The sequence below is a fragment of the Halichoeres trimaculatus genome, unplaced genomic scaffold, assembly GCF_033239565.1.
Source record: "Halichoeres trimaculatus isolate MK-OKI-2021-1 unplaced genomic scaffold, fHalTri1.1 fHalTri1_scaffold_4, whole genome shotgun sequence".
In the NCBI taxonomy this organism is placed as follows: Eukaryota; Metazoa; Chordata; class Actinopteri; order Labriformes; family Labridae; genus Halichoeres; species Halichoeres trimaculatus.
Window position 1 is genome coordinate 27,530,757 of NW_027437182.1, and position 54,286 is coordinate 27,585,042.

General features: G+C 40.3%; 2 protein-coding genes across 3 annotated transcripts; both read left to right on the plus strand.

The window, feature by feature from the left end:
* Positions 1 to 219: 219 nt before the first annotated feature.
* Positions 220 to 18,017, plus strand: mier2 (mesoderm induction early response 1, family member 2). Of its 2 annotated transcripts, XM_074669039.1 has the most exons (13): positions 220 to 292; positions 1,501 to 1,666; positions 3,691 to 3,804; positions 3,927 to 4,038; positions 7,267 to 7,346; positions 10,219 to 10,288; positions 10,457 to 10,608; positions 10,918 to 10,999; positions 13,337 to 13,431; positions 13,515 to 13,645; positions 13,937 to 14,073; positions 14,629 to 14,726; positions 15,656 to 15,788. In XM_074669039.1, exons 2-12 carry the CDS (start codon positions 1,556 to 1,558, stop codon positions 14,682 to 14,684), a joined length of 1,140 nt encoding a protein of 379 aa, XP_074525140.1. In that variant the 5' UTR covers positions 220 to 292; positions 1,501 to 1,555; the 3' UTR covers positions 14,685 to 14,726; positions 15,656 to 15,788. The 2 variants fall into 2 exon arrangements, with proteins under 2 accessions (XP_074525140.1, XP_074525139.1); XM_074669038.1 differs by lacking the exon at positions 14,629 to 14,726 and having other exon boundaries at positions 15,656 to 18,017.
* Positions 18,018 to 24,335: 6,318 nt separating this feature from the next.
* Positions 24,336 to 49,409, plus strand: plpp2b (phospholipid phosphatase 2b). The gene is made up of 6 exons (XM_074668785.1): positions 24,336 to 24,804; positions 41,367 to 41,518; positions 41,744 to 42,006; positions 42,103 to 42,160; positions 44,520 to 44,696; positions 45,708 to 49,409. The coding sequence occupies exons 1-6, from the start codon at positions 24,729 to 24,731 to the stop codon at positions 45,864 to 45,866; spliced, it is 885 nt and encodes a 294-aa protein (XP_074524886.1). The 5' UTR covers positions 24,336 to 24,728; the 3' UTR covers positions 45,867 to 49,409.
* The last annotated feature ends 4,877 nt before the right edge of the window (positions 49,410 to 54,286 follow it).

Genomic DNA, 54,286 nt, shown 5'->3' on the forward strand with positions numbered 1-54,286 from the left:
TTAAACAAACTTCAAGTCTGCTATATCTTTTTTTGAAAATAAAATATCACCATAACAGCGGAATTTAGAAGTTGATGCCGAAAACTTGTTAAAACTATGTTAATATTCTTGAACACCAGCAGGAGAGCAACAAAAGAGGGCAAATTAATTGTAAAAAGTCAATATAACTCAACACCTTGGTGTGGCTCACTCGCTGTTGCTGAATCGTTGCGGCAATAAACGGAGCTGTGCAGAGGAGCAGACCTACAACATCCGGGCAATAGGCAGCTTGCGCAGAAACGGAATGGCGGAGGTAAGTGAGCGAAAACGAGGAATGTAATGACCCGAATGATAGAGAAACAGGATCGTATTTAAGCCTTGTGTCAGCCCGTACAGTACACACGGCTGTCGATGCTTTCACTGGCTGTTGAACACCGCCCGAACGAGCCCCACTACGGGGGCATTTTGACCGGGAAGCGGAGGGAGAAATGGAGAAGCTCTCCAGCGTATCGCTGCTCTCCGCGTTCTTGGCTTTAAAGAGCCATTCCCCCTGCCTTGATAGTAAAGCCGGGGAGACAATAGAGAGCCCGGCGGGGTTTAACACGGTGGTGCTGAACTATTTCAGGTGTGTCCCGGCGATAAAGTGGATTGAGTGAAAAAGTTCGGGGACATGTCATGACTCGGTGGCGGTAAACTCTTTCGGAAATATTGAGAACTAGTTATTTCCTTCTTGCCACTCGTAGAGAGGCAGAGAGAGGAAGAGACGTTCAGCACCAAGTCACAGGAAAGCGCCCCTAGTCAGACAGACAGCGCCCGATGGGTTGGGAGAGGCACGTTGCATGAATATTTAAGCTTTCAACTAACTTTTATAACTTAGTCACACGTTTATGTGTCTTCAGATGTTTGATATTACTCTGTAGTTGTTACCACTCTATTTGAACTTGGGTGGGTTTGTTGTCATCTTTCACAGCCTGCCCTGTGAGCTACTACCCGAACTTTTTACACTTCTGTTTGCGGCCTGAAGTTACATGTCTTCATCCAGGAGTGAGTCATACTTTGACTTTATCCCTTTGCTCTGAAATTTACATGTAAGACATTCAGAAACTGAAGAAAAAAGGAATCTGTCCCGTATAAAACCTGTTTCTTTTCTGTTTTGATTTTAAAGATGCATCACAGCTAAAATAGATAAAATGTAACAAGTTGTGCAATTTTTTTTACAATAAGATTAAATGCATCAATGTTTGAAAACAGTGCGCCTGAAAATGAATGCACAACCCTTGAAGGTGTCACACTTGTTCCCTCATGCAGTCAAAAAGGGCGGTTTCAAAGTCAGGAGTCAGCTGATGTGTAATGGGATGAGCCTGGATCAGCCACTATCTGATCCCCCATGTTGTTTGTGTGTGCACGTGTGCCACAAACGCACACAGGAATGTGTTACCATTGTATTGCACCCTCCTGCTGTTTTAACATGACTTCACATGCATGTGTGTGAAAGAATAATGTGTCTCTGTGTGTCTGCAGGTTGGTGAAGAGCCCCTGAAGATAACTGTGGAGGTTGTGGCCTAGAGGAGAGCAGATGAGGAAAAGAGATGAAGGCCCTCAGCAGGAGAAGCAGAAGTTTCAACAAGCCTTAAAGGAGTTGGAGGTGAAATTTCACCCCATGAAGATGGCAACGCAGTCCCACACTGTACGCTCAAGTTCAGCTGTGTCTAAAAACATTAAAGTTAGTTGCTGTAGGATTTTAGAAGTTTGTGATGTAAAATTGAATATGGCATCTCAAAATTTGGATACACTCAAATATTATTTATTCAGCCAATTTCAGAAAAGTCTAATTACTTCTCTGCTTTTGAAAAAAACGTGAACAGTGCAGTATTTCATTAGTACATTGAGGGCTCTGATCACCTTGGTTAACTTTTTGTGGAGACATTATTGTGCATCCGGAAGGTATTCAGTGCTTCACTTTTTACTTTGTATGTTGTAGCCTCATTTAAAAATGGAATAAGTCAATTTGACTAAAAATAACTAGAAAAGCACTCAGAGAGCACAGACCTCCGCCAAGCATATTGTGATTGTCACCAACTCTTTAGTCCTACTTTAATGTTATACTCCCTTTCAGCAGACTGTCTGCTACAATGTGGTGTTAGTTGCAGGTTTGTACGATAATTTGTTTCCTGACAGTGTTGAAAATTATGATGGCCCAGTCCATATTTCATATTCCAGGAGTTATATATATATATGGAGTTATATACACATATGGTGAAAACATCCCTATCTCACAATAATGCAGAATCCTTTAAAAAAAGTCATGGGTCCAGACGGTGATCCAGATCACCTCCAAAATTTAATCACTTCTTCCTTATCCCATTTGGAACATTTCCTGTAAATTTCAGCAAGATACATTTTTTACTTTTTTAGTTGTGTTGTTCACAGACAAAAAACAAACAAACTCTCCCGAAAATATAACCTCCTTGACAGAGGTAATAAATTAAGACATCACATTCACTTTAGTATTAGCCTGTGCCACAAAACTCAAAATTGAGCTCAGGCGCATCCTGTTTCTACTGATCATCTTTGAGATGTTCTCACATCTTGATTGGAGTCTACATGTGGTAAATTCAGTTGATTGGACATGATTCAGAAAGGCACACACCTGTCTATATAAGGTCCCTTATTAGGTGACAGTGCATGTTAGAGCACAAACCAAAGCATGAAATCAAAGGAATTGCCTCTGAGAGAGGATTGTCTCGAAATCCGGGGAGAGGTACAAAAAAATTTCTGCTGCTTTAAAGGTCCCAATGAGCACAGCGGCCTCCATCATCTGTAAATGGAAGAAACTCAGAACCAACAGGACGCTTTCTTGAACTGGCGGCTCATCTAAACTGAGCAATCAAGGGGAAAGGGCCTTAGCCAGGAGGTGGTGAACCAAGATTCATGTCTTAGTTTTTTAGTCTCAATTTAATTGCAAACATTTCAAAAAGCTTTTTTACATGAAGGTATTAGGGGTTTTGTGTGTAGAAATTTGAGGGAAAAAATGAATTTATTCCATTTTGGTATGGGCTGTTACAAAAAATGTGGAAAAAGTGAAGTGTTTGAACACTTCCACGATGCACTGAAAACCCTTTACATGCATTTCTTCTCTCAAATTGAAGAAAAAAAATTAATGAGATGCTCTTTATGTTATTCAATAACTGTGTGATGTGTTCTTGAGGTTAAAGCCAATCACAACATAGACTGGCTCATTTCCTAAAATCACTAAATTGTCATGTCAGCTTTTCTTTTAACCGTGTGTTCTTATTGTTGTTGTTGTTTATTCTAAGTGGAAAGAATCTCAGTTGGTGAAATATAATTACGTTTAAAGTTAAGATGCAAACTTGTCAACTTCCACAGTGATCACCAACGCCATTGGGGAATTTAAGAACAGTCAAAACTTGGGGGGAATGCTTGAATTTCCTTTGCCAGAGAAAATCTGTCACAGCTTAAAGAAGTTCATTTTTAGATGCTTCATTCCCAAAAATGAAGAGAGGAAACTACGGCTAAGCACTGTTGTTAGTTTCACCGTCCTCTCCTGCATTTTCTAACAAATTCTGTTTAAGTGCTGTTAAAAACTTATTATCATGGTAAACACTGATGTATTTTGGTGGAGTGGTAGGACTGCTTGCAAGGAACGTGTAACCCACCTGTTGATGTCTCCCTCTGTTTCTGTGTCTGTAGGCTGGTGAGCTTCCTTTAGAGGAGCTGCTGGCTCTGTACGGATACACAGTATCAGATCCAGACAAGGAGACCTGTCACATGGCCACCAGCCTGCCAGACATGACACTTGACAAGGTGAGAGACAGCCCCGAGACTGCAAAAACAATTTGTTGATGTTTAGTCGTCTGTTTGTTTAACTGTTGTTTTCTTTGATGTACTGTTCTGTTTTGATGATATGAATTTGTTTTTTTTTCCAGGATCAGATAGCTGAGGATCTGTTCCCTGGGGAGGAGGAAGAACAGTCATCAGCTGACGATCTCACCCCATCGGTCACTTCAAACACCTCGGATCTGCTCCAGCGCCTCAAAGGTAATGCAAAAAAGAAAACAATACAAAAACAAGGTGTGTTTGAAAAATCTGGATCTTTATTTCTAATATATGGGACCTTACTGTGTCCTCAAATTTACTGCTCTATATCATCTTACTAAAAACTCAAGTTTTCTGAACTTGGAGAGTTTCCTTACTGCACTCAAGCTGCAATTTGAACCACAGTAAAGGTACTAATCCCACAAGTATCATAAAACATAAATTTGTGGCATGTTCATTCCTCTTTGTATCTTATAGATAATGGAGAGATGGACTGAACACAATTGCTCCAAAGGGTTTAAATAGGGATAAGCATTTTCTAAAATGTATTATTCTTGTTGTATATATATCACATTTTTATGACCCTGCACCTGCGATGGCTTTGACCAGAGGCATGTTTTTGCATTTCTTTGGATAATTGGAGAGTTTGGTTGTCAAAAGATAGAGTTGCAAGAAAAAAATATGTGAACCCCTTGGAGTTACCTAGATTTCTGCATAAATAGGTCATAAAATGTGTTCTGATCTCCATGCAAGTCACAACAAGACACAAACACAGTCTGCTTCAACCAATACCCCACAAATAGTCATGCGTTTTCATGTTTATATTGAACACACCGTGTAAACATTCACAGTGCAGGGTGTAAAAACTATGAAAACTACCAGGCTGATGACTTCTTCAGGAGCTGACTGAAGTCAGGAGTCAGCCAATGTGGAGTCCAACCGATGAGACCAGATTTGAGGTGTTGGTAAAAGCTGCCCTGTCCCTAAAATAACACACACTGGTTTTGAGTTTGCTATTCTCAAGAGGCATTGCTAGATGTGGCCTACGGCTCGCAAAAAAATCTCTACGAAGATCTACAATGAGGAATTGTTGAGTTGCATAAAGCTAGAGCCACAGCTGTCCAAAATAACCACTGCTGTTCATTTGACGTTTGCATAAGATCACCTGGATATACCACAGTACTGTGGATCAAATCAAATCACCAAATTAAACTTTATTTATCAAGCACTTTACAAACAAAATATGTAACTCAAAGTAATTTACAGTGCAGTTAAAAACAATCAAACATGCCACCCTTTGCCCACCCTAAAACCCACAGTCAATAGTTACATACACCCACCCAGAGCAACACACACACACACACACACACACACACACACACATACATAGATGAAGCTGATAAAGCTGAATACAGGTGAACTGATGGAGGATGCACCATTAGAGGGGCCGTCTGCACCAAGAGCAGAGAGCCGGCCTGACCACAAGCCATCATAGGAGGGGTATAGTAGACACCACCCTCCACCAAGGACCAATATGACAGGCCCCCTGCAACCACAGCCGACCACCACTCCCAGCGCAGGGGGCTCCCCAGAGGAAACACTGAGGGTAGCTAAAAATGAGAAAAGGATACATGAATAAGACAAGTCTAAAAAATAATGAAGGTGGATATGAATAAACATGAAATAAGAAACCTAGGGTACTAAAAGAATTGGAGATAATAAAAATAAATACTAACCAAAGGCTAAGCTAAAAAGGTGGGTCTTGAGCCTGTTCTTAAAAACATTACCTTTCTCTACGGCCCTGAGCTCCTCTGGCAGACTATTCCACAGGTGGGGGCCACAATAATGAAAAGATGCCTCCCCATGGGTGTGTGTCCTGACTTTGGGAATGACTAGTAGCCAGCTGCCAGAGGAGCACAGAGTCCGTGAAGGTTTGTAGGATAAAAGCAGTTCTGAGAGATAAGAAGGCCCAAGACCATCAAGACACTTAAAAAAACAAGTAAAAGAACCTTAAAACCAATCCTGAAGCACACGGGAGCCAATTCAGTGATTTAAAAACCGGTGTAATGTGAGCCTAGTCAGGACACGTGCTGCTGAATTCTGTAGTAACTGTAAAACCTGAAATATTCTTTTTGGGAAGACCAGAAAGCAGGGCATTGCAGTGGTCTATACGACTAGTAATAAAAGCATGTATCAGCGCCTGTGTTAGCCCGAGAGAGAATGGGGCGCACTCTGGCTATGTTCTTTGAATGATAAAAACTTAATTTTGTCATGTTTTTGATGTGTGGGATAAAAGTCAGCTCAAAGTTAAAGATGACGCCCAAGTTTTTCACTTTTGGTGATTGATTAAAAGACAGTGCCTGTAGTTTGAGTAAGAGTTTCTCTCTCAGCCTCAGTTTTGACTCAAGCTGGAGAAAATTTTCTGCCATCCAGGATTTGATATCATGATTGCAGCCAAAAAGAGCATTCATTGGCCTTATGTCTTCAAGAGACACAGAGATGTAGAGCTTTGTATCATCAGTGTAACTGTGGAAGTTGATTCCGTGTCTCCACCAAGAGAGGGCATGTAGAGGTTAAAAAGTACAGGGCCTAAAATCGAACCCTGAGGCACACCACATGCAATTTTATGGACTTTTGAGGAGCAGGTGTCCACACTGAACATGAATTTCCTGTTTGTAAGGTGGGACTAGCACTTAGATCCAGCAGAACCAACGCTGTCGCCTTTTGTCCAGCATAATTTAATCTATAATCATTTAAAAGGCAGTCTCAGTGATGTGATCCATCTTAAAACCAGACTGAAATTTTTCAAAAATATTGTGGTTGGCTAAAAATCCATAAGGTTGGATAAAAACTAGTTTTTCTAAAATTATACTTATAAATGGTAAGTGGGACACTGGTCTATAATTGTTAAAATCACCAGTATCTAAATTACTCTTCTTCAGCAGGGGCCCCAGCACTGCCCCTTTAAAGGCCAAAAGAAAAGACCCCAGTCTGAAGAGAGCAGTTTGTCATGTTTGAAAGCTCATCCCTAAAAGATCCATAAAATGACTTAAAAAATCAGATTGGAATAGGATCTAAAAGACATGTGGTGGACCTCACTGAGGAGAAAACCTTGTCAAGCATCTCAGCATCAACCAGGACAAAGTTGTGAAGTGTTTCCTCAGGTAAAAACAAAAATTTATGATCCAATTCATTCTGGAGTACATGCAAATCGCCGTACTAGAAACTCAGGCAGCAGACTTTGTGAAAATTAATATTCGTATCATTCTTTAATCTTTTGGCCATGTCTTTATTTTCTGGGTTTCACTTGAAATTGTGAAGTTTTTAAGATTTATTTTTAGAATAATGTTTGATTAAAAAAAACTGTGACTATCAGAAAAAAGCATTCAAAATATTTCTAGAATCTTTGAAATGATTGTTACAGCTTTCATCTTACATTTTATCCCTCAGGTGAAGACAAAGACACACTAGTCAGCTCATCAGATGAAGACTCTGACGATGTCTCTATTCCCTCCAACGAAGAGCACAAGGTAAGCAGCTGTGGACAAAAACCTGTGATCACTGGACCCTTTGGAAACACAGAGAAGTCAACTTTAAAGCGATACTCCGGGATGGAACAAGTTGGGTCCTATCACAAGGTTTAAGGCAGAAATTACCCCTACAGCAGTGTTTTTGTGCAGCAGAAGCCCAGGGCGCACGCAAAATAAGGCTCTAGTTCTCATCATGTCTCTTCGTCCTGGCAGACTACCTGCGTTTGTTTATATCTGGCACGTCGCGCACGGACTGATACACTAAGGGGCGAGCACCTCGTAGCCAGCTGTGGCTCTGCAGCGGAGGGAGCGCCGTTTTATGACAGGATGAGAACTAGAGCCTTATTTAGCGGTGTTTTTGTGTGAAAGTAATGTGCTGAATATTCTCTAGATAAAGCGTGAATGCAGACAGATATCAGATTTTTTCAGTGGGGGTCCATTTATTTGTGTTTTTGGTCAAGTAAAATATGGCCACGTCTGAGTGCAGAGGAAACCGGCAGAGGAGCAGGGAGGGGGTGTTTGGTGCGAGTGCTCTGGGCTTCTGCTGCACAAAAACACTGCTGTAGGGGTAATTTCTGACCTAAACCTTGTGATAGGACCCAACTTGTTCCATCCCGGAGTATCACTTTAAATCTGAGGCCTTTTAAAAAACAAATATTGCTTCCTTGTTCCTTATTAAAAATGCTTTCGTCCACACACAGCGGGCAAATCCACTGAGTGCAGCTTGAGGCTTTTCAAACCCATATTTGGCAGTTTTATTCAGACGTAAAACTTGTGCCAGCCAATCAGAATGAGCCCCTGATATTCAGCTGTGACGTTCAAGAACTGAAAACTCTATAACCAGCCTCAACACGAAACCATGAAACCAGAGTTTTCCAATATCTTCACTTATGCTGGAGTTTTCAGAACGCATTGTTTTTAGTGACATAAAACTGTTTTTGTGTGGACAACAGGCATAAAAATATAAAAATTAAAAATTAAAGTATAAAAATGTGTGCAGTTTCTGAGATACCTGGCTATGTAAGGACATGGCCTTAATCTGACACATTCAATATACTGAACATTAAAGGACAGTTTGGTATCATAGTGGGAGAGGAAAGTGCTCCAAGTACCTGCAGAAAATGGTTCAGCAAAAATTCTGACTTAAATGAAATCTTCACAAAAAGGTGTATTGATCTCTAAATGAGGATCTTCCCATTTCTTCTTGCCCCACACTTTTTGATGTGGTAGTTCCTTCACATTGGGCAGACACATGAATGGCACAGTGAGAAGTTCTTGGCTCCAAACTGCTGGACTAACTGTACTAAGTAACCCCAAGACACTGGACTTCATTTCTACAGGGTGGGCCAGAAAGATTTACGCATCGTACATTTCTATTTTGTTTTCTTAGCTTTAGTCGTAGAAACTTAAAATATTGGATAGTTTCTCTTAAAAGGCATAGCTTTTGATGTACCTGAGTTCATTTGTTTACTCCTAATGATTGTCGAGTACGGCATCGAAAGGTAAGCGAGACCAGATTGTGGCCTTGAAGGAGGCTGGACTGACAACAATGTAAATCATGAAAAAGGTGAATGTTTGTCGTAAGACTGTCTACAATGTCATGAAACGATACAAGGAGACTGGAAATACCACCGGCAAGCCAATCCCTGGAAGAAAACGTTCAGTCCGGACCAAAAGGGTTGTTGAGATGGTGAGGAAGAGAATCCAAAGGAATCCTCTCAGGAGCATGAGGGCAACAGCAAAGGAAGTGAACATCTCAAGAACTTCACTGAGAAGAATCATCAAACAGGATCTCAAACTGAAAGCACTAAAAATGCAACACAGACAACTGATTTCAGCCGCTTCTAAGAAAAAACAGCTTGACAGGGGAGAAAATGATGCTGCAGGAGATCCACAGACAAAGTCCTGGTTTGGTCTGATGAGAAGATCTTCACCGTTCAGGCAGTGGTCAACTCACAGAATGACAGGGTTTATGCTCATAGTGTACAGCACCTACCTGAAGGCTGCAGAGCTCATTTTCATCATCAGAAGCCAGCTGGAGTCATGGTGTGGGCTGCTGCTGCATCTGATGGCTCAAAGTCTCCTTTGGTCTTCATTCAGGAGGGTGTGAAAGTGAACAGCCAGGTGTACCTTCAAATGCTTGAAGAAAGAGTGTTGCCTTGGTGAACCAACGCGTTTGGAAACCAGTATGTCTTCACACAAGATGGTGCAGCAGCTCACACATCCAATGTCACACAGGCGTGGTGCAAGCAGCACTTTCCTGGCTTCTGGGACAAGAACATGTGGCCTCCATCAAGTCCGGACATCAATCCAATGGACTTTGTGATCTGGTTTATCCTGGAGAGGGAGGTCTGAAGAGTATCTGACAGCAGTGTCACCGCTTTGAAGACAGCTCTGATGAAGTCATGGTCAAAACTTGATGCAGAGACAGTGCAGCGCTCATGCCAGGCAGTGCCAGGTCGTCTCCAGGATATGATAAAGGCAAAGGGCGGCCATATTGAGATGTACATCTTTTTGGTGACAGAGAATAAAGTATAGAAACTGTGTTCAATGTTTGTTATGTTTGTCTGCAAGCATTTTTGGATAGTGCGGAAATTTTGCGATAGGTAAATCTTTCTGGCCCACCCTGTACACCAAAGCCACAAGCCACACATTCATCTATTTAGTTTGGCATGAAAAAAGATGGCACCCATGGAAATATTGTCAAGGCAATGATTTACTGAAACAAAACCACATGGATTCCCAAAATAAGTTGGTCTCTTGGACCTCAGACTGTCCTAGTGGTTTTTGAGATCACTGTGTTGCTCAGATTTTGACTTAAAGGTCCACACATTTCAAGATTATGATTCTCTCTCTTTGGTTTCCTTCTCAGGAAATCATGGTGGGCTCCATGTACCAGGCAAAAATCCCTCCACTTTGTCCATATACCTGCCAAGAAAGAGGTTAGTAACTTCATAGATTATCTCCCTGCTGTTTTATGAAATTATATTCTTCATGTTGTGTGAACCTGTTCTCCTTAATATCTTATATTATTATTATTATGGTCCATCTCCTCCCCTCTCCAACCACTCATTTGTCTTGACTTCCTTCTTCTTTCTTTGTTGTTTCAGCCTACAGCAGTGAGGACCAGTTGCTGTGGAAGCCAGGTGTCCTTCCTGTGCAGGAAGTGGAGGAGTTCTTGTTGTATGTGCAGAGATTGCGTAGCCAGGAGGGAGCAGCATGCTTACAAACACAAGGAGACACTGTCCAAGATAATGAACAGGTCCGGTAACTAAAAACGGCAAAGTATGATGTGCTGAGCCATAAAAATGATTTGTAGTTTGAATGTGTTGAGGAATGGAGGAAGGTTATGTCAAGTTGCGTTGAGAGGCAAACTTAACTCACACATAAACTTTATGAAAAACATAGTTCAACTAAATGCACTCACCAATGCCTCCTGCTCTGACCAGTCTTTGACAGAAAAAAAGCAAGTCTTTAGCTCTTAGGTGGTATGACTCCTGACTTCAGGTTTTCCAGGTACTGTTAATTAAAAAGAGGTAAATCTAACCTGATTGCTTTCTTTGATCCTCAGGCGCTGTATGAACTAGTGAAATGCAACTTCAATGCAGAGGAGGCACTGAGACGATTACACTTCAACGTGAAAGTTTACAGTGGTGAGAAACTTTCTGATGCACTTTTCCTTAACTAATACTCCTCAAAAACTGTCAGCAGTGGCACAGACTGATAGATAAAATGATACAGTAAATAATAACATTTTTAGTTAAATCACATTTTTAAATAACTCCTTGCTGCTGACTCAGATGGATTTTATTTGAGCCAAGCAATGACGGTCTGTGGGAGGATATCATAGCCTTTTTGAAAGACATTTGGTCGTCTACAAATTTAAAGAACACTTAGGCTGTGTCCAAAATCACTCCCTATTCACTATATAGTAAATACGCCATTTTGTAGTGCTGTCCGAAATCTGTGTGTGCATAGTCATTCACTATATAGTCCACTCAATGTATCACCCAATGCATTGTGAAAAGTTGTGTATTTGTGATGCTCACTATATGAGCAATATATACCATTATGCATTGTAGTTCAAACAGAAGAAATGACTGATTACATGATTAGTGATAAGATGAAACAACATTAAAAACTGTCAGAGAATAACACTTATCTCTCCGTTTAACTTTTGGACAAGCTCGTCTCACAACTTCGAGCAGAGAAACAAACAAACACGGACGTTAGCCGCTAAACCGTTCATCGTGGGTGATGCATTCACTGGACCTTGTAATTCTCAAACACAGGATAAGTTCCGCGCAAATATACAGTTTTTTTTTCAAAAAAAATCGTGCAATAAATGTTTCTATCATATTTGGCTGCTGTGGAAAATACGCAAAGTATAAAATCAGTTATCGCTGAAATAAATACTGTTTTGCAGTGTTTCAGAAAAGTTATAACTGTAAATCCCCAGCAATCCGTGAGCGGTGGGAGAGTAATTACATCACTGCCAGCGGCTGGCGAGTGAGTGAGTGGTGTCCGATATGTTGTTTTTATTTAGCTGATGTAGTTGACTATATAGTCAACAGGGTGTCTGCGGGGTCTTAAAGTATTAAAAGTTGATAAATCAATTTTGGGAAAATTAAGGCCCTTAAAAAGTATTAAAAAGTCTTTAATTGTGGTTTTATGAGGCATTAAGTTTCATAGGTATTCAAGCTTTGACCCCAAAAACATCCATGAATATTTATTTTCCTCCTTGCAACTGTCCCCTGATTGGGACGTTCAACATTCAGCCGATAAAGTTCTAAAATAGAAAAGAATAGAAAAGATTAGAGTTACTTTATTGATCCCAAACTGGAAAATTGTTGTGTCAACAGCAGAAATTGATGGAGTCAGTAGAAAAATACAAAAATTAAAAAGAACAAAATTAAAAAAATACATAAAACTCTAGTTACAATAAAATACAACAATAAGGATTGTGAGCGGTATAAACACCAGCTTTAAATTAACGTCATTTCTAGTTTCATAAAGAGAAATTAAATACAACATTAAAGCAAATCACACTATCTCCGGCACCTCTCCTAAATTTTAAAAATGATTAAATGATTTCTCATTTTCTTCAGCAAGTTGGCCTCGAATAACTGCTGTTTCTTGTTGTGGGAGTGTCGACTTGTTCTTTCAAGCTTTATTCCTTCTTAACTTACATCATTTCTGTAAAAATGTAAACTACAACTGTTAAAAAGTGGATGCCAACAACAACTGAAAGTTGCGATAAAGTCTTAAAACTTTTTTAAAGGTTTTTGAAAAGGTCTTAAAAAGGTATTGAAATCAACCTCAGGATTTTAGCATATACCCTGAGTCCACTACATGTAATTCACTACACAGTGAATAGTGAGTAGGGAATGAGTGAATGATTTTGGACACAACCTTAGAGTTGCATGTTTCAAAACTCAGTGAAGTAGAGTTGCACATGCAGGACATGAGCACTCTCCTCCCACAGCTTTGGAGTCTTGAGTTCAATCCTTGAGTTCAATAATCTGCAGAGCACAATGATCCCATGTGTGAGAACCCATATTGGTGAATCTGTTGGAGGACACTGCAAACTATAATTTTTATCAGATACCGTGTCAGTTCAACTCCAGCTGCTCCTTGGCTCCACAGCAGAGGAGCAGCTCGCTGAGCTGACCTCCTGACCTCTTGTTCAGCCACGAGGCTTCAGTTTAAATCCAAGATCTTTGTTTGGATTGGAGTGGATAAACTACCCACTGCTATGCCAGAGAGCCTTGGCTGCAGCCCTTTTACCAAATCACCTTTGACTCTATCCATAGTGGACTTAATAAAAACAAAATTCAGGTCAAATGTGGACGTCAAGTGCTGAAGTTAAAGCTCCACTTTGTGATAGCACAAATCCATGGTAATATATGACGGGTTAAGAAAAATTAAAAAGAAAAAGTTTTAAAAATCCCAAACTTGAACTCAAATTTCTGCCTGTTTTATTTCCTTAGAGGAGCTTTGTGCCTGGAGTGAGGAGGAGTGTAGGAGCTTTGAGCAGGGTTATCGAGTTTACGGGAAAAACTTCCACCTTATTCAGGCTAATAAGGTGAGTATTCATGATGATGACACAAGAAGAAGTTTTTACTTTTCAAACCTGCCTGATGGAAAACTTTTCCCTCTCTTCCTTAGGTACGAACACGCTCTGTTGGGGAGTGTGTGGAGTATTACTACATGTGGAAGAAGTCTGAACGCCATGAGTACTTCACCCAACAGGCCACCAGGCTCAGCCGCAGGAAGTACAACCTGCAATCAGGGAGCATGTGAGTACTTACAAAAGAAACATTTGACAAATTACGTTGAAGTCACTCTGAATGGTAAAAGTGTGGATGAATATTCCCAGGAAGAGGGGTCAATCTTAAGCCAACACATCCAGGGTTTGTTTACTGGCATGTAAGTCTTCAAACAGGCTGCATTTAGGAATGTGCAGCCCAGTCTTGGCTCTTTGTGTGTTCAGTCTGAAAAATGTATTTTGAAGTTTTTCCACCCACTCCAGCTTTTCACTGTCAATGCACAGTCTTGTTTTGTGACAGTGTTTGTGTTGTGTGTTGCAGGGAGGATGGAGAGCAGGATGGGGAAGTTGGGGATCTTGAAGGTAGCAACAATTCTTCAGGCTTGTTGTCTCACAGCTCTACCGGGCAGCTCGAGTCCCCATTACCTCCACAATCAAACCTGGACGTGGAAAAACAAGGTAACATTTACAGGTGTTGTCCACCTGATGGTTGGTTTGAATACCTGGATGTGGTGCTCCAGGACAGTGCGTTTGTTATTTCACAGATGACCAGAGCAGATAATAATGATACGAGGATCAAAGCAATAAGACCTTGAATTTTTATCATCTTTATCAAACGTGTGCAGTATAAGGCAGAACAAGTTTTTAACACTTTGCTCTACACATGAGGTGAAACAATCCCAAACACAGAGGGCCTTAAACATTCAGTGAGCTGTGGATCTCCATCCATCTGTCTTTTTTTTTATTGAACCATTCACATAAAATGTCAAACGTGTTTAAAAATTACATTGTGTTTTTATTTTTGCCAACTGTATGTTTTTTGTTGATTACATGGTTTGACTTTATTTTGTCCTCACATATTCCTCACAAACCATATTTACATTTGTCTCCCCTCCTTTGTTTTCCTGCTACTTTCTTGCTTTCTGTGTGTGTCCTGTTGTGTTTGTGCATGGCTGTATGCATGTCTACATCTCTGTGTTGCGTGCATGCACATCTGTGGACATGGTACTCCAGAGGATGAGGGCCGTCCACGGCGCAGACGGACTCCCCGCTTTCTATTAAAGCCATGAACTCGGTCCAGACAGGCCACAGATAGCAGGCTGGGCCTGCAGGTAAATAAGGCAAAACTGATTGGGAACAAGCTGCTTTAACTTGACTGTTTTTGACAATCAGAGGTGGAAAGTGACTCCTAACATTTTCGGAAGTTCCTGTTGTTGAATACTGTTTGAGTAGTTTTCAGTTTCAGTGGCAAAGTTTCTCTACCTCTTAACTTAAGTTGCATCTGTTGCTGGGTAAAACAAAAAGAAAGCAAAAACGAAACAAGCTTAGCTGTGCTGAAATCACAAGAAGAAATACTTCTCGTGAAGTTAGTTATCCAGTCTCGGGTTCCTCCTCCAGCAGCAGCACCTCTTTTTAACTACAGTAAGGTAGACAAGAAACCACAACCTGAGCTTCATCAGTGTGAGCCGTCCTCAGAGCTGGACAACTTACAGGAGGCTCTATGACCCCATGTAAGGAGCTGTCCATGCGGAAAAACGCAACAAAGGTGCTCTGTAACTCCATCAAGAGGTGTCAATAAAATCCCTTCACACCAATAAATAGTCCTCCGTTGGTTATACTTCAACTATAAGAACTCAGTACTTAAAGTTTGAACAAACAACTTTTTATTTATGATAAAGTGCTGTTGTATACAGCCATATTACCTCTAAAGACCCACCTGTTCTTGTCCTTGGCCTTTGCATGAGATAAAATTAATTCAAGTATTTTTTATTTTTACCAAATCACCACATTTAAAATATTTAAAGTTGTTATCGTTCACAATGACCAAGTGAGGAGCCACTTTGATTTTTGTTTTCTGCCTCTAAGGCTCCATAAACTTCACTTTTTCCATCACAGTGCAACATATTATGCTTTTAAGCTCAGTTATTTGTTAACTTACAGTGTGTACACATTATTAGAGATAAAGAAGCAGTAGCAGATTGCAGGACAGGAGTGGAGGAAATTTAACATGTAATTTTCATCCTCCTCTGCGCCTGTCCAGATGGTGAGCTGGTGATGGGGCTGTCAGACCTGTGTGGGGACAGATGTCCTCAGCAGCTGTTTGCCTGTCCCTTCTCTCTCCTGCCCATGAGTGACCTGAGGGATCCTGGCTCGGGTACCTCCTGTCCCTCAGCTCCAGTTCAGCTCCTGGCCCAGTCGTCCCCTCAGACTTCCCTGTGGGCCTGCGGGAGTCCTCCATCCTGCCATGACGACCCTCACCTCCCAGGCTCATGCTTCTACCAGCTGCATATGTGTGGTGGACCTTACGATAGCGAGGGTCGTGACTGTAGTGCAGCGGGAGGTGGGACTGTCCCCCCCTGTGAGCTGCAGGTGGAGTTCAGCCTGCCTCTGGCCTCCCCTCCTTCACCTGCTGTCCTCCCATCACACTTCCAGGCGTTTGGCAGTCTGCTGCACCCCTCTCCCGTCCAGCATCCCCGCTCTATCACACAATGAAGGCTTGTGGGGAAATCTGAACTGTCTGTGTGGTACTCTTAATGGTTTGCCCTGAGATTTTGAACAGTAAAGGGCATGAAGTGCTTTATCCAGCTTGGTGAAACTGGTGGACGTACTACCTGTGTAAGGGAGTCACAGGTCAGTCTGAACCCTCTTTTTAAACTGGGACACTTGAACCCTCTGTCTGTTGTTAGCCAATGTATTTAAATCTTTACTTTCATGCATTGATGATGTGTTTATTAACAGTTTATTACCACAACCTGCAGCAGAGCAGCAATCTGTTGTAATCAGTTCATTTCTATAGCAGCTCGGTGAGTGCAGGTGATGGGAGCTTAAGAGTTCATCGAAGCAGAGAAGCATCGTGAACAACAGCTCTAACTACTGTTGCTTTTAACGTAAACTCATCATGATGTGGAAGTTAGTCTTCAACTCACCGTTCCTCAGAGAGCCAATCACTTCTTCTTAATGTACATTCAGCAGATTGCGACCTGTCTCTGTAAACAGTGATTTCTTTTTTTTTGGCGTGAAATAATCACTGAGTGAAACTTTTTTCTCCTAAACATTTTTTAATTGTTAATTTAAACATTAAGGTTAAATGTGCTTGAATAAGTCTGAAATTGTCTCTCCAATGTCATCCTGTTATGTTATCTTTTGATAGCACTTCCAGCCTTTTTCACTCCTCCTGTCTGGAAATATTTTACAGAAGTGTCATTTTTGAAGCTGCCATGTTACTGTGACATGTGTTTTCTTGCTTCTGCTTTTTTTGGAATATTTCTTTGTTGTTCTTGATTTGAAGATTTACAGAGATGAGGTAACATGCTTTTTTCATATCTGATCATGTTTTGTCTTGGTTTTTTTTTTTTTTTTGACTGATGTAGCACCAGTAAGAATTGGTTTAAGTTTCAGATTATGAATGAAATCAATTATATGAATTCAAAATGTACAGTGGAAACATAGGTAAGTGTCAGCATCACAGGTTCTGCAACTGCAGTGATCTTGTAGTCTGTTAAATACTCAATTAGTAATTCATACTCACAATAGGCTTCCTACATACAGTTGTTTGATTAAGACAACAAAAAAATATTTATTTTGGCATCACAGCAATTCAAAGAGTTTCACAAAAAAACACAAAACAAAACAAAATGAGGAAAGACAACACAGCACAGTCGCAAGTTTAACTGTTTATTTATAGCATTGATCATTTTTAGTCAGTTAATGCAACAGACCCAACTTTATCAAGAATTAAACTCACATAATCTGAAAGGTTTCCTTCACTGACCTCTGCCTGACTTAATGCATTGTCTCTAATTGAACTTACTGAACACTCTCACATGTGGTCATACATTAACATGTCTCATAATATATTTGAAAAAACTGCATAATAAATTCTCAAAGATTTTTGTACAGGTGTTACTAAAAGAGTCCATTTAGCCCTTTCTCATCATCTGTAGCTGTCAACCCGTCTCTCTTTTTTTTTTCGTTAGAATAACAAATTCTGTGTGTTAAGTCAAAATACTTCCGTTTTCTTTTTTTTCTTCACATGTATTTTAATCACATGGAGGAACAACCTGTAGCTCCACATTCCTCCCTCCATCTGTGACGATATTTATTTCATGTTTCAGTCTGTAAATGTTGGAGCTCGTCCTGTACTCTGTGTTAAAAGCCAAGATGGTTTCCAATCAACGTTTGTTTGCTTGGTCTTTGCCTGTTTACATGAGGGTTCACAACACGACCATGAAGACAGGAAAAGGCGCTGAACCACTGCCTTTTATTAACTTTTTTTTTTTTTTTGCTTTTGCTCTTAGCAATTTCTATTTTGACCTGCTTCTTTTTTGTTTTTAATTATATTTTGTTAAAAAAAAAGAAGAAGAAAAATAAAAAATAAAATGATCATGTGGTAAATATTTTGTTGTGTTGCTGCTGTAGTAATTATTTGAAAGCTGGTTTACTGTCTGTGCGTTAATTTGATAATAATGCATTATATTTAAAATACACTTTACATTTCATACAAATCTCATGATTAGCAGTGTCATATAAGCAGTTCAATTATAAAAATTTTATCCGGAAGTGAAAGCTGATGAATTTTGGGTTAGTGTTGATTTTAGAGACCTACGTAGGACTGACAAAACCCTACTTTCTGTGAATAGTAAAACTAATGTATGAGCTTTTTTACTCAGGTTATTTTTGGTTTTATGGTTTTTGGTCACTTACACAATCACCACAGGGGGCACTTTAAGTAAACTGGCAGGTGAATACTACAAGAAGGGCACAGGTGAAGTATTGTTTTGGGAAACAGGAAGAGCACATGGTTTTTTACCGCTAGTCCTCAGGGTTCAAACACATAAATGAAGTGTATGTTTCCTGTGGATGAATAAATTAAAGAAACAATGCTACCAAAGTTTGGGATTAAACATTCTTTAAGAATCACGTCAAAAACACCTCACTCCTGTACCCAGACTGTGACAACAATCTGGACAGATTGATTTTATCTGACTTGATGTTGTCACATTGCATAAATCTTTTATCTTTTAAATTTCTTCCTTAATAGTCCTTCAAAAGACTTGTGCATGCTAACTGTTTTCATGGACTTCTCATATGAAGATAGCAAACACAACAGCACCTGAAGGCATCTTTAACAGACCAATACTCTCCCCGAAGAAGGTCAGATAGAATCTCTACAAACACTCAGTAAATGATCATTTTTAATCAATAACACTGATATTGTCTTGATTTACCAGTGTAAATTCACTTTTAAATGACATAAAAATAATAACACAATGAGGAACTTTTGATTTATGTTGACCAGGGCAACCCTTGTGGACAAAACTGTAAATCTCTTGGTGTGGAAATTAAAAATGAAATTTTAATTTGTTATCACTAATTAACATCTTTACTGTGGGGAACTCCTTATGGAACAGTCAGAGTTAAAATCCTTCAGTTCATATGACCTGCTTGGCCATCGTTTGGGCATAAGTATAGAGATTAGTCTGTTAAAAAAAAAAAAAGTTTCATAAATTTGTCATTCAGTTTGTACTTAAATCTGAAATGAGGAGACGATTATGCTATGCTGTGTTTTAAAGACCACACGCACAAGTTGACAGTCAAAATTTAAATATGTATCAAGAAATATAATGCAGTACAGTGCAATCACAACCTATAGGGTGTTACAAATATTCAGAGGCAGTATTTCACAAAAACACTTAAAAAAAAAAATCACATCCTTCATTATTCTTTACTAACATACAGGAGCTTTGCTGATTGTGTCAGACATTTACATTTCAGACAAGATGAGTAGATAGTTGTTAGGTGAGATGAAATCTGGATTTTTGTCTCATCTTAGTCTGACACACTGACTGCAACATCCTTAGACCAGGGTGTAAAGATAAAGACATTGTGTGTTATAGTCTGTGAAATTGTTTTGTTTCACTGCGTTTGTTTTCACTGATCATATGATTCATTGACAATCCTATTAACCTCTCTTGATCTCACTCTGTTCTTATTTTACCTCCTCACCTGAGAAAATGTATACCAGTGATGACAGAAAAGGTAAACTCACCTGAGTAAAGGAACTAGAAACAGCTATTCATTTATGTAATCTCACCTGTGTCGTCTTTTAAAGATGATCCATAAGTCTGACTAGTGTTATTGTTACTTTCTCTCTCTTTTTCTGTTGCTTGAGCTCATGTCAGCCATCGAGGGAAAAGGAGGCGAGCTTTAAAGTTTCATGTCTAACTCACAACTTCAGTTTGTGTTTATTCACAGAACATTAACTGTTTTCTCTTTAATGTTTCTCCTCCTCACTAACCATCAGTTCTCTCCTCCAACTTATTCGCCTGAGGTCGATGAGGATGTGAGGAGAAGAAGAGGTGAGTATCAGCTTCTCATTTCACAGATTTTTAATTAATTTGTGTAAATTAAGATTAATTGTGTTACTGATGTTTTTGTTTTGTTCTGTTCACTTCTCTCACTCCTTCATCTGAGCTGCTTTCGTTCACAGGGTTGCCACAGGGAAGAGATGCTCATATCCAGACTACAGGGGGAGCTAGACAACAAGCTGAAGTAAAGTTCCTGGATCCTTTATTTAACTTTCACTATTTTCACCTGTTTCGCAGTACACAGCTGCTTCTGTATTGGTAGCTGTTCTTCAGGCTTCTCAGAGACGATCTTAACTGGTCAGCTTTCAGTTTTCTGTTCATCAAACTTTCTGAAGCAGCGGCTTTGATGTTGCACTGAACAAAACGCTCAGACATCTAAAGACACATGATGATTTAGGATTTTGTTTGGACTAAAGATACACTTGGTTTATCCAAATTATGAAAAACAGTGCATAATCAAATCTGTGTATTATAACAATTAAAAAGATGTTTGTCTCTGAGATTTAAATGTTGCCTCTGTTGTTAACTTTTTAGTTCCTCCAGCATCTGTAAAAATTGTATAATTTCAGCAATACTCATATTTTATCATGTAGGTCAAACAGAGACATCTCTAAATTTTTGGATAAAAATAGAAAATTGGAGAAAAAAAATCTCTTTACTGTCAAGTCCAAAAACGGTTGATAAAATTAAGACCACACACTAAAGTCACCCCCTGACCCTGCATCTTGGATTTGTTTTTGGTTGGATGGGATTGCAAAAACTGTTTCTACTCTCTGCTACTCTGTTTTTCATCTTCTGTGTTGTTTTCTAAGTTTAACATTCAAAGGTTAACACCTTCATGAGGGGAAAAGAGAATTTTAAGCACTGTTAACAGAGAAGGCGTGAGCATACAGTTGTGAATCTGTAAAGTGATGTGACACAGATATGATCCAGTGTTACTTCAAAGGTAGTGTAATCTGACTCAAACAGTATTCTTTGATAAACAATAGTTTATCAAAGAATAAGGTCAATTCAACCAGATGACTTTTAACAGCTGCAGTGATTTACAACAAAACAACCTCAGGGTTTAGGTTAGTTTTGTCTTGTAATGACAGCCTGAGGGATCGTCATTTTTGCATAAACACCTAGACTTCAGATCTTTTAAAGGCATTACAATCACCACTGCTATCACTACTTGAGAGACAAAGACTTTTTTCATCATTTTGAATTCATCATGTAATACACCTGAAAAGATGATTTTCTAAGGTCTTCTGTGAGAAATCGTCAGCTGAATTTGACAGTGCACAGTTTTCTCTACAGTGTGTGTACACTCTTTTCATGGCTGTATGAAGAGTTACATGAGAGGGGTTGCAGAACATTTCTTAATCTGATGCAGTTTACGGGAACCTCTTGGTGTTCCCAGAGAAGCAGATAAACTCTACAATAAAGCCTGGATTATGTGAAGCTTTAATCATGTCTTCACCGTCATTTAAAGACCTACATGTTATGAGACAGAGCATCAACTGTACATACCGTTCATACACACTCAGTGTGCTTGAGTAGGAAGTACATGTGGGGGCAGTGCAAAAGGAAAAACCCTTATGTGATGTAATCACAACTTTCTCTTTATCTCATGAGACCTCCTGTTCTCCAGGCTGGTTCTTCCTGGCTGATAAAAAGCGCTACTGAAAACAATTCATGATATTTATTCAAGGGAGGAGAATAAACAGTGGATATCAAAAACACATCTCACAGAGGGACCAATCAGAGAGACTATATGTGCTAATTATTTTACAGTCAGTTGACAGAAAATGAGTAATGTGCATTTCCTAAAAGATTTTTTCTCATCAGCTACACCAGGGGTGGCCAACCAGTCAGAGACCAGGAGCCACAAAAATGGCCGTGGTACTACAGAGAGCCACGTCACACACAGGGTCTTACAAATGCACTTCCTCTCACATATAAACGATATGACATAAAATGAAAAGCAATACATTTCCAATTTTCAAAGCGAGATTTCTTGTGTTTGTGTGTTTCAATTCGCACTAGAGAAGAGAAACTGAAACTTAAGTATCAATCCCAACTGATCCCAAAGTTGGCATCCATATATATATGGTTTAGATTGATCGGCACACCACTACTCATAACCATATATATTTTTTTATGAATGGATCGAAGAGCCACACACCGAAAGGCAAAGAGCCACATGCGGCTCGCGAGCCACAGGTTGGCCACCCCTGAGTTAAACTTTTAACATTCATGGTATAGAAACAACATATGTATAAACAGTGATACAATTTGTTCCAAGAAACATTCACCTACACTGCTCAACAACATCAGTAACAATATCAGTGAATAATTCAGAAAGTGCATTTTTGACAAACTTGGTTTTTGACATTTATTTTGTTCTTAAAAACTTGCAGGTTTTCAGAAACACTTGAGAAGGTATCAAAAAGGTGTGTTGTCTTCGCAACAAGGCAAAAAAAGAACTTACAGCTTTAGGCAATGATTCACACAATAACATACTTTCCCTTTAAGACGAAAGGATTCAAATTCATCAGAATGTAAAATCAAAGACATTGTTTCAAACTGCTGAATATTCCACCTACAGGATTTTTTTTTTTCCCGCAATTCATCCTTGTTTAATTTTTAGTTTAACCCTGTCATTTGTGTTTAAGGACAATATCTTATCACATTTTAAAGAGTAACCTGTCACTAAACATGAAGAATTGTGCTTTTGTAAGTTTGTTTTATTTGTTGTTGTTTTAGGCTCCCTGCCTCACAAACCCTTCACTCTGATTGGCCAGCCATTTGTTGCTTTATATCAATGTTTGAAATATGAGTAAGCATGCAGTCCCCTCTTTAAGCCCACACCAAAGAAGAAATCCACCTTCCTTATTTTTTTGAGGAATCTGCAGCCCTTACTTTTCCGACTCATATTTCCAACAACTCCCTGCTTTGCATTTATTATCATTTCACTGAGAGCTAAAAACATGGCTCCAATGGCAAATGTGACAAATGATTTGTGAAGCTCATTTCAGCAGAACAACTGAATGAATCTGGGAATCCCATTATTACATATTTGTCTGATTTTCTAATCTCAGAGGGAAAGTGAGTTTTATGAAGGTCTTTTGGTTGAGATCGTAGAAGTCTGATGAAAAATGTGGTCAGTGTTAGAAATCACCAGAAGGGGGCAGCAAAATCACAGTTATGAATAATCTGTTTGAGCTTTCACACTGATATCCCAATGCTGTTACTATTTCATCCCACATATTCTTATGTGTCTTAACTACGACACAACCCTGTTTCGTCGTACTTCTAATTTGCAATAGGAATTTTTGATGCATTTAACCATTTTACTACCACATGCATAAAGAGTCAATTGGCTTCAATACACAGTGTGTGTGTGTGTATGTGATTATCTGCTTTACTCAAGGGTCCTGAGCTAATAGACTCAGGGGTAAACATGGTGTTTGTCATGCAAACAGAGGTAACACTTATTAAAGAAGAACAACCAAAGTGCTGCACACATGGCTGGATGCGGGCAGCAGGCCGTGGCCTGGTATTGACTGCAGGTGGGGGAATATCCTGGCTGCAGTTGGAGCAAAGTTGAAGCGTGGCTTGGACTCATGCTGGTGTTGAGTCACGCTCATGTTGTTACAGTCCAAGCAGGGCAAATAAAGGCCTCCCTGCTTTTGTCAACCCTTTTTATGTTTTCGTAATCACCCACCAAGTGCGCTCAGTGTGGGTCCACCTCCTACTGTCATGAGGGTGGTGACTGATGTGTTTGGACCTCATAAAGAACATGTTTGCTTTCAGTCAGCCTTAATACAAATCTCTCTAATGTATGGAAGGGGAGTTTGCTCTGGGGATGTTTAAGCTCTTGGCAAATCTGGCTCGATGAAGTGTGTGTCCTCCTGGGGGGCTTTTATGGGGAAGTTTCATGCAGTGCATGCTGGGATGAGCTCATGCAGGGCTTTTATTAATGTGTGGATATTAAAATTGGAGTGGATTTAAAATGTCAGATGAAGTTCCAGCTTCATGCTTTGCTTTAAATTCTTTGCATGTGTTCTCGAGTAAGTTTTAAGAGCAATGACAGTCATTATTCTTTTTCTTTATTCTGGGGTTTTCTTTTACCTGCCACTATATTTTGTGTACGTTTATCTGCTGACATCAAGTCCTGCTTTGAATTAAATCAAAATGGCACTGAATCATATTTCTGTGAAGTTTTTTTCTTTTTAAAGATCTTTCTTTCCAGACGCTTGTGCGTAAAAACTTTGCACTTGGCAGCGATCAGAAAGCCAGAGAGGAGCCAGAGAGGAGCCAGACGAGGAAGTGAGGAGGAGGGACCAGAGCAGTGGCGTGGTGTGTGTGGGTATGTGTGTGAGGAGAGAAGAGTTTATTCTGGATTCTCCGGACGCCTCCAGCGCTGAGAAGTCGGAGGATCTCTGCACTTCTGCATTTCTTTTTTGTTCTTAGCTGCTCTTACCCGAACGCAGTAATGCGTCCTACAGACGCACGACTGCAGCGCTGACCTTCATTTTTTTTTTTTTTTTTTAGTGCGCTGTCTTTTTAAGAAAGGTCCACACCTTTGCTGTCAATGTGAGCACAGGTAGTTCCGAGGATCCCGGAAGAACTTGAAGTGCAGGTTGCCAGGTTGTTTGCAAAGCCTGTACTTTTTGTTGCAACGCGAGAAAGCGCCCATGGACTTCTTAACTCTAACTAAAAAGTAGGTCTCCTCGCGTAAAGTTTCATCGTTGAACGCAAATGAACGCAGAGAAGATGAAGGAGCTGAAGAAGAAAAAGCTGTACGTGGTGATTGACGTGCTCTGTGTTATAGTCGGTAAGTTATGGAGTCTAACTGTACGTCAGCATAATCTGACTGTTTATCTGGGAATTGCAGCTCATATTGACAGAAAGCTAAAGATACCATCTTTGTGGTGGCAGCGCTTTCTTGCCAGTCGATGGGTGTGTTTGTGTATTTGCACCCATGGCAGCAACTCAGGAATCCGACTAATAAATGTGTGTTTATTTACACGTAGAAACGACAGGGGAAATGTGTTTTTAATGAGACAGACGATCCCCAGGATAACACGGAAAAGATTTTATCCTGTCCTCTCTCTGTAATATGCAAATGCTGAGTCAGATAGCCTAGTAAAAGCGCAGCCTGTCATCACTTTGTAGATCCAACTTGTAATGTGTCCAGTCCAGGCAGCGATGTGGCATTAAACTGCACTTTGTTGAAAAAGGAGATCTCATTCTCTTTCCTCTCACAGGCCTGCTGCATGCTCTTCACTTGACCAAAAACTCTGCAGGACTTTACAGAGCCTCAGGAAGCTGAATGTTTGTTTATGGAAATTTGATATGCATGTGTGTGTGCCCCACTTTTTTTTTTCTTCTATATTTTGTTTGCCAGGAATCTTCCCAAGAATGTTCCTTCTTTCCCACAAACTGCATTTCTCAAGAAATGACTTCCACAGTGCTCCAGAGTCTATTGTTGTGCATTTAACTTGAGCTGAGGGTTATATCTGAGGGATCAGTATGCCCCCCCTCTTCTATTGCTGTAACTAGATCACATCATTACTGAGGATCCCTCTGGGGCAGTGATTAAAATAATGAGCTGTTGGGAAATGAATCACATTTAGAGACACAAATTGTGGTTTTAGTTGTCAACATTTATCTTTTACTATTGATCTTTAATGGGTGGGTGTAATAGGCTATTTTATGTGGTGGACACTGGAGTTAAATAGCCATAAAGCATTTCACCAAATTATTTTCAATTAAGAAAGGAAATGTAAATTAATAAGGAGTATTTCATATCAATAAATTAACACTGTTGCCGGGAGTCTCATTAGCAGTTATGGAAGTTTTAATAAAAGGGTTAATAAATCAAAAATACTAGATTAATCAACATATAAATTATTAGGTTTTATAATCAGCTGTGCTTTATTACCATTTGCATGTCACATATGATCCTCCTTAAGGATAATCAGGCTTATGATAACAACAGTTGTGAGAACTCCACCCTGAGAAGAAGCTGTTTGCAGCAGCAGACTCTCAGGTTAAGCGTGTGTGTGTGTGTGTGTGTGTGTGTGTGTGTGTGTGTGTGTGTGTGTGTGTGTGTGTGTGTGTGTGTGTGTGTGTGTGTGTGTGTGTGTGTGTGTGTAATGTAACACAGTAGTGGGATTTATTCTGCATTAATGCCAACAGCCTTTGACTGACGTGAGTTGCCTAACGACCTAGTATTCAACAGCTTGTCCAGCCCTTGTGTCTAACCCTGGTGTTGGTGGTAAAGTCGGAGGCAGAACAGAGACACGGCTCGTGCATGTGTGGATCTGCTCCCCTGTGCACTTTCAGTCCCCCCCCCCCCCCATCCTGCCCGGCTTTTCATAGAGCTTAGGGGTGCTTTTCCATGCGAGGGAACATCCGCAGACTGCTGAAGTTGATAAGCCGAGCCATTTCGCTGTCACAAGTCTGGGATTAACGTCTGGGCTGGGTTTGGGTTGGACGGTCAGGTCTGGGTAGCAGCATCCCACCCTTGATGCCACCCACGTCTTTCACCCAAATACTCGTCAAGTCAGCCTCAAGCTTATGTGCGGTTTCCCCAGCCATGTAGTAACAACATGATGGAGCTTGTAATTATGTCCACCATTAGTCTATATGGAAACTTAGTTTGGTTTTGACTGCATTTCATAAAGTAAACCCAAAAACTCCCATGAAGGGCTACCAATGTGGATGTTTTTGCTCTTTGGCTGCAGTTCTCCTCCATAGTTTTTCATCTGTTCTCTATCACCACCACTTCATGTTTACCTTATTCAGAGCTGTCCTGATACCAGTGTTGCAAGGGACCAGTACTGAAGCCCACATCAGACTTGTACTAATACTCAAAGGGATACCAGCATTGCTTATTTTGACACTGGTAAAGATACCAGTACTGCCTGATACCAGTTCCATAACAATTTCTTCTACTGCCTCAAACTTCTACTGCTAGAGAAACCTATGTTAGCTGATACCCATATTGTCAAGAATGCCAGTACTGATATCTGGCTCGATAATAATACTGGAACCAGTATCAGGGGCCGTTTACGCGACAACAGTTTTAGGGTGAAACGCAAAAGTTTTGTTACGTTTCAGCCTCGCGTTTACACACTTTTAAAAACGGCCTCCAGAGTGGGTTTTTTGTGAAAATTCTGCTGCTGACACCGTTGCCATGTAAACAGTAAGCCGGCGTTTTCAGTGGAAACGCTGATGTCACACTTTGCTCCACGCGAGCATACAACAGGACAACAGTACTGTTGTTACGATCGTCGTGAACTATCGTGTTGTGCTTGTGCTGCTCAATCTGCTGTAACTGCTGACTGTCTTTATACAAAATGTGCATCTTTTGCTCCACTTTTTAACTTAGTATTCCCCAATACACCAGATGATCGGCTCAACTACTTCGGTGGAGATCTCCCAAAAGCTGCTTCTGGACAAGACAGTTATAGCACCGCCTATAGGCCTGGCATTCTTACTACAACTTTTTCCGTTTCTGTGTAAACGCAGATTTTTTTCACTGCGTTTCCACTGCTTTTTGGTAGTTTCAGATGAAACGTTGTCGTGTAAATGGGGCCTCAGTGTCAGTATTGGGCTTCTAAAACTGCTCACTGAAGGTTGATATTGACACTGATACTGGTATCACTGCTGGGTTACCAGTGCGAAATATTGTGAGTTTACAGCCAGTTCTAGGAATTGAAAATAAAACCAAATAATGCAATACTAATCCACTACCTGGATCAAATTAGGCCCCAAAATATCTTGTTGGTTTCTGAAAACATACATTTAAACATCAAATAAGAACAGCAGAGTGCTGTTATAGATGGAAGCATCAGTATCATCACCAACACCTACACCTCCAACACTAGACTGTTTTTTGCTTGTTTGGTTTATTCGTGTAAACACCATTGGCATGGATCTTGCAAGAAGGGTTGGGTTTTGTGCAAACGCCACTGTAGTTTGTTGTCATTCAAAAAGGTCGAGCTTTACTCGGTTGCATGGTCAAGCCGGTTATGCTCGTTGGGGCAAGGCTAACTTTGTAGTTCAACCAATAGCTTTTTTCAAGTTACAGTCAAAGGTTTTTGTCTTGTTTTGTCTATCCTACGAGATAAACACTTACCAGATGTACCTACTAGATGTGCACTTTGGAACCCTGACAGGGAACTTGTGTCTACTTATGTCTTGACATTGACTTTAAGTGTTTTTCATTTGTGTGTGGACACAAAAATGGACACATTTCATGTGTACGACAGGCGGACAATACTCCAGTCTCTGCATCTGTTAGAAAATGCAGGTATCAGACCATCTCTCATCCCCTGTTTTTTGCTTTTGTATCATACTTGTACTTTTTTTCCTGCCATCTTTTGGGATGAAATGTAGACTGCATTGGAGCTGCACTCTCTCACAGCCTGCCCTGCTCATGCAAGTGCAAAATACCACTTTAGAGAAGAGATTTTGATACTGATCTATCAGAGGCTACAGGGATAAAACAATAGGAACACACAAGCTGATTTTCAAATATCTGCTTAGAGGTTGATTGTTGGTGGTGAGCTTTCGTCTTCTCTCCTGTTCCATTCTTTCTTCGCTGCCTCCCTCCCTTCCTTCCTCGGACTTTGTAAGATTACACTCAGCACAAATAGACGGTGGGTGTTGGCTGTGAACTCAGAGAGGAAACACTGGGCTTTAACCTGTCCCTGCCCACAGTTTCTTCTCTCAGATCTGTAGGTGCAGTGCAGCAGGTGGAGGCTGTTTAGGAGTCAAAAGAGCAGTATGGCTGGTGTGCTGCTGGAAGTGACATGAATGTGAACAAGCTGCGAGTTATGATTAATGTGTTAGATACTCTTTAAGTAATGTGTGGTTAAATGGCCTGGAGGGAAGGCACTGGTGCAACACACGCTCACGCAAACGCTTGTTTTTCCATTCGTGGTCTCTTTGTTGTGCCTGAAAGTAGGTTAGGACAAACCAGTTTTGTTAAAGGGCTATTATGTCATTGATTACTCACACACACACACACACACACACACACACACACACACACACACACACACACACACACACACACACACACACACACACACACACACACCAAGGTGTATTGTGTAATGAGGGAGCAGTTCAAGTGTAATACTTTTAAGTTGTGATAAAGAATAAAGCTGACGAGGGGAAAAACTGTTTTCTCAGTGTTAATTTTGTCTGAGCATCTTGTTATTAACAGATGCATGAGCTGATGTGGTATCTGGTTGTCAGTTGGAGTGTTTTGTTGAAGCTGTTTTGCTCCAGGGTCTCAGGGGAGCTGGGCCTCTTGTTGCGGTCGTGTTGGGAAGACAGATTGCCCCAAGTTCTCAGAGCAAAAGGCAGCTCAGACTTTTGATGGGAATCGTTTTCCTCAGGAGAGCTCTGTCATGGAAACTGGAGCCCTTTGAACAAACAGGCTCGTCCCTATGAGAAATATGCACAGTGTTTGTTTCTCCTTCTTGATGTTTTTTTTCTGCAATCATGATGATTGCTCAGGGATTTCTGGTTAACTTGAAAGTGTTCTTTCAGTCCTAAGTAGATGAGGATCTTTACTTCTTTCTTCATGTCTTTCCTCTTTCATTTTTAGATTCAAACAAGACGATCAACAAAGTGCAAGTGAAAAATTGATTAATTAAAGGGAAGCGTAAGAATCTTTTATGCTATCTGAGTAAAATTTCACAAGGTTTGATTTAGGGATGTTACAATATTACAATTTCACCTTCAAGATTATTGTGGCCAAATAGATTCAAGACAAAAATATTATCCAGATATTTGTTGAAAACTTAGGCAAGATGGACAAAAAGGGAAGTATTGTATAAAAATCTACAAGAAAGACACAGTTAACAGCCAAAAAGTCAAACCAGTAACAAAACACCCACAAGGCCCAACACCTGCTGAAAACCAGAATCACTATCTGGTCCAGGAACTTTGAGATACGCTAAACATGCTTTAAAAAAAAGCGAAACATTTACAATGGGCAGAGCTCTGTTATGTTTTATTTCAACCACTGTTTCTAATAGCATCAAACACAGCTCCCTGTGTTACTCCACAACACTCTTCTGCTTTGAGCCTGACAGTGTGAATGTGTCTCTGTCAGCTCCCGGTGTAACAGTTTGAAGAGCTACCCTGTAAAAAGGAGACCTTCAGCAGAATGGGTCAGTGGTTGATGAGTTCACAACAGCTTTTAAAAGACAAAGAGTTTTTGCTCTTTAAATGTCAAAATAAATTAATTAGATTAGTATTTCAAGATAATGCAAAGAATTTTGAGAAGGAAGCATCCAGCTGAAAGTTTCCTGTTAACAGGGTCGCCCTTTTATCCAAATATCCATCAATCTCTGCTTTTCATATCTGCATTTTGAGTTGAGCATTTCTGTCCTTTCGAGTCTGCTTGGTCACTCAAGCTCTTCTTGTTACAAGTGTGAGTTTAATGATAGAGGTCGACCGATATGGGTTTTTTGGGGGCCGATGCCGATGCCGATGCCGATGCCGATGCCGATGCCGATGCCGATGTTTTCCAAATTTGGGCAGCCGATGCCGATATGCATAGCCGATTTTTCCAATTTGATATTCAGGCCGATTGTTAAATAAATATATATTTATCACATTTTTGTGAAACGCAGCAATTTCTGAGCAACTAAAAGAAATCAATTACAACAAGTCGTGTCCAGTCCTCTGAACATTTATTCAGCTTTCAAAACAATGGCATATTTTGTCTGAGTAAACACACAATGTAACAAGCAGTAGTAAACATTCACACTCTTCTTAAAATGTCAAAAAAGAAATTTAAACTTATTAATATAATTTGAACAAAAGTATCTAATGTATCCAAGTGGTTCCACAAGTTTGAGGTGCTCATCTTTTTTGTGCCTGATCAAAAATTGCGTCATTTTATACAACGGATCAAAAATCGGCTTTTTAAAAGAAAATACGGCCGATGGCCGATAGAGACAAATGTCCAAATATCGGCCAGCCGATATATTGGTCTACCTCTATTTAATGAATCCTTTTGCAGCGCAGTACAGCTTGATCAAAAGCAGAACAAGCTGAATCTCCTTCCACTGAAATGACACCGTCATCTTTCTATGGCACCATCTTTGTTGTTTGGCCTTCTTCTTTTTCTCTCTGCCCTCCTCTGGTTAGGTGGTGTAGTGCAGCTACTTTCATTGTTTTTTCATTGTTTCTACACCTCAGATGATTTTCTTTATCTTTGCAGGACCTCAGTGTAAATAAAGACATCGAAGTACCACAGGTACGACATAGTTCTTGAAAGATACATTAATGGAACTGGAAGTTAATGATACTGCTGGTTGAAAAGCACGTTTTGGTTTCGTGTCTAAGGATCATGTTTTGATCTCATGTCTTGGTCCGTTTTTTCTTTTTTTTCTTTTTTGCAGTCAATTTTTTTCAGCATTTCCTGCAAAATGGAGAGTCCAAAAGCACCCTGTCTATTTTTTATTGTTAAGGAATCCAAATATTGTAGAGGGTTGGTTAGAATAGAGTTCATCCTCCATCCCCCATAAAAGACTGAGCATCAAGACCTCTGTTCCATATTTTTTTTGTTTGTTTGTTTGTTTTCACGTATGCCATTATTAATGGAAGGAGCACATTAATTTATACAAAAAAAATCTAAATTGATAATTTTCTATTGCATAAATCGCAATTTCATGAAGTTCAGGTTCCAGAAAAACACTTAATTAATGCCTTAAACTTTTTTTATTGATCAAATGAGAAAAAAAAGAAGTGTACTGCTTCACTCACTTGAGCCGTTTTCCCCCTGACTCCTGATGGAACTACTAACTATTGGATCACTTCAATTAATAATTAATAATTAAATTATCAGGCTATCATCACTTGCAGTGTCCTACCTGTCTGCCTCTTCCTCCCTTGCTGACTTGGTGGATGGCACTTGTGGCTAGAATACGTTTGTATCTTGTGTTAATTATGTAAAATTTCAAACATTTCAAGGTTTTATTTCCCATATGTCCCATCATAACCACAGAATATTACAGGGATATTTGTTAAGTTAAAATGTATCTAGGCCCACTGTACCCCATGGCTCTATCGGAGAAAGACAAAAAGAGAGAAGGAGAAGTGCATTCATGCATTGGTGCAAAACTGTTTGATCATGAAACCCAACACGGCTCCTGGTAACTCTGTGTTGTCAACAAGGTGTGTAAAGGACACTGCAGTCTGGGGTCTCTGTTGACAGTGAAACACAGAGTGACAGCTGAACAAGGTTAATATTGATGGGGACACAGCCGTACTTTTCCTAACCATTTCTACGCCCACAATCTTCTTTGCAAACACAAATTAGGACACTGCACAAGAACGCAGAGCACTTCAGAAGATGCTCAGTAGTATCTATGACAGTCCTGCTCCAGTGCTCCTCCTGCAGATCATCATGGTTTAGATTTAAACCTGTGTGGCCTGCTTCTTTGATCTCCACCAAACCCAAACTCTTTGACTGCTGCCCCAGATTTAGCTGCCCAACCTCCCACCACTCACACAACCTCCGCTTGCCACCCTGTCTTCTTCTGCGCTGCTTGCAGCCAAGCATGCGTGAACAATGCACAGAACGAAACTGCGGGATTAAAAATAAAGAATGGGCAGGCGCAGGATTTGGTGTGACTGGTGAGCTTGGGCGTTCCTCTTGTGAATTAGAATTCCAGAGGCCAACGCCGGCTAGGGTTGTAGGCTCAGCACATACCTTCCACATGAGTCAGCCCGGCTCGGGGTGAGACAGTCAGAAAGAGGGAGAGTTTGGTTGTTTTATTACCGCAAGCCACCTTTGAAAGGTCTGTAGCATCTCCTATGTTGAGGAGCTTTGGTGCTTTGGGTTTCTCGCTGTCATTTCAACAAAGCCTGTTTGTTTTGGAAGGAGGAAACAAAAGAGTGGAGGGAAGAGAAAACGGAGAAACGTAGACTGCAGCTTAGAGAGAAAATGCTTGTCCCTGTCGTCCACGGTGGAAGAGCCAAGACCTGGATGTACAAACAACGTCACAGGTCTGGACAATACAGCACGATAAACCCAGAGCTGTCAAAACCAGGATATGTTTCCAGCAAAAGAGAGAAAAAGACAAACTTTCTGGCTTAGGAAAACAAGAAATGAGAGTAGAAGGAATTAGATGGAGGAGTGAATGTTCCAGCTGTGACCCTGAAGGAAACTCTGAGACAAACAGGGCAGTCCAGGGGCATGAGAACACCCCATACACCCCTCACACATCTCACACACACACGCCTTGAAAATATGCATACTTAAAACCCAGACTGTATGTTTTTCACATCAGGAGAATAATTGTCCCTCCACATAGTCCTGCAGGTGCACTAGGTTATGTCAGAGAAACCAGAGCCAGCAGGTCTAAGGCCGCTTACAAACCTTTGCAACAACATCCAGACGATTGTAGCAGTTGATTCTAAAATTTAGAAAAAAAACATCGAGACAGAGAAGAGGTCTCGACAAGCCTCCACTCCGAGCCTCAGAGTGTGACTGTGGTCCAAATGCTCTGGTGTAATTGCACATCCGCCGGCTAAAAAAAGAAGCTTCCCATTGAGACCTCTGTATTTACAACATAAGGAGAAGTGTGTGGGAGGACGCTGCGTTCATGGAAATGAGTGACATAAAGATGGACTTTCAGAGAGAAGAATGAGTGACTCTGAATGTGAGGGAAAAACAGAACGAGGGGATGTGAATCATCAGTGGAAGGAAGGAAAAAAGAAGAGAGCAAATGTCTTCTGACACTGACGTCTTTGTGACTTGATGTAGAAGTCTTCTGTTACGCTCTGTAGACCTTATTTTACTCCCGCTCTGTTTATTACTCAGCTTTTTGCTGCTGTCCTAGCAAAGAGGAGCAGTGGGATGCTTTGTTTATAAATGCTAACACCAAGGCTAAGCCACTCAAAAGTTGCCAAAGTGAGCCATATTTGTATCTGATACAGGAAAACTCAAGTCCTGTCCTCTGCAGCTTCAAAGAGGGTCCCATTAAAAGGGCTGGAGCAGGAGACCTCTGACAGGCAGCTGGAGAGAAGCTTCCTGGCTTCATTCCAAGCTGGCAGCGTTTTCCTGCCTCTGTCTGCAGAAGCAGGTGTCGAGAGAGAAGGTTCTCCTGTATCCTAGACAAAAACTTTCTGTTTCTTTTTAAGATTTCCTCAGAAAAACACGCCCTGGATGTCTGAGTTGAACTCATAGACTCTGCTTGCTGTTTCAGTGAAGGCAGATCTGGGTGCAGTGTCAGTTTGGGTTGCTGGGTTGTCTCGTGGTGTCCTAGAGACCTGTTTTGTCTACTCAGGGGTCTATTTTTTGACCGTGAGCTGTGGATACATCCACGTGTCTGCTCCTCAAGAGAGAGGCTTGTTTGTTTCTGGCAGATATTCTCCACTGAGGCGCTGCTTATGAGATACATTCACATATCTTTGGATGTACCAGCTTTTCTGCCTCTGAGAGCAGACCAGACTCTTTACGTCACTTTATATGTTTGCTTTTATTCACATCCAAGGTTGTTAAAATGTCTCTTAAGTTAAAGTCAGCTGAATTCATTAATCCAGAAAAGAAAATTCTCTGTTTTTTTTTTTTACAGGCCAGCAGAGGGTATATTTTAAGACCAGGTGCCCTGACTTCACTCAGTCCATGAACTGTGTGAACTTACAAAATCCAAGTTCAGTAAAGTACAGAAAGCACAGAAAACTCTTCAAAGACTTATTTTAATAGGGATAAACAACTCATACAAGTGACGCTCAAGGTTTAATGATCTAAATACACATTCAAAAGAGTCTTTCCTGAACTCTGAAGGTGTAAGAAAGTCAAGTACTTTATGAGCTGCTGACTCTTTTCTTTGATGTTTTTCACTCCATTTTTCTCTAACTCTGGAGTGATGAATAGCCTCGCTCTGGTAAGTGTTAAAAGCCCCATAAAAAAGTCTGGAGTCACTGAATAAGTGACTCAAACAGAAATAAGTGTCCTCCTGTCAGTTTGAACTGACATGTACCATCACTCTATAAACTAAATTAACGTTTCCCTGGCTTTGACTTAAATCCACATGAGGTGAAGGTGATATATGCTAGTATCCTGTCAAACCAGTCTTTCCTTTTCATTTGTTTGCAGTTTGAAGTTGTAAAAAAAACTTACACTGGCTGATGCAATATTTGAAATGGTCTTCATGTTACAATGTGTCCCAAAAGCAATGGATCCAATCCTACCTATGCTAAGCATACTGTTTTACTCTGGTACTATTATGCTTCCATATAGAATAGAATAAATCTTCACTGTCATTGTAAAAAGTACAAGGAAATTGAAGTCACCGCAGCAATCAAGGAAAACAAAAGTAAGAAAGTGTATAGAAAGTGCAAAAAAGTCCATAAGAAAATAGATGATGACAGCTTGTCCATCATTGTCTAGTTCAGCCAGCCTCCACCTCCACAGGGTCCAGGACTGGGCTTCTTCAGTCGTGCTCAATCTCTGTCTCCTGGATCCTGTCTGCTCACAGCAGGTGTCTGATGTTAGCACCGTTAGCCATGTCTGTGATATGGTGCTACTCTGCCTTCTGGTATTCCCTCTGTTGCTGGGTTAGCACAGTTAGCTCGTCCATCTTATTGGAGATAGATCTTAAGTTCCCAATAACAATGGATGGAAGGACAGGTCCATGTCATCACTTCTTAGCTCACACCTGAGAACCAGAATGTCGTCCTCACCTCCTTCTCCTCACTTAATGGGAAGACATCAGGCCTTACACCAGTTAGCATTGACATGCTACAGGCTGCTAACAGCTGAGTTTACATGTAAACAATACAGCCGTTGTTACATGTAGGATCTCCAGAAAAACACAGGAGCAAAAGTAGTAAAAATATCACTGAAGCCACAAAAAGTTTAGTGTCCATGACCAACAAATGAGCCATACAAAGTAATGATCCACTCCAAATACAAAGATTATGAAAAAGAGACAAAAAATACAGGAAAGGACAAAGAAGAGAGAGCTGCTGCAAAAAGCAGCCATAGCCAACAGGGCGGCGCCTAGCAAAAGGGTTTTGACTTGCTGTCTGGATTTTACTTTTGTCTTAACCAGACATCAAAGGACTATGGAAATGTTTAAACAAATATTTTGGTGATATTCAGCATCAGGGTGGCCAGAGAAAGAAACTTCTCTCAGCACTGAGAGTTTCCATGCAATTATCCTTCTTTGTTTTTTCACATCAGTCAAAAGTATTTTAAACCAAGCTGTTTTCAGAGTCATTCCACTCTTTATGTAACACATCAGAACCTTTGAGTCAGCAGCTAAATGATAACTCCTGTAATGACACTGTATCTAGTTTCTGTTTGATTGAGGTTCAGTCAAGTTGCAGTGAGGTTGAGATGGAAAGACAAACTTGAAGTGCATTTTCAGAGCTTTTCGCTTCTTTTCTTAACAGCTGAAAGCAGGATACAGATGTAAAACCAAAAAGCAACATCAGTTAATCCATATTATTGGTTCTTTCCTGAGACATGTTAGTTAAACACAAGAGACTCCATATTGTGTTGTTTTGACAAACGGGATCAAGACTCCCACATGGCTGGTTACCATGTAAACAGGGAGCCATCCGGCATCTGGTGGTGGTCTTGGTGGGAAACTGTCATACAGTCAGGTGTGGTCCAGCTGCTGCTAACACAGTGAGGCTGTATAGTTTAAGAGTGCATGAACAGATAGCCACTGAATTTGTTATTCGTAGGTGCCATGTGTTGGTTGTTAGAGGGTCTCTGTTAAAGTATAAGTCACCTTGTGGCTGAAAGTTACATGAGAAGATTGATTCCACTTTGATGTCTATTTCAGAAAACATGATGCAAGCGCCAGCAGCTAGTTAGCTTTGCTTTGCATAGAGGCAGCAAAGACAGAACAACAAAGCTCAAGTCTAAGTCTGGTCAAAGGGTATAAAATCTTCTCTCTAGCACAAAGCTATAGCTGCAACCAGTTAGCTCCTCGTAGCACAAAAACTGGAAACCCAGACACAGTCAGCCAGCCTGCTCTGCTTAAAGGCAAAAGAGACATTCTTGCAGTGATTGACATGAGAAAACTGATAAAGATCTTTATGTTAAATATGTGGATCCACTGCCAGCAGCATGTGAGCTTACGTTAGCGTAACACCTTTAAACAGAGGAAGCAGACAGCAGAGGTTTGTTGAAAGGTAATATTTTCCTTTTGGCACACAGGTTAGGTTTACATGAGATGATTTAATGGTTTTCATGTTGAAAGGTTAAAAATGTTGCTGAGGCGTGTGGCCAGTTAGCTTAGCTAAATACTGGGAGAGGGGGAAACAGCTAGCCTTCTTTCTGGATAAGTAAATCATAAGAGTTTGATGTCATTTTGAAATGCTGAATGTGCAATAACCAGCATCCAGCTGAGCTTAGCTTAGCTTTAACAAAAACACTTGAAAAAAAAAACAGCTTTTCTTGGTTTATAAGAAAACAAATCCACATTAGGTCAAGACGGGTAATTTGTTAAGTGTTCATTTGCAAGTCAGTCAGCTTTGTGTGTACGAACAGAAGGAATAAGCTGGGCTAGCTCTATTTAAAAGGAACAATGATAACTTTACGATGAAAGATTACATGAAAGAAACGCTGGGCAGCTTGTTGGGTTAGCCAACCTAGAAGATTGGGGGTATTAAAAAAAAAAAGAAAAAGAAAAGCTAACTAGGCCTGACTGGTAACAAATTCACCTTCCAGTGGAAAATCACATGAGAAAATTGATTTGACCCACATTTCTCTGCCCTGCAAACCTGTAACTGAAGCTAATCTTTAAGTTAGCTTGACCTAGCATGGGCGTACAGACTGATGATGGGGGCAGCTAGCCTGGCTAGCACCATATAAAATCCATCCTGGCAGACAGCTGTTGTTGTATAGGGATAGCCAGCAACTTAGCTTAGCATGAAGGCTGAAAATGGGGATATATAGGGATCACTTGGCTTTGAGAAATTGTGTTTCCTATAAATATAAAGCAAACTACACTCTCCTTCTAGCAGAAAGACGCGTGAGATACTCCTCAAGCTTTTTTTTAGGGACAGTTGCCCTTTTTCTCAGAACACTTGAAAAACTTTGGGAAATTAGATGGGTACAGTTTTTGATCAAAAACTCTGTGTTAAAAATATAGAAGTGGGGAGGTTCAGCACCTCCCTCTTTCAAATATTATGAGCCGATTCGCTTTTCATACGGTGTTATCTCCACTTTGCTTTTATTTCCTCCTATTTGTCTGCAGGTCTCCAGGGTCAGGTTACCATGACTCTGCGTGCAGTGATGTGATTATCATGTAGAAGTCTTATTGTTTATTCTCCTCCAAAGACAAAGCTCCTTTTCTCTGCTTCCCTTCTTTACCAAACAAATGTGACTCTGTCTTTGTGGTGTCTGTAACTGTCATGTGTGCTGTTGGCATGTCACTAAACAATGCTCATACTTATCTCATATGCTGACAGACAAATAAGAGTCACACTGCATGTCATAATACAATGCCATTATGTGTTGATCGTGAGAATAGTGTGTATTTGGGGAATTTCTAACTCAGTAGTTAGTTTAGGGTCTCATCCCTTAAAGTCTTGAAGGTGTTTTTTTTTCTTTGAATAACAGGAAGGTGTTATGAACACTGAATATGAACAGTAGGCTCTTGCTCCATATTCATCATAAGTGTTGTCAGATTTCTGAGTCAAGGCTGAATCCTGATCCACCTTCCAGTTGTGTATTTTCTTTTCGTCTCAGTCTTCATCGGTCAGCCTCCTCCTGGGATTGTGTCAGCTGCAGACATTTTCTGACAAGAATGGGAGGGGTGCGCTCCTCATTTACACAGGAATGTAATACTATTGGTGAGAGCACTTTTCAAGTGTGTGCTCTGTTTTTCTTGTATAGAATGTGGCTGTACAGCATTTCCAAAATGGCCCCAAGACTGTCTGCCCCGCTATGGGTTGTGGGGGTGGTGGATAACCAGGGTGGAGAGTACATTCCTCAGCAGGGCTGCAACTTGTGATTATTTTCATGCATCGATTAAACATTAACCCTGTCACAAACTATGACGCATCACAAGGGTCCAGAAATGTTAAAGCATGACTTCTGTGGCCAACACCTTTAATTTACACCGTGACACTTTACTGTGGGAAAGGTGGAGAAATGAAAGGAAACTGTTTTTAACTGCAATAAGCTGTATTTACTCAAAATATCCCATACATGAAGCAGTCACACTTGCAGACTCAAACAGGCTATAGCAGTTTCTGAAACGGCCAATTTCAATTTATTTGATGAAAAACTTTAAGTGCAATAGAAAATAAAAGATGAATCACTCAAACTTCTTGGTGCTCTCACTCTCTCCTCAACACACTCAAAATTCCTACCCTAGTTCTAAAATTGAAGGTCGAAGTGGATAATCTGCAAAATGTAGAAATGGGAATTGATAAAATTTTATTATTACCAATGCCTTTTTAGATTCTGCTAATGGATTCGATTCTTTATCGATTCTCTTATCAATTCCTCCTTCCTGTGTCAACAACATTTTTATTGAGTTTACAAGTAAATAAATATGAAATTGGTTACTGGATCTAGATACCTCTGCACATAAATGAATATCAATAAGTAAAAGCTGCATGTCAAGAGAAATTGATGCACTGTTTTGTAAGTTAGCTATCTAGTGTCTCGAAGTGGTTATAGCTAAGCCACAAGTTGTTTTGAACCTTGCTGTAGTTATGCAGTCAGCCATGAGCCTGGACGTAACTTTTCTTTCTTTTGCCTGTTAGTATTTTGACATTTGGATTTTTTAGTACTGTAGTGGCAAATCCTGCCATGAGTTTAAGCCACCTGAAAAAGAGGAGCCTTAGCTGTTGTCCTGACGCGTGTCCACTTTTACACTTTTAAAAAAATAAGTCCAGTACTCACGAATCTGGTCCATGATCCATTTATTTTACAGATGGAAGCTCCATTTTTGTCATTCATTTCTTAGGAACCTCATTCCACAATAATCTGACATAAAAGACTTTTTCCATCACACGGTCACAAAAACGTTTGGCTCCCCTCACCCACCAGAATGGCCTCTACACGTACCGTTAACAGAGAGTAACTTGGATATGTGTCTGTGATGAAAGTTGAAATTCTGGTGTAAAAACAAAGTTACACTGAAGGATGCTAACCACTAGCATATTATCAATGCAACTTCCCATTAGCATCAAGCTAGCACTATTTTGTTCACATTGTTTTTGGTAAATAAGGAGATTTGTACCATGCTGAAGGTGTTGAATAGGAAGCTTGTGTGAGAGACTAAAATACATTACTTTATGTGTTTAGCCCTAAGTAAAACTTGAAGCTGAAATCCTGAAATCAGCGTTTTCTTGGAAAACTTTTATCTGACTGATAAGCTAAGATAGCTGCGGCAGACTAGTCATAATGTAAAGAATTGATAAGGGAATCGTTAAGCATTAAAGCTAATGATATCAATGGATTGAAACATTTCTTATCGATTCTTAACAGGAAACGGTTTTCGATTCCCATCCCTAGCAAAATGTTTCCACTTTGGGTTCTGTTTCAACAACTTTAACAAGATAAAAGTCTTAAAAATTACACGTTTTCCTATCATTGATGCATTTTTTCAGCTATAAAATGCAGTGAAATGAGCGTTAATGTGCTCAGGAGAAGGAGAGAGTGAGTGGATGTATTTTTGGAGTGGATGTTTTCAGACTTCTCAGGGACATCACTCTCACACACAGGAGCCTTGGGCAGTTATTTTTGCTCCTCTTCTTCGCACACAGCCACATCATTCAAACGTGTGTGTGTGTGTGTGTGTGTGTGTGTGTGTGTGTGTGTGTGTGTGTGTGTGTGTGTGTGTGTGTGTGTGTGTGTGTGTGGTGTTGGCAGTAATTTGTGTACCGTCTTGTATGTGTTTATGCACTCTTGCGTCTCTTGGCGATGTGTGCCTTTCACACATGCCCACATGCCTGTGCGTATAAATGCTGTTTTGCCCTGTTTATTTTTGTACCTCCTTGCTGTGCATTTCCACCCTGACATTTAACTACTGGATGTATTTTTCTCCCTGCGGGTTGTTTTCAACATTGTGATTTTAGACCTTTGGTCCTGAAAAAGAGCGAGACAGGGGGGAAACAATTTAGCTGTCCTTGGAGAAACATTTGTACTTCCCTGTTTAGGAATGATGTAATGTCTGAAAACCTGCAGAGACTGAGACAAATGTGTTTTCCCAAAACATTTCTTTCCTCCTATACATGGGCCTTCATTACCTTGGACCAGCTGTACCTTAGCATTGCAGTCTTCTGACTTATTTTAGGAAAAACACAACTTTTCCAAATATAGAGAATTATCTTATCCATCTCATTAAACTGTTAGTTTCTCTGGTTTGTTTCTCTCTGCAGCGGCTCTGCCCTTCCTCATCATGACCATCGTGTTTAAGCCTTACCAAAGAGGGGTTTACTGTGACGACGAGAGCATCATGTACCCGTTAAAACCAGACACCATCACTCATGTCATGCTGGCAGCTGTCACTATCTCCTGCACCGTCATCATTGTAAGTAAAGAGAGCTCTCAGAAATCATGGAAAGTTAACTGAAATTAAGTCATTTTTCAACATCCTGTGCTGTTTGCTCCATTACCATTTGGCCTGAAGGAATCAGGCTGGAGTGTTGAAGTATGAAAAGGAAAAGTAATTTAACTCTAATGATGTAAAAAATTGAGAAATGTACCAAAACCTTTTAAAAAAGTCCTTCCCTGTGTTCCTCTCTTATTTTTTAAGATCTGCTCTGGAGAGGCTTATCTGGTCTACAGCAAAAGGGTTTACTCCAATTCCGACTTCAACCAATATGTAGCTGCTCTCTACAAAGTAGTGGGCACCTTCCTGTTCGGAGCAGCAGTTAGCCAGTCGCTTACCGACCTTGCCAAGTTCACTATTGGCCGCCCACGACCAAACTTCATGGCTGTGTGTGCCCCAAAGGTCTGCAAGGGATATGTGCAGGGGATCAACTGCACAGGGAGGCCTCAGGACGTCACAGAGTCCAGGTGAGAAGAGAATGTGTCATTTTGCTCATTGTTGAAAAATAAAAAAGATTTTCAAGTTCCCATGAGATCCAAAACTCTGTTTTCTTTCTTTTCCAGATTGTCATTCTACTCCGGTCATTCCTCTTTTGGGATGTACTGCATGCTTTTCCTCGCAGTAAGTACTGCACAAAACTCAACGTTCACATCTATCTCAAAGTACAGTAAACGTAGGGTGATCTCTAGAGATGGTTCCTGCAGTATCTCTGTGAATTGGGCATAACAGCCCCTAAATGGGTGATCTGAAAAAGGACCAAAGCATTGAGATTTTCTCTTAACGGCTTATTGTTGTGAGGAGAAAAGGCCTGCAGAGACATTTTGTGCTTTTGGACATAAAAGGAAAGATCTCAGAGGGAGAAAGTGTGCTCTGAGGGAAGTGATCTGGAAGCCTCTGCTGCTTTTTTTTCCCAGCAATGATGAAGGAAAGCACATGAGCTGTGTTCTGTCTTCTAGGCACATTCAGTTCATTACCCTTGGCCTCGTCTCCTTTGTTTTGTTAAGAGCCAGGCACCAATGCAAGACAGCAAGCCTCACAAGGCCAAGCTATCAACATGATTAAGTTCGAGTAAATTTGAAAGAAATGACAGAATATTTCAAGGCTAGAGCACTTTTTGCCAGGAAAGTAGTGTAAACAAACAGAGCTCAGCTGTGATATCCAGTGTGTGTCTTGCAGTGGTGAGTGGAGTGTGTGTGTGTGTGTGGTGGGGTCGTGGTGCAGTGCCAACTTTTGCACCTCCAACAGCAGCCCAGCAGAAGCTTTGAGCATTTAGTTTTTGGGCCAGGTTAGTAATTTGTTGGCAGGTGCTTTTTTCTTTTAAAGGGAGGTTTTAGTCCACGGAGGACATAAATAAAATTCATACTCAACACCTTTTTAATAGAAGTACAATTTGAGGCTATTCAGCCACAAAATCTGTAAATAAAAGTGTTCATTTGTCTTGTTGGATTAAGTGAGATAACTATCTAGAATAACAGCATGTTGTCTGCTGTCTGTTTAAAGTTCTTGTGTTTGTGTTGACTTTGGCTTCCCCAGTGGACAAAGTGGCACCTCTTGTCTCGACTTATTTTATCTTGTGCTTGAGTAAGTAGTTTTCTCCAAACTAAATAATGACTTGATAAGATTTTTTTTTTACCACCAGAAAGTTAAAAATGAGAAGTTTTCTTTTTTTATAATTCTTTATTTTTTGTCGGAAAACACATTTTCATTGATAAACAATTAAGCATTTGTTATACAAAGTCCTTTTCCAGTCTTTTGTATTTACACATATGTAGAATTTTGTGTGTCTTCTTCAAAGATATACCATTAAACACATTCTCCTTGTTGCTGTTTACATTTTAAATGTGTGTAAATCTCCATATAATATCCACATATGTTACATCACTCATATAAATGAATAACTATGTACAAATGAACAAGAGGAGTTTACATTTACATTGTGTCTCTCACTTAGGAGGTTGAAGAAGAATAACTGATAGTGGGGTCAGACAAAGTCTGCTCTAAATGGGGAAACAAATTCAATCCACTTATTCCAGATTATATAAAATTTATCTTTCTGAATCCTTAGATTGTAGGTCAACTTCTCCATTTTAAAGATTTCTAGGATTATTTCAAACCACTCGTCTCTTGTAGGTGGTAGAGGATTGAGCCATTTTCTAGTGATGGACTTTTTGCTAGCTGCCATGAGGGCCTGCAATAACTTTTTTTTCACTCCTATCTTTTATGGAAACAATATTACCTAGACAAAGTTCTTCAAAATTCAATAATATTTCAGTGTCAAATCGTTTTTAAAGTGTTTTGTGGATATCCTCCCAATACAAATCCAGTTTGGGGCAACCCCAGAAGACATGAAACTGATTTGCCACTCCTGAACCACACTGTCTGCAGCATGTTGGACTTGGGTTCTTATACTTTTCTTGATATGAGGTCTTAAAGTATCTAATAATATTTTTCCAACAGTGCTCTCTCCAATTTACTGAATTTGTTGAGGAACATTGAAAACTGCAAATCTCTTCCCAAACTTCCACTGAGAGCCTCATCCCTGCTTCCCTTTCCCATTTTTCTTTAATGTGCAAAGTACTGTCATTTTTAGCCATCAGAAGAGTTTTACATAGTTTAGCGGAAAAAAAAAGGAGTTTTCATGCAATGTGCAGTTAAAAACTTTTGGCTACATACCCCAGCAGCATTCTCAGACACTGAAAATAACTATTTAGAAACTGATGATAATCTAATTTGCACCTCTAAGCTATAAAAGGCGGTCTGTTCCTGAACAAATTAAAAAATACTCCTGCAGCCCAAATATATGAAAAGACAACTTCTAATTAACTAGAACTTAACAGCTGTTAAGCTTTATAAGCATATGCTAATTATTCTTATAAACTCAAAACATACCAAGGATACCAACCTTGACTCGTGTCTTCTCTCTGTCTGTTCTCCCCCTGCCTTCATACCTATTGTTCTCCTTCTCTGTGTCCTCCTCCAGTTGTACGTGCATGCCAGACTGGTGGCCAAGTGGGCTAGGCTCCTACGGCCCACCATCCAGTTCTTCCTGGTGGCCTTTGCGGTGTATGTGGGTTACACCCGAGTCTCTGATTACAAGCACCACTGGAGCGATGTGCTGGTGGGGCTGCTGCAAGGAGCACTTGTTGCCATACTCAACGTGAGTCTCCTAGACAACCTCTCTCAAGGACAAAATTGTAATATATAAGTTCCCCTACATGATATTTACTTTAAATATAGCAGTCATTATTCAGAGTTGAGGTGATTTGGTGTCAGGTAACCAAGCTCACACAGACAACAGATTTTTGTCAGTTTAGATCAAATTTGGGACAGAAAATACATTATTGACATTGACAAAAACTTTCAGACTTTGAGAGAAATCACAGACATTTTCATAATTCTTTACGTTTAGTTTTCTGTGAAATAGCTTCATCCTTGACCTGACAGTTTTGCTACTGCGGTTTCATGCTTTTTGAAAACCAAACATGGGTGGAACTGTCTAGATAGTAAGAATGATATTTAATGGAAATCTTCCTGTCAGTGATACTTTATTTGAAGCCGTATATATCTACAGAAGAACCCATGTTTCAGCTTTACTTCAGTCTGTGAGTAAAAAAAAGATACGAGGGAAAACAAGAAGAAACGAGGGAAGCAAAGTGTGAAAGCAGCAAAGTGTGACTGGATACAAACCCACACACTCACACCAGCACTCTCTCAAACCATAAGTCTATTCTCTTCACTTCATCCAGCTGGGCTCCTTTATTATTTGGCCACTTCCCTGTTTTGAGTGGGACACTGTCAGCACTGCCTTGTGGAAATTTTGGAGTGTGTGTGTACATGCATGTGTGTGCGTGCATGATTAATTGGGAAGTGAGCCCGAGCCTTTGGCCTTTACCGTGCTGTGTGCAATTAGAGACCCTCCTGGGCATGGTGTTTTATGGCCTACAGGGGTTGTGCCTGCTCTCTGTGTGTTCTCCTCAGATGTGTGAGAGTGTGTCACTCACCAGCTGTGCACAAACCTGTCCAGACACATGTAGTAACAGTTTCCAGCCCAGCCCTTTCCTCCTCTGTATTTCATACATGCAAATACTCCATCTGTATGTGAGTTGATTTATTTTATTCATAAAATGACCAAATCTAACCCCTTTCTTTGTCCTCCTCTCCTCTGCAGGTGCGCTATGTGTCAGACTTCTTTAAGAAGCGTCCGCCACGTTGCACCAGGAAAGAGACAGTTGACAGCGAAGAGCCCGAGAGGAAACCCAGCTTACAAATTGCAGACTCTGACCATAGCAACCATTATAACTATCACCACAATCAAGGCCCAGTTTGATAGGGTCCAACACTGGGGGGACAAAGGCTGCAGGCTGCAGACCCTCAACCTGTGTGAAAGGGTTCAAACTCTGCCTCTAAGCCTTTGTTGTGAAGTCTACAGAGTAAAAGAAATAACCAGAGTTACCTGCTTTCTCAAAGTAGCTGCGGCCTGCTGATTTTAAGTGAGAAGTTAATTCTTAGTCGTTTACATCCAGGTCTTTAAACTAGGATTTGGTCTGCAGCTTGCAGTCTCTAAGCCTCCTCAATTTCCTCCCTCTGTATCAACCACTTACACCACTCCCCTACTTCCCAACCACTGGACTGGCTAAAAGGGGATACATTCCATCACCAGGTGCTGGAGCCCCCCACTCCCCTACGGACACCAAAATGACCTCCATTTCTCCTGTAAGAGAGAGAGGAGTATATTATTTCTAAGACATCATCATGTTGATGTTGAAGTGTACGTGCTTAAAGCTGCATTAAGTGAAAGACTCTGAACCCACAACAACAAAGCTATGCCATACTGAGATACACTAAGTGCTTGTGGCTGATGTGTGTGAGTGAATAAGCTACATGCAGCAAAGGAAGAGGAACATGAGCATCACCATGAGTACTCTCCTGCCGACTGATAAATGTAGTTCTGGTTCCTACGTGCCTTTCTGCCTCCAAACAAAAGGAAAATGTGCCTTCTTTATCTTGTTACATGCTTCTTTTTCTTGATATGGCACTTGTTATTTTTTTGGCTTTGTTTTCCAAGCTTTGTTTGCATTATCGACTATATGTAAAAATGGATGGCATGTCGCATCTCCTTCTGATGCCCAAAAGTGAAGCCAAAATACCCACCACAGCAGGTGCTGTCACAGTGTGCGTTTGGAGCCCAAGTTTGATGCCTGCTTCAATGAGTGATCCAAACCTGAAAATGCACTAACATAACAACAAAGGATAGAAAGATGATAGAAATTGAAAAATATGGAGAAAAGTGCTCTAAGCCGCTTTGGGTGCTAACACATTTTATTGATGGCACTTTCTATTTTTTGCAGTAAACTTCATTTAAACTGGACCAAAATTATTGTTCATATAGGAAAGTAGCACCATATAAAGACAGAGAGCAATGTCGAAATTACAGTAGCATTAAAGCTAATGTAACATAGCTAACTTCAGCCCCCCCCCAAAAAGGTGTGTGTTGTTGTGTTTTTTTATAAAGTTCTGTTTTTACTGAGTATACTGTGTGATCCATGAGGACATTCTAGTCATGCTTTTTATAATTTGGTCTTGCGTGTTTGCTGCCCTCTGTTCTTTAACCTGTGAGGAAAAGAAATCCACAGAGCATCCCTGGAGGCCAAATGTGACAGTATTTTGATTTTGTAGTTTGACCCCATGTTCCATCAGTTGACATGGAGGCAGATTTGACCTGTTCTGACTCAATTTGGTGACTACGGATGTTTTGGCTTCACTTTTTGGAAGCTGTCATGTTGCCCCCTTTTATACAGTCAGTGGTTTTCAGGAAACAGCTGAACGCCATGAAGTGCCTGAAAAATCCAAAAATTTACGCAATCTAGAATTTGTTAATTTTGACGTTCAAAAATTACAACTGCTAAAATCATCAGAAGCTTTTTGATTTGAAGGATGAACGCAGTGTGTTTTAACCAAACTTGTTCAGTAGTGACAGAAATGCGTAACTTGGAGGCTGAGAGATAAGACTGTCAAGGGATAGAAAAGGCAGAGTTGGCTGTTCCTTAAACAGCTTCCAAACAAGACAAATGTGACAAGTAAGAAATTTTATATTGAAATGGCAACCAAGTCACAAGGGATGAGTATGGATCTGAATCTGCTCTAGTTTTAATGTCATCATGTTGGCTCCCACACTTAAACTTCCAGCTTCAGGCTCCCCTAAATGCGCTGTTAATTGACTCCAGCATGAGCCAAACTCAGAGCATCCTGACATCACCTGACAAATTGTTTCTGCCTGCCACACAAACAGGTCTGAGTATCTACTCTGACAAACAATGTTTTGCTTTTCAGAGTGACCCTGCAGGCTTGTCGTGCCTGATGACTCACGCCATTTAAATCAGTTCTCATTCACTAACAGTGGCTTGATACGCCCAGCTGGTGTTCTTACAGGTATCTCTTTAGTAGTATGTTGTGTAACCATCAATTGTGTCATACTTTTTGTCAGCACCGGTTGTCTTATATAGTGTCTTGTGTAGTGATGCTTTTCTAAAATGTAGAAATTTAAATGTGGAGTTTTTAAATGAGGTTTCCCTGTGTTAAAAGGACTGCAGAGGTAGAAACCATTGGTGCAGATTGCTTTGACTCGATGTGTCATACCACTACTATACTGCCAATCAAATACTAAGAAACACGGCCTTCATCTTGTTTTTATATTTTTTTGTTTGTTTTAATTTGTTTTCATTTTTGTTTTTTTGTTTTTTTTAATTTCTAAAGTAATACCAAACAAAGAAGGATATGACAACCATTTTGAAAATGGTGTTTAATTTATTCTATAAACAAGAAGTTCTTAAGATACTCTTTAAAAGTTAAAGCGCTGTAAAGGTTTTGTGCAATCACCCCTGCTTGCCACTATGAGCCACAAATACTGTAAATACTATTGCTATCAGAAAAGTTTCATGTCCCGTGAAGGATGTATATATAGACATAAATATGCTTTGATCTTTTTTTTTTTCATGTAGGAAGAGTTCATTTTGATTTCACCTGTACCGCGTGCTTTGGCTCTCAGAGTGGTGCCACACAAACAGATCCAGTTCCAGGTCCAAACAGGAGCCAGATGCCTTGGCAGGGCTTTTAAAGGGCTGCTGTAATGATAACAAGTTACAAACTGCTGTGTTTTTTGAAGTTTGTAACACGGCTCTGTTCCCACTTCAAAGTTTCGTCTGTGTTCCTTTTCCTCTTCCTGTGCTGATAGATTGGGCTCATTTGCAGCTAAGATCTCTTGTACAGTCCTTGTACAGCATGCAGACCCCGAGGACTGACAGCACATCAGAAAGACCGCAAACCTGATAGGCGGGTAGGACAGGAAGACGGATAGGAGCTCACCTGGTAGTGATTGTGAGGCCCTGAAGCTGAGCAGGGACTGGAGGAAGGTGGGGTAGTTTAAGTGGGTGGGGCTATGGGGTATCCTATGGTGAACTTTGGTCCCTGTGGCCCTCTGCACATTTTAAACACACATTTTCAACAAGAAGCAGCTGGAGCTTGATGTGGTAAAGTGCCTTGCGAGCCCCCTGCCCCGATCCTCTACATGGAAATCATGTGTGAAGCACTGCTGCCTGACTAACGGCCCAAATGAGGATGTAGAAACGTCATGGTGTTTGACTCCCCCACAGCGTCATGGAAACTGAGAGGTTCACAGCTGGTGATGTGGCTCCATGTGTTGTTATGCTTCTTTGACAAAGTGCATTTAACCAGGCACTTGTTGTTCAATGTCCTGTTTATATGTCCACTCATAGGTATAATTAATGTTTGCTTTTTGTATATAGATTTTGTCATTAGACTCTACACCAGAGAATTTTAAATAAAGATATAATCCACATTAAGTCATTTTGTTTGGTTTTAAAGTACACGTACATGTCACTGATGTTTTGATGGATGAGCTTAGCTTCATTTTTCAAAACTGGATGTTAAAGCTTATGAAAAGTTATTGACCATAGCCTCTATAAATGAGCTCTCGTGAATTAAAAACCTGAGATGCAGGATAGAACATCAAAAGCATACAGTAGCATTTATATTAAAAATACAGGCAAACAAACATTGTAGATGCATTTGTGCTGTTTTGTCTAGTTAAAAAATGTTTGTAAAGTTTCAATCTCTTTTTTTTTTTTCCATTCATTTACATTTCACTCCTCTGGTTTCAAACTGACCTTATGATTTAAATGTTAGTTTTCCTTAGCCTCTGATACATCCTCACATCATCTCATTCTGACTCAAGAGGGATTGAAAAATCATCTATTCACTCATGAAACCCATGACTTTCTGAAGTTTGCAGCTTCAAGGTTGTAAATTGATTCTTGGGAAGTTTATATGGACAGCACACATTTTTCACTGGAACGATTTACAACTTCACGGCCCCTTCAAGGTCAGGACACTTGAAGATAGAGTCGTGAAAACCAAGGAAGGCCTTGTTCGAAAATTCACCAGGCAGATATATCATCTTCTGCTTCCTTGGCACTTTCTCTAAATCGGGTCATCAACCTTTTTGAGACTGAGGGCTACCTCATGGGAAATGAGTGGCACGAAGGGCTACTTGTCTGATAAAAACAAAATTGCACAGACCACTTTTTTATAACATTAATCATAAGAAGAAGTTGTACTACTATGTGAAGAGACTGCTCACAGGTCAGTGTTAATTATTTCACAATTATTATCAATGATTTACAGAACAATAATGTTAAGAAGGAGCTTCATTGTGGCCAGTGCCGTTTTTTGGAGCACATCTCGCAGGCACACTAAGTAGGTCTTGTGGGCACCACGTTGGTGACCCCTGCTCTAAATGGTTCAATGAGCCTTTAAGAAATCTACATTGAGGATCTAAAAGTTTCAAGAAATTACTCCATTGTGGAAAGTTTTTTTAAGAACAGTGTCTGCATTTTAGTGGACTTGCCCTCCTAAACTTGTGAAGCTCTTTTCACTGCTCGTTTTATCATCCCTGCTGGTAGGGCGGGAGGTTTTAGGAATGATGAGGTCAGAGACACATTCACATGTACATGCTGCGAGCACACATTTTCTACTCTTGCACGTAATGAGAATAAGATTGATATTTTTACCTCCTGGGACACTTGAACAAGTGACAGATTCATGACACACAACTCTCTCTTGCGTCACATTATTTCATGTTACAAGGATAATTAAAACCAAGTGCTGTGGATTTAGGATGGCTGAATCAAGTTTCTCCTGCAGCCTCAATGTGTCTCAGCTAGAAAATGGATCGCTTCATAAAAATAAACACTGGACTGGAGGGGACATTTGTGGGAGTTTCCTCAGCAGCGGTACTGAAAACCACTGTCATCCCTCATTTAAAACAATGTTACTCACTAACGTGCTGTGAAAGCTGTGCATAGTGGGCTATCTTTTTTTCTACTGTGGTGTCAAAACAGCTTTGTTTGGACAGGAATGAGGTGTTTACACATCTAGTAAGCTGTTTGGCTTCTTCATGGTGATTTATAATATGTGATTTAATGGTTTTGTCATTAATTTCTCCTGAGTTACATGGCATACCGGCAGTGTAAGCAGTGTATTTATCTTGGTTATAAAACTGCAGTAAGACATTGTTTTAAAACATATTAAATTGATTTATCTGCAATCCTCTCTTCAAACATAACCAGAACAAAAAGAAACACCTGTAGATCAAAATAACTTCCACACTCCAGAGTTGGGCAAACTGAAGGGTAGGACTTAAGCTGATGTTTAGACATGTTAGGTCCATGAGAGTATGCATCTCGTCTGCTCTGAACACAAAAGTATCTCCAAAAACACAGTAAATAGATGATTCCTTAAAATGAGTTTGAAACCATGAATGGTTTTGAATTCTGTGAATGACACAGAGCCTGGTAGGAAGTGGCTTCTGAAATAAGCAGTTTTGGGAAAACCTCTGCAGTGAAGCAGTAAAGCATAACAGAAATGACGCGGTTGCCAGTATTTCTGATGCTGCGGTTGTAGACTCTGGATGTTATAAACTCAACCGTTCAGCCCACTTTGGTCAGTCTGCGTCCCTCTGGCAGTGTTCATATTGTTTCAAACTCTTACATTCCCCTTTGTTTGTTTGTTAATGGTCCTTAAATCAATATTTCTTAATTTATGAATACCAAGCTTGTTATGGATAACTTATTTTCATTTATCATGAGTGTATGTATATATACATAGTGTAGAAAACAAGTATTGAACACGTCAACTCTTTCCTCATCACATTTATTTCCAAAGATGCAATTCAAACGAAATTTCTACCAGACATTGGTATTAACTCAAACAATCCACACATGAAAAGAAATCACAACGTTCAGGTCCATAAATGATGATTATGTAGTATTAAGTGCGATAACACAGGAAAAAAGTATTGAACACACTAACTGAGACTCATCTTATACCCAGTGGAGAAGCCTTTGTTTGCAATGACAGCTTCCAGACGCTTCTTGTATGTTTTAACTAATCGCCCACACTGCTCAGGTGTGATTTTGGCCCATTCCTCTGCACAGATTGTCTTTAAATCTTGAATATTCTTTGGTGTCCTCTGGTGAACCCTTTTCTTTAGTTCTTTCCACAAATGTTCAATTGGATTTAAGTCAGGTGATTGACTAGACCATTCTAACAGATTGATTTTCTTTTTATGAAACCATTTGAGAGTTAACTTTGCCGTGTGCTTTGGATCGTTGTCCTGCTGGAAGGTCCAGCCACGTCTCATCTTCATCATCCTGGTGGATGGCAGCAGATTCATATCAAGAATTTCCCCATACATGGCTCCATTCATTGCTCCCTCAATTATATGAAGTTTGTCAATACCATGAGATGAGAAACAGCCCCATGCCATGATGCTTCCTCCTCCAAACTTCACTGTTGGTTTAGTGTTTTTTGGGTGATGTGCAGTGCCATTTCTCCTCCAAACATGGTATGTAGTATGACAGCCGAAGAGTTCAATTTTAGTCTCATCTGACCAGACAACATTCTCCCAGTATTCTACAGGCTTGTCAAGATGCTGATTAGCAAACTTTAAACCAGCTTCAACATGCCTTTTCTTGAGGAATGGAGTCTTGCGGTCTGAGTGTCCACAGAAGCCATGGGGGTGCAGTGCATTGCCTATTATTTTCTCTGTAACAATTGTACCTGCTGCCTCCAAGTCTTTCTGGGGCACTTTCAGGGTGGTCCTTGGCTCGTTGAGTACTCTTCTGACTATCTTTCTGACTCCCTGGTCAGAAATCTTGCAAGGAGCTCCTGTGCGTGGCCTGTTGATGGTAAGGTGGTGCTTCTTCCACTCGTGAATAATGGCCCCATCGGTGCTGACTGGAATATTCAGGTGCTTTGATATAAGTCTGTAACCAGTTCCATTCTGATGCTGAGCAACAATCAGGTTGTGAATGTCTTCAGAGAGCTCTTTGCCTTTACCCATCATGAGGTGTGTGGTATTTAACTGCTCGGTGAAAAAACGACCTTTTTTAACAGGACTATCAATTTGCTCTAGCCCAGCTGATGTTGGTTTGCACTAATTGGAAGTTCAAGTAATAATTACTGACAGATTTCAGGTGGTATGGTGCATTTCCTTGCCAAAGTATACAGCCTTTCCATGGTGTGTTCAATACTTTTTTCCTGTGTTATCATACTTAATTCCATATAATCATTATTTATGGACCTGAATGTTGTGATTTCTTTTCATGTGCGGATTATCTGAGTTAATACTAATGTCTGGTAGAGATTTTGTTTGAATTGCATCTTTAAAAATAAATGTAATGAGAAAAAAGATGACACATTCAATACTTATTTTCCCCTCTGTATATATATATGAAAAATCTTATATTCAATTATCTATTAAGGTAAGATTCAGGGATGTCATCTGGCTTATGGTATGACTCAGGCTTTAACCAATAAGGCCCCTCACAGAAGCTGACACAGATGAAGAGAGAAGAAAGAGGCGACATAGAAACCTAAGGGATCCATGTTGAGGGGTGCAAACCTGAAACAGACATGTAGGAGAACAGTTTACATGACCATGAGAGGATAGATGAGTGACACAGGCCCTGTCTTGTTCTTCAGCCTGTGTTAAATTTAACTTTGTTATATTGTGGCTTTCGCTGAGCTGAAACTGTTTACATCATGTTTTCAGCACCCGAAAAAACGCCTTTGGGAAAGTCACTAACACAGACATTACTGCAGCCTCATGACCACGGGGCTTCTGACCCTCTGTGTCTGAGGACAAACTTTAATTCACTGAATAACTACAAGGAGGGTGTAGGAGGATTTTGGGTGTATCACTTTACATGAAGAGCCTCTGAAGCCTGCCATAAAGCTGTTTCTTCTGTTTATAAGAGACGAACTGTGTGAGGGGAAGGAGATTTGGAACAGATTAGACTCAGATGTGCACAAATCAGAGGAAAGTTTCCTACAAAGCCCATTTCCAGTAAACATTAGGTTAAATTGTTGGAAGACGTAGTTTTATTAAATGCGCCCTGTGTAGGGGCCTTATTTTTCAGCGCATTTTAACACTGGGCTGGTTTTGCTGCATACAGTCGGAGGTGTTATGGAGAGCAGCTCCTGCTACTTTCTCATGCTGTAGGCCGGCTGAGACATTTTTAGCTTGGCTCTGTATTCTAGTAATTAAAATACCTCCAGAAATGAACAGCTAGTCTCTGTTGTTTTTCTCTATTATAGACAGAAGTTAGTCTTCCTACTGCAGCGCAAAAAGTACTGCTTGTGCAAAGAGGAACGATAATTAACCCTTTT

Excerpts from the sequence above, each read along its gene's own strand:
- mier2 (XM_074669038.1), top strand. The coding sequence starts at position 1,556 with ATGAGGAAAAGAGATGAAGGCCCTCAGCAGGAGAAGCAGAAGTTTCAA. Across the intron at positions 4,039-7,266 it reads TCTGCTCCAGCGCCTCAAAG|GTGAAGACAAAGACACACTA; the intron begins GTAATGCAAAAA and ends TTTATCCCTCAG. Across the intron at positions 10,289-10,456 it reads ATATACCTGCCAAGAAAGAG|CCTACAGCAGTGAGGACCAG; the intron begins GTTAGTAACTTC and ends TTGTTGTTTCAG.
- plpp2b (XM_074668785.1), top strand. The coding sequence starts at position 24,729 with ATGAACGCAGAGAAGATGAAGGAGCTGAAGAAGAAAAAGCTGTACGTG. Across the intron at positions 41,519-41,743 it reads TCTCCTGCACCGTCATCATT|ATCTGCTCTGGAGAGGCTTA; the intron begins GTAAGTAAAGAG and ends TTATTTTTTAAG. Across the intron at positions 44,697-45,707 it reads CACTTGTTGCCATACTCAAC|GTGCGCTATGTGTCAGACTT; the intron begins GTGAGTCTCCTA and ends TCTCCTCTGCAG.